This window comes from Gordionus sp. m RMFG-2023, chromosome 1, assembly GCF_954871325.1.
Source record: "Gordionus sp. m RMFG-2023 chromosome 1, tfGorSpeb1-WG-v2, whole genome shotgun sequence".
Taxonomy (NCBI): domain Eukaryota; kingdom Metazoa; phylum Nematomorpha; class Gordioida; order Chordodea; family Parachordodidae; genus Gordionus; species Gordionus sp. m RMFG-2023.
This window is the reverse complement of record NC_088775.1, coordinates 76,828,753-76,900,841: the sequence shown is the minus strand read 5'-3', so window position 1 is coordinate 76,900,841 and position 72,089 is coordinate 76,828,753. Positions and strand designations below refer to the sequence as shown.

Below are 72,089 nucleotides of genomic sequence, written 5' to 3'. Positions count from 1 at the left end.
CCTATAGTTTAAAGTTAGATCAATCGTTTTATTGTATGATAACTTCATATATAAAATAATATTCAAATTAACTAAAAATAATACGTGATATGTGATAAAAGCGTTTTCGCCCTCTGGTTGTGGATATAACAGAGCTACGCTAGGTTTTCCTCAAAAATCCATCAAACTGGATAGTTAATTAAGGGGAGAAAAAAATGAGGAGCCCTTCACACGTTTGTGGGCAAGCCGCACGTACTTGTACGCGCAACAGTCCGAGAACTGTTGCTTAAACGTCTATAGTAGGTTTTCCTCAAATCCATCAAAATGGATAGTTAATTAAGGGGAGAAAAAAAATGAGGAGCCCTTCACACGTTTGTGGGCAAGCCGCACGTACTTGTACGCGCAATAGTCCGAGAACTGTTGCTTAAACGTCTATAGGCTTATCAACAAAAAGAAATGGGCAAAACAAAAGCCTATACCCATGAACTGCCAAAATAATTTAATTACTTTAAGGGTGGGTGGTGGCTAATAAACCCCCTTCTGCTTTACATTTGTGAATTATAACAGAGCTATTGAGAATGTTAACCATGCAGTTTTGTCAGAAAAGGGAAGACCCCAACATCTTCCAGATCTAGAAAACCCCTAATACATGTTGTGCTTCGAAATCAATGACAAAGAAAATCCCCTACCTCCAAGGTAAAAAGGAGTAAAACAAGGCTAAACTCTTGCCACTCCTAAATAAATAAAGATCATAAAAATAAAAACAAGAAGAAACACTGGCAACGACCAATGTATTATATGTAGACTTCAATTTAGATGTAATGTTTTGAAAAAGTTAAAGACGTTAGATCTAGTTAACTAGCGATAATAAAAGAAAAAGTTTTTTTTTTTTTTTATTCCTTAAAAAATAATAATAATAATTAATTCTAATAATAATAATGAATGAATGCCTGTAATGTTTAAAATTCTCGTCTCTCTTTTCTTTCTATTTCTTATCTCATATATTGTCATATATGACAAAAATAAAGTTTCATAATCAATGAAATTTCTATGTAATATGTTAGACTAGTATCTTTCTAATACTTCATCTTTTCTTATTAATCTTTGTTTTTATTAAAAAAGCTATCTAACATTTGAGACATAATAAGCTAGTAAATATATATATTTTCCTGTAATATAAATTATAATTATAAGACAATTAATTTCTATCATTATTTTAAAAATTTTTATTTTTATTACTTGATAAAAATATCTTCCTACCAAGAGTTTATTATATATTTAAATATCAATTTTTTTTTCTTAGATGTCTTAATATTAATTATACATATTGTATGATATTTTTGTTTTCTAGGGATTAATCTATAGTTATTTTTTAAGAATATATATTTTTTAAGAAATTATTTTTTTTCGTAGATAGGATTTTTGAAAAATATGTAGATACGGAAAAATTATTATATAACAGATATAGAATAAATTATAAAGATATGATGTAAAAATTATTTTAAATAAAAGAAAAAATTGGAATATATATTGTGTTAATTTTTTTTGAAGACAAAATGCATGATTATAAAAACCCTATCAATGCACCGTATTTAATAATAGGTACGAAAAAATACCCGGGAAAACTTATAATAATAAAAAAATTATAAATATCTAAAATTTTATATAAAATTATGTAGAATGCTAACATCATTCATTTATGACATTTCGAATTAAATTGGATGCCTACTATACAGAGGTGTCGCTAGCCTTTATAATCTCAGGTGGCTCAACCCCATATTCTTATTTGCGGGCCTTCGGCCTTCTTTTACCCAGCGTTTATATTATTATATTATACTTTTAAAAATTTTCTAACTCTGATTAATTATTCTGAATTTCATTTTTTGTCATTTATATGCATACAAAATAAACTAGCATATATATAATAAAAACAATATAAGACATTTCTAAAAATATTATTTTTTAATACAAAATCTATTTTTACAGTATAAAATATTTTCGATTGCTGATATAAAAAAAATTACGTCTAAAGAATTACAAGTGATAAAAAGGGTTAATTAATTCATAAATATGCCACAATTGATAATGGTTTTTAAAAAATTATAAAGTTAGCAACTTACATTGACAAAAGGTCAAGAACAGGGTTGCCATGTCTCTCCCTATCAGCCGGAGACTCTCGCAGTTTTTTAGTTTACACGCAGACTTCTCTCTCCCGCAAAACTACCGCAATTGGAAATCTCCCGCAATTTATTTTAATAGTATTTTAACGTTTTAATATATAAATAATAATTTTGAGATACATTAATTGACTATTTTTATATTTTTAAAATATTAAATATTTATTCGAAAAACATTTCTAGTTTGTAAATTTCTTTCTATCCTGTTTTATTTTTATCCAATAATAAATCTTTCATTCATATAAATCAGTACAGGGGAGTATATCAACATCGATTGCAATACAAAATTATTCTCAAAAATAATAAATAATACAGATGCAACTACATTTGGGGAAATCGTATACATCTATCATGTAGTTCAACATTCACAGAGCTATATCATCACAATGTGGGTTGAATCTTTTTCTCATGATATTTAACGACTCCATAGTGGCAGAACAAAAATGAGCAAGGCTATCACAAGTGTTTTAGTATCTGAATCCTAGAGGTCAATTCTAGACGATTTGAAATTTGGGCATCTATATACAATTCTAACAGATGCATCTAATAAGGGAAATATTAAAACATTTCTCTCGATCCTTCCATATTTCAACAAGAATAAGAACATTTCAAAAAAATTGTTATTTTTTCCTCGGATAGTGAAAAATCCAACAATATAGCTAGCCACATAATGGTAAATATAGCTAATTCACGGTTATCAACGATTTACATGTCAGCTTTCTGCGCTGATAATACCTCTGTAAATTTTGTCAAAAACCAAAGTTAACGAATTGGGGCAGCACAATAATGAATTAATACCAATTGGCTGTATATGCCATATACTACAGCAAGAAGGCAATGAATGTACTATCTGTGGATGTCGAAATAATTGTGATGAAATGTTTTAACGAATTTAGTTCATCAACTAAAAGAGTTAATGAATTAAAAGAGTTGGTGAAGTGGTCTGACTTGGAATGGTGTGAGTGGTTATCATTAATACCGGCCTTCGATAGAATTTTAAAATTTTCAAACCCTTAAAAAAAATACTTTTTTAATAGAGATTTTAAAAGCTGTCCTAAATTTTTGAAAAATTATTTCGAGTATAAAATTGCAGAAGTATATTTGGGATTCGTTTCTCATGTAGGAAATCTACTTCATGCAGTTAATATTCAGTTGCAATCAGAATATTATTTATTAAAAAAGATTCACAAAATCATGCTACAGCTCTGTTCATCTCTACAGTTAAAAATTTATAATAAATTTTATGGCGCTATTGCTAAAAATATTATATTAAAATGTTCAAATAATACTCTAATTAATACATTTTAATATGAAGCAGATATTTTTATTACAATTTTAGAATATTTACAATCAAAATTTGATTATAATAACTCTATTTATAAATGTATAAATTTATGACTTTGGAACAGAAACCATCAATTGATGGTTTTTATAATTTAATAAATATATTAAAAATACCGAAAGACATTGATGTCTTGTTTGAGGAGATTTTAATTCTCTCTATTTTTATGATATCCCAAAATACTTAGTTACATGGTCTAAAAGCAAAAAAGAAATGGGCAGAATTTTTTCGTAATAACGAGAAATCCCTATCTTGGAAAATATATGCTAGTATGTCTTCTCCTTACCTCATTCTAATGCCTTATTCGAGCGGATTTTCAGCCTGATGAGGACTGCCTGGAAAAAGGAGAGTAATCGGATTGCCTTAACAACATTAGAGGCCGAGCTAATGGTTAAACAAATATATAATATGTCATACCAGGAATTTTATAAATATTTCTAAATCGACGGTAAACATTTAGTTCTATTAAAAATCTCAAATAAAATATAATTAAGTTATAGCAATGGCGCCATAAAATTTATTGTCAATTATTAACTGTATGTAAAGATGAACACATCTGCAGCATAATTTTGTGAATCTTTGTTAAGATTTTTCTGATTGCAACTACACATTAACAGCATGTAGTAGATTTCCTACATGGGAAATCATTCCTAAATATACATCTGCCATTCATTATTGAAAAAAATTTTCAAAATGTTAGGACAGCTTTTATAATCTTTATTTAAGAAATATTTTTTTAACTGTTTATAAAATTTAAAAATTCTACGATGGCGGGTATTAGGAACATATCGCAACCAACATTGTGCTGACTCAATTCTGTAAATACACTCTGTGTTTACCAAATTCACTGAGACATTATCAAATCAGAAAGCTGACTTGCAATTTATTGATTATCTTGAATCTGCTATATTTACCTTTATATGGTTAGCTATGTTTTTAATTTTTCACTATTTGAGGGGAAAAAATTTCCCTTATTAGATGCATCTGTTAGAATTGCATATGCATACCCACAGCGTCTACATGACAGGATCTTCACTGGATGCAAACCCCCTTCAAAAACCTTTGCCTACCCTTCCCTCCCCCCTAAAAAATTATTGCCGCCGCGGGGGTGTCTCTTTATCATTATTTTCACCTATTTATTTATTGATACTCTTTTCAAAGAATTTATAAAGGATAACTTAAATTAATCTAGCTTTACTACCAACTATCGATATTTTATGAATATAAATTTTATTTTATAGATAATAAATTCAATTAAAACCTCCATTATTTACAATGAATTTATTAATATGGCATTATGAGCTTGCTGAAATATCTAAACCTTTTAAATTACATTTAAAAGGATAGTTTATTTGGAAAACAATGTGTATGATTGTTTGCAATATATAGATTTGGTCGATGAATTGTATTATAATAATACTATAATAAAAGTATTAATTTTTACAGCAATAAATTTTGTCCTATTTCATCTCAAAATTTAATAGATAACCCCCCAAAAAATCCTACCCCCATTATAGCAGCTTACCCCATACCCCCTCAAAAAATAGGATGCAAACTGTTCCTACCCCTCCCGCTCATGTAGACGCTGTATACGGGATCGGTTCTAAATCGCTAAACGAAAAATCGCTAAAAAATGGGATGTTCCCAATTTTGTTACCAGTGAAAATCCCAAAGATGGCTACTAGTGTTTTATTTAAAAAATGAAGATTCAAACCGTAGCAGAAAACATAAATAATTTACTTAAGCTTAGGAATAGATATTAAAGTATGTATAATTTATAGATATGAAAATTTTATTTACATTTAAATTTTTTACTTGTAAACCAATTCAAAGTAAAACTTAATTGTAATTATATATTATTATATTTTAGATGTTTCACCTTTAAATATTTGAGATACATCTATTTAATTTATAGTTATTTAATATGATTTATAATTTTTAACTTGGATTTGAGAGGGTCAAGGATTCTCCATGAGATTAAGAAGATATTTGAGATACATCTATTTAATTTATAGTTAATTCATGATTTATAATTTTTAACTTGGATTTGAGAGGGTCAAGGATTCTCCATGAGATTGAGAAAATATTTGAGATACATCTATTTAATTTATAATTAATTAATATGATTTATAATTTTTAACTTGGATTTGAGAGGGTCAAGGATTCTCCATGAGATTGAGAAGATATTTGAGATACATCTATTTAATTTATAGTTAATTAAAATGATTTATAATTTTTAACTTGGATTTGAGAGGGTCAAGGATTCTCCATGAGATTGAGAAGATATTTGAGATACATCTATTTAATTTATATTTAATTAATATGATTTATAATTTTTAACTTGGATTTGAGAGGGTCAAGGATTCTCCATGAGATTGAGAAAATATTTGAGATACATCTATTTAATTTATAATTAATTAATATGATTTATAATTTTTAACTTGGATTTGAGAGGGTCAAGGATTCTCCATGAGATTGAGAAAATATTTGAGATACATCTATTTAATTTATAATTAATTAATATGATTTATAATTTTTAACTTGGATTTGAGAGGGTCAAGGATTCTCCATGAGATTGAGAAGATATTTGAGATACATCTATTTAATTTATAATTAATTAATATGATTTATAATTTTTAACTTGGATTTGAGAGGATCAAGGATTATCCATGAGATTGAGAAGATATTTGAGATACATCTATTTAATTAATTTACTTAAGCTTAGGAAATTAGATATTAAAGTATGTATAATTTATAGATATGAAAATTTTATTTACATTTAAATTTTTTTTTAGAAAACAATAAAAAATAAAGACTACATAGAATATTTGGGATATCAGTATTTACAGCACAAATCTGGTAAAAGTGTCATATATTACTATTGTCGCAAAAGATGTGGTGGGAGATCAAAACTCACCATTAATTGTGACTTTAGTATAACTAAATGTCATTTAGACACTTGTAAACCAATTCAAAGTAAAACTTAATTGTAATATATTATTATATTTTAGATGTTTCACCTTTATCATCAAACATTATCTTAGAACAACTGAGATCAAATTTTCAAGGTAAAAATATTTTATTACATAATTATAAAACAATAAACTCAAAATCATATAGATGTATCTCAAATATCTTCTCAATCTCATGGAGAATCCTTGACCCTCTCAAATTCAAGTTAAAAATTATAAATCATATTAATTAATTATAAATTAAATAGATGTATCTCAAATATTTTCTCAATCTCATGGAGAATCCTTGACCCTCTCAAATCCAAGTTAAAAATTATAAATCATATTAATTAACTATAAATTAAATAGATGTATCTCAAATATCTTCTCAATCTCATGGAGAATCCTTGACCCTCTCAAATCCAAGTTAAAAATTATAAATCATATTAATTAACTATAAATTAAATAGATGTATCTCAAATATCTTCTCAATCTCATGGAGAATCCTTGACCCTCTCAAATCCAAGTTAAAAATTATAAATCATATTAATTAATTATAAATTAAATAGATGTAACTCAAATATTTTCTCAATCTCATGGAGAATCCTTGACCCTCTCAAATCCAAGTTAAAAATTATAAATCATATTAATTAACTATAAATTAAATAGATGTATCTCAAATATCTTCTCAATCTCATGGAGAATCCTTGACCCTCTCAAATCCAAGTTAAAAATTATAAATCATATTAATTAATTATAAATTAAATAGATGTATCTCAAATATTTTCTCAATCTCATAGAGAATCCTTGACCCTCTCAAATCCAAGTTAAAAATTATAAATAATCTTAAATAAATATTATAATTTTAGTTACAACATATTATATAACCATTATCTAAACACAAATTTTAAAATAGGTTATACTCAAAGTCATTCAGCTTACACATCCCCTCTTTGCTCATATATCTCCCCATATATTCCTGATTTTCAAAGTAACATTTTTATAACAAATCAATTTAATCTATAAAATATAGATGCTCCCAACATATCAAATGATTTCTATACATCTCCTCTTAATTCAGAAATAGAAAGTAATAATTCTTAATGAAAATATATATATCACTATATATATAGGCAATTATTTTTTAGAAAATATGGATAATTATGGATTTGCAGAATCTCTAATAGATTTTAATGAAAATATACATATTTTTGGTAAATTTCTATATAAACATCTAAAAATTTTCTTATATTTTAGAGGAACCAACATTTATCGATAGCCAAAAGGGCAAATCATTGCTCTTTTTTCAAAATTTTCTTTACCGTTATAACGGTACATACAGGAATACAATTTACTACCGTTGTCTAAAAGCTGATTGTAAAGTGACGTGTAAATATATTCAGGGATACACAATATCCAAAATGCATGCATCAAAATCATGCTATACTTTTTCACAAATTAAAAACTTTGCAAACAGTAAAAGCAACGGTACAACAAAATCCTTTAGATACAAGGATGAATATCTATCTAAAGGCATTAAACCAACAATGCTCTGAAGATCCAGATATAATCAATTATCCAGGAGCCTTACCACCTTTTATTTCCGTTAAAAATACGATTAACCGTATTTTAAAACAAACCAGGCCAAATATTCCCATTAGCAATGACACAATTGTATTGACCACTGAATTGATAACAACATTCAGTGGTGTAATAAAAAATAATAATAACAAACTTATTGTATTTGGGTCTGTCATGTTAGTCAGTTTATCTTCCTATACAAAATTTATTTATATGGATGGGACTTTTTACACATGTCCACGTTTTTTTAGCCAATTATATACTATACATATCATGTATAATCAAACGATTATCCCTATCATATATGCACTTCTTCCAGATAAAAGGAAGGAGTCCTATATTGAACTATTTCAAATAATCGTGGAATATGGGACATTGAATGGTATCCAGTTTTCACCAGAAATGTCACAAACCGACTATGAAGCAGGAGCGATATCTGCTCTACAATTTGTATTTCCCAATATTTTAGTAAAGTGTAAAGTTTAAATTATATATAGTTGTATAATTTATTTTTAGGCTGCTTCTTCCACTTTACGCAGGCCATTTGGCGTAAAGTTCAGCATTTAGGTTTAGTCAAGCAGAATAAAGAAGAGACTGCTGTATACACTATTGTTCGAAGGATGAGTGTATTACCTTTATGCAAGAGAGAGGACATTCAAGTGGTCCGTGATTCTTGTGTAGATCTAGCAGCCAATGACCCGTTAATATTAAGTTTCTTAATATATATGGATACTACCTGGATAAATTCTGATGCAATCTTTCCTCATCAAATTTGGACCAGGTAATTATTTCATTTTTATTAATTCCTCACAATTTATATAAAAGTTTATAATATTTTTAACATTTAATACATTGTTTGGTGTTAGGTATAAGATTCAAGGTCCTCGCAGAAATAATCATCTTGAAGGATATCACCATTCCCTCAAGCGAATGGCAAAAAATGCTCATCCGGACATATATTCATTAATTCGCGTTTTAAAAGATAACCAACGCCTGACAGAACTTAAAGTTATACAAATCAATAACGGGGAAATAGTTACGGAGAAAAATAAAAAATATGTGATAATTAATAAAAAAATTGTAAACTTAACAGCATTATATGATATTACTTCTAATTTATATTTTTATTGATAAAGTGTCTGATTTAATAAAATCATATTAAATATATATTATTAAATTTAAAATAGTTGTAGATATATTGTTAATAAAAAATTTAATATAAAATTGAAAAAAAAAACCAATATACTTGGTGTTTGAAATGATACTTTATTTTTTTTTTGTTTACATGACAAGATTTTCACTGGATGTAGATATCTATCATAAATCTATATACAGCGTCTACATGAGCGGGAGGGGTAGGAACAGTTTGCATCCTATTTTTTGAGGGGGTAGGGGGTAGGCTGCTTTAATGGGGGTAGGATAAAATTTTTGGGGGGTTATCTATTAAATCTTGAGATGAAATAAGACAAAATTTATTGCTAAATTAATACTTTTATTATGGAATTATTATAATACAATTCATCGACCAAATCTATATATTGCAAAAATCATACACATTGTTTTCCAAATAAACTATCCTTTTAAATGTAATTTAAGGTCATAATGCCATAATAATTAATTCATTGTAAATAATGGGAGTTTTAATTGAATTTATTATCTAAAAAATAAATTCTTTATATTCACAAAATATCGATAGATGGTAGTAGAGATAGATTAATTTAAGTTATCCTTTATAAATTCTTTGAAAAGAGTATCAATAAATTAAATAGGTAAAAATAATAATAAAAAGAACGCATACTTAATAATATTATATATATATATATTAAAATTTATTATAATATCCCCCTTAAAATATATATTTGTTTTTAAGTATTGAATATAACTATTGATAAAATATTTTATTGCCATTTAAAAAATTTTTGTAAAACGCCTTGTTAATAATATAATTTGTAATTATATACTAAAATTTATTAAAATTTCTCCCTTAAGATATATATTTGTATTAAGTATTTTATCTATTGATGAAATTTTTTTATGCTTTTTAAAATTAAAAATATATAAAACGCATACTTAATAATATTATATATATATATATATTAAAATTTATTATAATATCCCCCTTAAAATATATATTTGTTTTTAAGTATTGAATATAACTATTGATAAAATCTTTTATTGCCATTTAAAATATTTTTGTAAATCGCCTTGTTAATAATATAATTTGTAATTATATACTAAATTTTATTATAATTTCTCCCTTAAGATATATATTTGTATTAAGTATTTTATCTATTGATGAAATTTTTTAATGCTTTTTAAAATAATTAAAAATTTATAAAACGCATACTTAATAATATTATATATATATATTAAAATTTATTATAATATCCCCCTTAAAATATATATTTGTTATTAAGTATTGAATATAACTATTGATAAAATCTTTTATTGCCATTTAAAAATTTTTTGTAAAACGCCTTGTTAATAATATAATTTGTAATTATATACTAAAATTTATTAAAATTTCTCCCTTAAGATATATATTTGTATTAAGTATTTTATCTATTGATGAAATTTTTTTATGCTTTTTTGAAAGAAAGTATTTTAAATTTACGAAACTATTTAAATTAATTCTTTTTTTAAATCAAATTTTATTATTATTTCTTTATATCTAAAAAAAGTTAATTTAAACATATTAAACAATCAACGTTAATATATTTTAAAAATAAACAATATTCAAATAAAACTAAAATTAACTATTCAAATTTAAATTTATTTAAATATATAATCAATCAACATTCCCCCTCTTCTACAAATAACGAAGCTTCTTCTCAGCAGTCATTGAGAGCTTGTTGTCCTAGAAGTTTTTTCCCGTTATGATTGTACTCGGTTTTATCTTGGTTAGCGCATAAGTCTCAAATGTTCTCGTAGGCTTGATTCTATCACGTAGGTTTGATAAAATCGTTTATTAGAGTTGCGTGAGTTTGTACGTTTTTTGTAGGCTTGAATCAATCGCGTAGGTTTGATAAAATCGTTGAACGTTATCGTTGGTTTGATATCCTTATCGTATGTTGTTCACATTTCTCAAAATTGTTATTATCATTAATCCAGTTGAATATTGGAATTTGGAATAAATCGGAATATATAATTTGGAATAGTTGATCAAATCAAATATATGAATAATATGCACGAATAAAATTTTGAATTTCGGAACAATTAAATATGTAATAAGGAATGATAATTTAAGGAATAAGGAATAAAATCCAAAATAAGGAATGATAAATGATTATTATATTATTTTTTAGGTGTTAAGTTAATCATAGCGTTTTACATTTTTTAGCGTTTCAATATTTAATTAGTAGCGTTTTAATATTTAATTTATTTTTATTTATTTTCAATCTCCGAGGTTAAAATATGCAAATATTTTGCACATTTCCCTCTCTTAAAAAAAATTTAAATTTCACACAATATTTTTTTAAAATAATGATATTAATTTTTACATTGTCTTCAAAAGCTTTATTTCAAAAACATTTTTATCATATTAAGTATTACTTATAAGGGTTATTTAAATCAATCCCTTTTAATTCATATGTTTTAATTACACTTTAATATATTTAAAATTAAAGTTTTATCTTCTTGTTTAGGATTTATAATGGTTTATATTTAATTATATCTAAGAATTCATTTTTAGGATTAGTTGTTAATTTACAACAATTGGTCATCATTCAAGAAATCAAAAAATAATATTTCACTAAGAATTTAAGTAAAAAATTTTTTAAAGGATTTTTGTGTGTTCAAATATATCCATTGTGATTTTACATTTTAGTGATTTTAAAAATTTATAGCATGCCTTTATCCTGGCATAAAATTTTAATTTTTAATAACTTTTCTTCTTACGTGGATTAGAATAATAAGTAATCATCATTGGTCTCACAAAATAGAATTCATAACCTATCGTTCAACTTCCATATCAGTTCTTCCTAGGTTGTCACATTAGGTTAGGTGCTGGTTATCATATTCCAGTCCAACATCCAGAGCCGGGACGAAGAAAGAAGCTTTTTGCATGAAAGAACGTGCTAACATCTCCATAGATTAGGCATTGGTCATATCAATAGATTAGGCAGTCACAATAAATAAGGTAGTCATAATAGATAGTCATCTCCATAGGTTACGCAGTCTCCATAGGTTAGATAGTCATCTCAGTAGATTAGGTAGTCACAATAGATAAGGTAGTCATAATAGGTAGTCATCTCCATAGGTTAAGCAGTCTCCATAGGTTAGATAGTCATCTCAGTAGATTAGGTAGTCACAATAGATAAGGTAGTCATCTCCATAGGTTAAGCAATCTCCATAGATTAGATAGTCATCACAATAGGTAGTCATATAAATAGAGTCATCTCAATGGATTAAGCAATCGTCACAATAGGTAGTCATATAAATAGAGTCATCTCAATGGATTAAGCAATCGTCACAATAGGTAGTCATATAAATAGAGTCATCTCAATGGATAAAGCAATCGTCACAATAGGTAGTCAAATCAATAAATAAGGTAGTCATCAATTTCAAATTTAATTTAATTTATACTTTTTTATTTTAATTTTAGGCAAATTTTCTATATTTTATTCTTTTTTTTTTTTTTCAAAAACGTAAGAGGGCGCCATAAAAGAAACAAGAAGTTAACAAGTTATATTTATTCTAAATAAAATTTTTTTACCTTTTATAATTTTGTAAATTTGGATAAAATTTTGACTATCGAAAAGAAAAGTCAAAAAAATTTTATATGTCCTTTTATCATCTCCAATATCGAACGACGAATTTGATAAGTAATTCCATTACCTTTTATTTTTACAAAAGAATTCAAGGTAAGGATATTTTAAACTTTTATTATTTTACTTTGTTTTATATTTTTTTTTTAAAAAAAAAAGAAAGAAAAACGAAAAAACGTACCACCGTAACCGGGGCACCATAAAAGAAAGTATTTAAAATTTACGAAACTATTTAAATTAATTCTTTTTTTAAATCAAATTTTATTATTATTTCTTTATATCTAAAAAAAGTTAATTTAAACATATTAAACAATCAACGTTAATATATTTTAAAAATAAACAATATTCAAATAAAACTAAAATTAACTATTCAAATTTAAATTTATTTAAATATATAATCAATCAACATTTTTAAAATTAAAAATATATAAAACGCATACTTAATAATATTATATATATATTAAAATTTATTATAATATCCCCCTTAAAATATAAATTAGTTTTTAAGTATTGAATATAACTATTGATAAAATCTTTTATTGCCATTTAAAATATTTTTGTAAAACGCCTTGTTAATAATATAATTTGTAATTATATACTAAAATTTATTAAAATTTCTCCCTTAAGATATATATTTGTATTAAGTATTTTATCTATTGATGAAATTTTTTTATGCTTTTTAAAATTAAAAATATATAAAACGCATACTTAATAATATTATATATATATATTAAAATTTATTATAATATCCCCCTTAAAATATATATTTGTTATTAAGTATTGAATATAACTATTGATAAAATCTTTTACTGCTATTTAAAATATTTTTGTAAAACGCCTTGTTAATAATATAATTTGTAATTATATACTAAAATTTATTATAATTTCTCCCTTAAGATATATATTTGTATTAAGTATTTAACTATTGATAAAATTTTTTAATGCTATTTAAAACAATTATTAAATTTGTAAAACACATGTTTAATAATATTATTATGAATTATATATATTAAAATATATTATATTCTCACCCTTAGATTTATATTTGTATTAAGTATTTTATATAACTATTTGCTGTCTTTAATTTTTATTTTTTTAGTGGTATTTTAATTTTTAGCGATTATTACTTTAGCGATTTAGAACGGGAACCCTGTATACCCATCTTTCAAATCGTCAAGAATACCCCCTGGATTTAGATCCTAAAACATTGATAATATCCTTGCTCATTTTTGTTCTACAAGTATAGTTTTCATTTATAATAGTTGTTAAATTTTATGGGAAAAAGATTCTACCAACATTGTGATGATAAGTATCTCTGTGAAGGTTGTACTACCAGATACAGTGTTGTGATGATTTAATGAAACATATTGATGATTAAATTAAAACCCATCCATATAAAATTATAATCTTTGCAAAAATAATCAGAATATCACAAAGCATTATTGAAATTTCTAATATTTATTCCTTTTGTTATTTTAATTATTTTTGCAAAGATTATAATTTTATATGGATGGGTTTTAATTTAATCGTCATTATGTTTCATTAAATCATCACAACACTGTAAGTGATTACAATTGCCGCAACTATAGTTGCATCTGTATTATTTCTTATTTTTGGAGTACCTTATTATGTATTTAAACGTGATAAGTGATAATTAATCCCCTATTCCTATAATGTTATACACACACACGGTAGATTTCCAATTGCGGTTGTTTTGCGGGACATTCGCAAATAATATATTTTTAATTGTAAAATAAAAATCGTTTTTTTTATAAAATTTTATCTAGTTACATTCTTTTTAAAAAAAGATCGTTGGTTTTTTTATAAATTAATATATTTTAATAAATCAAGATGTTATTTTATTTTGAAAAATATTTACCGATTTTGTATTTATATAAATAAATTATAAAAAATAATAGGCGGATAGGCCCGCAAAAAATTTTTTTTTAGCAATTTTTCTATTTCTGCCACAATTTTCATATTTCTCCCGCATAATACCAAATTTTTCCCGCAATTTGAAATTTTGACCTGGCAACCCTGGTCAAGAAACTAATATAACACTCTGTTAGCATTTTTAGACAATGTTTTATAGAATGAACTAATAAGGAATAATTTATAGGCCTAATCAAATCAACACTTGGAGAAGAGAATATAAACGACCAATCCAAATCATAAAACTATATGGTGGTTAGAGCTTCCACTTAAATGACATGATGGGAGCTAGATAAGTAATTGAGAAAAAAATTGTGAGATATTAAATTTCTAAAAGATTACCTTCCATTTATAATGATATATAAACAATTACACATTTATTGCTTATAAAATATGCAATTATATGCTCTCAGCAGCTGTAATAATAATCTTAAATTACATAGCCACACAAATAATAGATGCTGGTTATTTTGCAGTCATAGCCATGACACTCACTACAATAACTTATATCAGAATTTTATGCTAGATAAATTGATAAAACAAAACACTAAAAATCTTTAAAAGAAATTATGCAAATGTTTTGAAACCTTAAGTTATTTACAAGGCAGAATTGCCATATAAGAAATTAAACATTTTGTAACTATAAAATAAGAACCAGAGTGATATGATAAAAGAAACTAATTAAGATTTTGTATATTATTGTCGCACCACCTCTAGTTGGTATATTATATCTTAAAATAGTAGTAGTTTGTAATAATATCAAAAATATACTAGTATTAAAAATTTAACACAAAACTGTTTTTCAAATAAGAAAAAAATGCTTTCCTACATACACGTAAAAAGAGAAGTAATGTTATCTAATTGGATACATTCATTTTGTGATAAATAATAAGTTAAATTTAAAAAAATATTTCTAAATAAATAGATGGCGTTAAATATTTAAAAGCATTTTATTACTTATATTTATAATCAAAAGCATTTATTAGTAAAATTTATTAAAATATTAACTGTAATATATTATATAACCGTCAAATACGTCTGTAAAAGTGGTATTTAACTTAACCTAATATTTTATAACCAATTATATCTAATAGAGGATTATAAACTATATGTTTAGTAACTTTTTATAAATAAATCTCTTATACTTATTAGGATTTGGACCTTGAAAATAATTTTAAGAAGAGGCATGGTAATTAAATTTAAATATCAATAATATAGTTGATTAGTGATTTTGAACTCGGCTAATTACAATATTAAATTTGTTAATTTTTAATATTTATTTAATTAGGGTTATATAATAATTTTAATAATAAAAGATAAAAGTCAATAAAGCTTCAACTGCTAATACTAAATTAACATTTAGTGAGTGATATGAATATACTATTTTTAACACAGAATTTGATTGCAAACTGACATAATGAAAATATAATTTATAAGTATTAATCTAATCTAATAATTAAAATAGTATTCATTTAAGAATAATTTAGGTAGACTTATTAATTTTAAAATTATAAAATTAAATCTATATATTAATCAATAGAATTATAAAAGAAATCATTCTGCGAGCAATCAAAAAGATTTATTTTTAATACAAGGGGATATTAAGGAGCCATTAAAAAAAATATTTTTTGCTCAGAAGGGGCTCGAGCCCCTGCTCCCCCAATAGCATCGCCACTGCTACTATATATTAAACGATATATCAGATGTTGAAAATCGGCATTTTCATATATGACTTAAATAAATTATTTTAAAATTCACTCCTAAGTCCATTAATAAAATAAATAAGACGATATGCTGGATTCTTTGATAGTCAATGTGAAATATAGTATTATTAGCAGGGGCGTCGCTAGCCTTTACAATCTCAGTGGGCTCAACTAAAAAAATTATATGCGGGCTTCGCTTCCCATACCCTAATTTGCAGGCCTTCGGCCGGGTATATATTATACTTTGTTAAAATTTGCTAACTCTAAACAATTATTCTGAATTTCATATTTTGTCATTTATTATATTTTGCATACAAAATAAACATATAAATAAATAAAACAATACAAAACATATCTAAAAATGAAATTTTTTAATTCAAAATCTATTTATTACAGTATAAAATATTTTTGATGGTTGATATAAAAAAATTTGGGTCTAAAGAATTACAAGTGATAAAAAAGGTTAATTAATTCGTACATATGCCTCATTTGATAATGGTTTTAAAATTAATATAACTTTCTCTTATCATCTTAGCCACTATTTTATAGAATGGACTAATAAAATAAAATTTATAGGCCTTACCAAATTAACAATTCTTGAAGAGAATATAAACGAACAATCCAAATCACAAAACTATATGGTAGTTAGAGCTTCCTCTTATAAGACATGATGGAAGCTAGATAAGTAATCGAGAAAATTATTGTGAGATATTAAATTTCCAAAAGATTATCTTCCATTTTTAATATATAAACGAAAAACGACTACACAGTTGACTATTATTGCATATCTAAAATATACAATCAGATACTTCAGAGCTGTAGTAATAATCTTTTACATAGCCACATAAATAATAGATTACAGTCATAGCCATGACACTCACGATGGTAACCTATATCAGAATTTATTATGTTAGAATTGATGAAAGAAAAATTAAAAATCTTTAGAAGAAATTATGCAAATATATTGAAGCCTTGAGTTATTTACACGGCAAGGATGACATATTAGAAATGAAACATTTTGTAACTATAAAATAAGAACCAGAGTGATATCATGAAAGCAATTAAAATTTTATATATTATTGTCGCACCATCTCTAGTTGGTATATTATATCTTAAAATAATAGTAGTTTGTAATAATATCTAAAATATATTCGTATTAAAAATTTAACTCAAAACTATTTTTCAAAGAAAAAAATAGTTTTCCTAAAACACGTAAATAAAAGAGAAGAAAAGATATCTAATTTATTACATCCATTGTGGGATGAATAATAAGATGTTTAATTATTTTAAATAATGGCGTTAAATAGTTTACTGCAAATTGTTACTTATATTTATTATCAAAAGCATTGATTACTAAAATTTAAAATATATAAACTGTAATATAATATATAACTATCAAATAAGTCTGCAAAAGTGGCATTTTACCTTTATAAATAGTTATATATAATAGAGGATTATAAACTATATGTCTACTTACTTTTTATAGATAACTCTCTTATACTTATTTGGATTTGCATTAGAAATTTAAAAATCAATAATATAGTTGATTAGCGATTTTAAACACGGCTAAATACAATTAAATTTGTTAATTTTCAATTGATAACTAATTATATTAATTTCCCCCTAGCGACGCCACTGATTATTTAAAAGCTTACAATTTGTAAAGCGCATTCAAAGAGATAGAGAAACTAACTTAGAAATTTTAATTCACTAAAAGCGTTAGACTTAACTGTAATTTTAAAGAAAATTACAAAGAAATGTAAATAATCAATGGACTAAGCAGAGTTTTAATGGCGGAATATTCAGAATGCAAACTTAAACCTATACCTACCACCTTACATTTTATATTACGCGTTTTTAATTAGGCACTCACTTCATATACAAAATTATCAATAATTAAATATCAACTATAAAGAAAGTAAATGTAAAGAGTTATTATTTAGAAACATGAATAATTAAAAAAAACCTTTTTACAATGTACAATACATTAATTGACACGATGGCTTGCTAATAAAATGTCTAATCTTTTAAAATTACACGTGAAAATATGGCAGAAAATTATCCATAAATAAGTTTTATTTAAAAAATAATGACTTTGATTGTATACAATAGATAAATTTGGTCATTGTTTAGCAATATATAATAAAAATATTAGATTATAACGGCAGTATATTTTGCCTTATTTCATTTACAAATTTAATAGAAACCCCCGCTCCCCCAATAAATTAAACCTATGTCCTTAATTGCGGACCCCCTACCATCCTTCAAAAATTTTAGAAGCAAACTGTTCCTACCCATCCCGCGCATGTAGACGGCCCACACTGTCTGACCTACTTCAAACTTTCTATCATTTTTTGCTTAACCACCACTCCTTCCCTCTCATTTTCTGGTCTCAACGCATATAACCTATTTCAAGTTCTTCAACCCAAAAACATTTCTGAAGGAGACAGCTGCGCTCTTTTCCGCCTATTATAGTAAGCCATCGACACCGATATCTCCCTCCTCCATATTTTGCCTTCCGCAACCAATTCTTTACCACTATCACCATCCACTCAGCCTGCCCATTTGAGCCCGGGTAATAAGATGGAGCCAGCACATGTGATCTCAACAATCATTATTATTGAATTTATTCACGTTATATAAATATTATTCCTAAAATCGTATTATTAGAACCTTGCGACCTTATGTTTATTTTGTTAATTTCTACAATTTCCTTTTCAAGAAAGACGGCCTGATCGCTAAACGCATGGTATCAACAATATCTTCAGTATACTTTGGCCGAAGGTCTTTATCCAACTCAAGAAGCCCTACTCCTAAGATAAAAATATATTCTTTAAAGTTTATCAACAGGCGATTTAAGATTACATAGTAATCAAATACTTTTAAATTTTATCTAAAAATCCATAATAGTTTCTTCGCCTCTTTTTAAGGTATAAAAATTATTTCGATGTAGGAAGATATATTCTAAAATATTTTGGCTAAATTATCAAGTAAAGTTATATAATTAATGCTCTCTAAATTAATTGGACAATGGAAATTTTTTATTTTTATTAAGTTATCCGTACCTATGATGTATGCTAGTAACAAATCTTTTTCTATGATCGACAGTATTTTTTACTTTAAATATAAGTTCATTATCTACACAGTCCTGAATATTTACTTACTTTGAAGAATTCTGGAATAATTGACAAGATGTTGATGCATCTTCACCTTTATTTAGAACTATGTTTGTGTCTTCGTTGGCCATAGAATAATATTCTTCGTCTCTTTAACTTTATAATTTAATAGGTCTCTTTAAACAGTCGTCGTCACCAAAGATCAAATAGATAATATAACTTTCTCAATAAGGTTTATACATTGATCGAAAGTACATTTACGATAATCAATCACCATAAATTCTATTATAAACAAAATTCAATTTATTTAAAGTTAATAAATTACATCCTCTAATTATCTATGTGAAACTCTTGTCAACAAAGGGGATTTTAAGAGAGCTCAGATTCCGTATACAAAAACCCATAATTTTATAAGTTTTTCAAAATTTGGAAAGTAAGAGAGAGAGATATCATTACAATAAACATAAGATCTTTAACTCAACCATTATTCCAATTGTTCTCAATGGAGGTAATATCTGGGAAATAATCAAGATAGAAGGAAAAAATATGCACACGTTCATTAAAAAATGTATAGGAACAATAAATGGCATCTTTACCCAAATATTATTTCAAACAAAAATCTTTGGAAGACAAAAAACACTCAAATACATGTAATATTAGAAAAACATCGTATGTTCTTTGTCCACATTTTAAGCAATTACAATAATAACCTGGTTATTGACAGAGTTGTTAGCTACTTTTAAAAGTAGCGTGCTATTAGCTATTATTTTTTAAAGTAAAAGCTACTTTTTGTTTTATTTTTTTCTTATAATGTAATTGTTTAATAAATAATATATAAAAATCAACTTTTATAAATAACAAAATAGGGTTAGTTTTGATTATAAAAAAATTTATGTAATAAAAATAAATATTTTGGTAATTTATTGCATTTTAATAATAAAATCATTTCAATATTATCATTCCCAAGTCTAGAGCGACGATCAGAAAGTATAAGTTTTGCCTTACTAAATTATCTCCTAACACTAGCACTTAAGGGCAAGGGAGTATTTAATCTTATATACATATTTTTAATATAAGATAGATTATCAAAAATACCCATTTGAGTATTTTTAGAAAAAAAAGGCGTTGAGTGGATTTTCTAATACTATCTTTTATTACAAAAAATTATTAGCGGAAGTCTTCGTGGTTGTAACTGGGCCATCTTTGTTTGGGATGAGATTATTCAACTTTATCATGTATCACGTTGATATTTATCATCATAGGAATTGATATTAGCTTTTGTATTAATAATTAATTTAGTTTGGATTGAATTAGTCTTTTTGGACGTAGAGTCGCCTATACCAAAATTATTTAGATGTTTTTCCATTTCCATGAAACATTTGGCATGAACTTCTTATATAAAATAAATACTATTAGAATGTAAAAATGACAATTTGCTTTTAGGTGTTCCTTGTGGTTATATCTACTGGATTAATTTGCGGAAATATTTTTTTTACCTTTTAAACAAATAAATTTGAAGTCAATTTTTCGAATCTAGGTAATAGGAAATGTGTATTATAGCTATTAAGAACATTATCTTCCATTTCATTAATATTATTGTCTGTATCACTTTCAACGATTTGGTTATCCATAGGCGATGACATTTTAAATTATTAACACATGATTTAGACTTATTATAATACAAATTGAAAATATTTATCAATTCAAAATTAAATAATAAAAATTGTGCTACATAGCAACTTTCAAAAAAAGGAGCTCGCTAAAAAATTAAATAATTACAAAAAATAGCGCGCTATTACCAAAAAAGATAGCGCTCTAAGTAGCACGCTATTACCAAAAAAGATAGCGCTCTAAGTAGCACGCTATTTTAACAATCTGGTTATAGATGCCATTAGCCGCTTATATTCTATTAATGGTTGGTACCGTAAATATAAATTCTATGGTTCCTTAAGCTTTGAAAGACAGACCTTAATTTGAATATGAAACAGTTCCTAAAATTAATAAAGGGTGTATAAAAAACTTCTCAAAATCAAATCAAACTACCTAAACTAATTGTTAAATCTCAAATTCTTTCATGATATAGATTTTTTATAATTTTATTACATTTACTCTGACTTTTGTTTCATTTGCGTTTGCTCTTATTTAACGTTTCTAAGCCAAATCCTATACCAGACCTTATATTATTCAATTCGATTAATTCATGCTACTAAGATAAAATATAAATTTATTTATTTAGAATTTCCAAACAGCAGTATCTACTTATTTAACATATACATCAATATCTGTATGAATCTTATCTTCAAGATCTATGATGATAGACATTAGAAAAACCTAGAAAGATTATATTTTATTTTTAATACAATAAATAAAACTTGTAAGGTTTGTTGATAAATATATGAGAAAAATATAATAGATTTTTTTTTCAAAAAAAACTATTTATTTTTATTTAATAAATGTTTATTTTATTTATAAACTTTAAAATAAATATTTAGAAGGATCAAATATTAAACATAACACATCATTTTCTAGATTTAAAATAGTATATAATTATTATTTCTGACATGTATATTAAATTTTTTTTTAATAAATTTTGATTGATGTTAGCCTGATATGAATTCAAGTTAAATCATGGCTCAAATTTATAAAAGTTAAATAAAAACAAATATTCAACATAAAATCAATAAATTTCACTTTATAAAAAATAAATATTTAATAAAACAAATATTATTAAATATATTAAAAAGTTAATATCAATATAGTAAAAATTTAATGTTTTTTAATTAAAATAAATTAGCAATTATGAAAGTGAACATATTGATACTTTTGCTGCAGTATTATTAATTAGTTTTGGATTTCCACCAGAAATAAGTGTTTCTATTTCATTAATTATCTAATTCAAAATAATTTAAAAATAAAGTTAAGTTTGGTAAATACATCTTCATGATTAGGAAATCCTCCTGTCATAAATTTTGAAAATATTAATTTTCCATTAATTTTAACTTCAAAAGATCCTAAAATTTAGAAATAATTCAAGGCATATGGGGAGATGATTAAACCTGGCATTCCTTCTTTACCTATTACTATTAAATCAGGAAAGTGTTCATTAATATATTTTTTTAATTCTTCAAATTGTAATGTATATCCACATCTTGAACTTTGTTTATATAATGATTTATTTATGAAAAATGAGAATATTAAACCAAAATTCTATTTCTATTTGAGATACAAGCATTTATCTTATCTTATCTTGCACGTTGGTCACAGACCTGCCCAAAATGAGCGAACGTGAATTATATGTGAAGGCCTATCCTTCATATAATTAAGCCGATTTTTTCTCAGGATACCGACAAACCTATTACCCAAAAAAAAATTTATGAGTGCCTAAACCCTCTACCAATAGAGTAGCATATTTAAAATTAGCAGGAAATAGAAATATAAATAAGTTATAATGAGAAGTAGAATAAAAATAGAAAGTCATTTTAAAAGAAAATCTTCCAAATACAATGGTCTAAAAATATTAATTTAAGTTAAGTATTTCTAAGGGGCATTAAGCATTTAGTTTCAAAGCATATATTAGAAACAGCTGATTAAATTAACGAAATTTTGGTTCTGGTAATCTAACCCAACAGAAGACGGTTAATGATGCTTACTACCTTAAGGTACTACCTATCAAATTTGAATTTTGTTCATTTTTCATTTGGATAGGCACTACTAAATATATTTATAATTTATATTTGAAAAATCGTGATTTTTGGAAAGCCTCTATGGCCTAGTAGGCAAGAGCTTGGCTTACTTATCCCATGCTCACAGGTTCTAGTCCCTGGAATAATCATGTTTTTTTCTTATTCTAACTTGGTGGTTCCATCCTTGGGGGGATGATATATAGAAGGCCGGACTCGACCACGTGATTCCGTATTAATATATTAAATAATAAGGGTCTTATTACATTTTAAAATTTTGGTCGGTATTTAGCAAATTAGGTTGGTATTTAGAATATTTCCATACATTCACTTGGTAGTAAGCATCATTAACCACAGAAGACAATATTAGAAAGACATGACATTTTATATCAAAGATAGATAGTTCATGCTTATAAAAATATTGATATCTAACAAATAAGAAATTTTATTTTTTTAAACAAATAAATTAAATTATTATTTAAAAAAAAATTATAAGTGTTTTTTTAGGAACGTTAACATGATTAAAGCATTTGATGATCACTAACGCTTAAATTGTGCTTCTCATTTTTTATACAGTATGCAGCGTCTACATGACAGGATTTTCACTGGATGCAAACCCCCTTCAAAAACCTTTGCCTACCCCCCCCCCCCCCCCCACCTAAATAATTCACGCCAGCTTCGGCGGCGGTGTCTCTTTATTATTATTTTCACCTTTATAATTATATTAACACTCTCTTCAGAGATAAGGATAACTTAAATTAATTTATTTCTACTACCAACTATCGATATTTTGTGAATATAAATAAATTTTTTTAGATAATAATTTCAATTAAAACCTCCATTATTTACAATGAATTAATTATTATGGCATTATGAGCTTGCTGATATATCTAAACCTTTTAAATTAAAAATGATAGCAGAAAGTTTTATTTAAAAAACAATGTGTATAATTGTTTGCAATATATAGATTTGGTCGATAATTGTATTATAATATTTCTATAATAAAAGTATTAATTTTTACAGCAATAAATTTTGTCCTATTTCATCTCAAAATTTAAAAGATAACCCCCCAAAAAAATTATCCTGCCCCCATTAAAGCAGCCTACCCCCTCAAAAAAAATAGGATGCAAACTGTTCCTACCCTTCCCGCTCATGTAGACGCTGACAGTATGGAATATCTTCGATAATAAAAATATCCAAGGGGGAGGGGAAATCCCCCCCCCCTTTCAGAAATTTATCACCTTTTGTGAATATCCCTTTAAGCTAATAAATATTCTTCTAAGTCCTCTCCCCACTCCCTGTCCTCCAAAAATGTATGCATATATCTTAAACAATAATTTGAAAGAAAGAATGTAAAAGTCAATATTTTTTTAAACTAAAACTATTCATCATAATTTATACTTTTTTTAGAAAAAAGCATTTATATATATAAAAAAGTGAAACCAAAAATATTTTTTAAGAAAGGAAATATAAGCCAAAAATAAATCTTAAGACAAAAGTAAAATGTATTATAATTACTAATAATAAATCCATATCTAAATAATATAATATATCAAATATAATTTTTTTATAAAGTGAGTAACTTTAATTTATTTATCTTAATAAAAGTAAAATAATTATAAAACTATTGATAAAATTTAATTATAAATTAAATAAAAAAAATTTTGGCACAATAAAAAAATTGGAATATTATAAGTCGTAGATTTAGAGTATATCTAATTCCTTTAAAAATTTGATTAAAACTTTTGTGAAGTCAATTATCGCATGAGGATGAAAATTTTTTACCAATAGTGAATTGTATATTTTACAGAAGACTATAAAATATTGATAAAGACATCAGAAAATATCTTTTGAAGAATGTAAATGAAAAAAATACTTATATATTTCAGTAACGTCAATATCTAATAAAAAAAGGTATATTAATTTTATTTCATAGTATTACATTAATTAATAACACATATATTATGTAGAAAAATAAATGATTAACGCAGCATATTTATTAAATGAATTGAGTATTGTTATAAGTTATATTTTAAGCGCGAACGAAATAATGTTTCAACAGAATGGAATGTCCCAGTTTTGATAGCCTGCCGCAAGTAATCGAAAAAATCCATTAAGGTGTCTAGATTATGTCTATATAATTTTTATTTAACGTTCAAAATAATTATCTTAAATACATTTGATTAAGTTTATTATCTTATATAATAATTAAAATCTAAGATCTAAAATTTTGGAGAAATTAAAAAACGTGAATGGTATTTTTTGATCCTGAAAAAATATCCGTAGAACCCACTTCCAAACTTGGCAAACGAAAACGTCTTGAGGCAACTAATGGAGGTTGAAGGGGGAAAAATTGGTTGAGAAACGACCTCCAGAGAATAAGGAGATTTAGTTGGAATTCTGATGAAACAAGCGATAGAAAAATTTTATGAAGAATATGAGGGAAATAATGATAAAGAGGTATCTAAAGCAAAACAAAATGCTAAGGGAATGATGTTGTGAATATACTAGAACTGGCGTGAATTTGCAAATGGTCTGTAGAACTAGGAAGGAAAAAAACTAGGATAACAAAACAAATGATTAAAGATATACAAAATGTAGTTCATATTAAATGCTTGAAAAATGCTAAAGGAAATGTCATGATTGATGGTAAAAAAATAAGGTCATTGGAAGAATCGCTAAATGAATAATAACGATGTTAGCTGAGTGATAAGGTTGGAGGGGAGAAAATAAGCGAGGAATGCGCAAAGATGGAAACCAGGGTTTCGAATCGAACCGCCAAACCGGAATGAACCGTTAAAATTTTCTGAACCGCAACCGTTATAAAGAAAAAATAAAAAGAGCGAACCGAACTATTATAAATGTTTTAAACGGTTTAAAACGGTTTTTAAAAATAATTAATTTCAAATTATTAATCTAATTTTGAATAACTAATTTTCCTTAGGGGCAATTTTTAAATTCGTGATTTCTTTTCAAATAAAATTTTTTTTATATTATCTACATATCAATCAATACCAAGTTTATTGTTTTTACTTTAAATATTCAATTTGATAGAGATTAGGCAAATTACCAGCTATTTAGATAAGATATAATCTTAAAATCACACAAAACTATTATTGGCTAAATTAACAAGTTATTAGTTATTTTAGCTTAGGAAAAATCATATAATTCTACCATTAATAACTAACATCTAATAAAAATCAGTACTGACTACTTTTAATAAAATACTGTTTTATAATAATTTCTTATTATTTAATATATTCAAAAAAATTTATCTTAGTTTATATAGAATATGACAGAATGGGTAATTTAAGTTTAACTATATTTATATTTAATTTAACATCAAAATGTAAAACTTGCTATTATTTTTAACTCAATGTAAGTCTATTTAATTTAAAACAGATAATAAATATAAAAATGAAGTAATGTAATGTTAGTTAACTTATTTAAACTGAAGATTTATAGTAAGATATTATTTAAAAAACAGATTTAGAAGAATATTCATTAACAATGCCATTCTTTAATCATATTTTCTATTTTGCATATATGAATAATGCTAACTAACACATTATTTTAATGATAAATAATTTATAATGACTTAAATGAGTATTAGAATTCTGAATTTAAAAAAAAACTATATGATTATTAAATAAAAAATTATACTGATCACTAAAATATTGCTGACCATTTTATTTATTGTGATTAAAATTCTATGATCCAAGTTTTTTTTAAAAGATAAAAAAGAAGTGAGTAACATATTATAATATAAAAATAAATGTAAAATTGTTTCTATTAAACTTTTATATATTCTATTTATATAATAAAAGATTCTGATCGTATCTATTAAATGGTTCGGGAAAAGTCAAATCCTGTGCGATCCTTTTTTAAATTAGATACTATAAAAAATCAATCTATTTGTAAACTATAAGATTGTGGAAACGTTATAATTGAGGACTAAGCTGAAAATCTCGAGCGATATATAGAAAGATTCCACGATAAGAAATTCATATTATTTAAAAAAAAAGAAAATCTGACTATTAAAAAACTCAAATAACGAAAAATGCAAATGAGTATAAATCAATCCAAAATACTTTTACCAGAACTACTACAATACAAATTAATATCAATAAAGAAACTATAATCCGCTCCTGCACCAAGTTAACAGTTCACGGAAGACCAATAAATCAATCGATGACAACGTATTTCGAAATATTATAGACCCAATAATTATAGGATTGGGTGAAATTTAACTATCAATTCAGAAAATATACGTAATAAATATAAAAAAACAATTATACCAAAAAATTATTTCCTATTAGATATAGCAATTTAATATGATAGGTCTATATTGGGGATCAACATTCAATTTATAAATAAAAGAGTAATAAAATTAAGGACTCTATACATGAAAGAGATAAAAGAACGACACACTAGAAATTCTTAAAAATGATATGAGTATAATTACACGATAACCACCGATAATGCATAAATATGATTTAATTAATTAAGCTATTAATACATCACGATGAAGGAGATGATAGCCTTAACGATTATTTAAATGATGATGATATAGATGATAATGATAACAATTAATGATTTCATTAAAAATTCAAATGAAATTGTCATTAAAAATAAAGCAAGAAACATGTGCAAAAAAATAAGAAACCAGACCATGGCTATTCTGTCCAAATTAAATTTGAAAAAACCACTAATAGATTGTTGCAGAAGATGGAACTCAATCTATTTAATGTTGAAGAGATTACTAGAGTTAAAAAAACTTTTACCAAGAAATATCGCTCCAAAGCAATGATCGCGAAATATGATTATCAGAGAATAAATAGAAAATAATTAGATATATATTAAAAGCTTTATATCCAGCGTATATTTTGACAAAATATATACAAAGTGAACAATTGACAATAGGCAATTTTTATGCCGCGTATCATGCAAACGAGCAAAGTATACACTCCATTTGCTATACTTTTAGTTTCTACGATAAAACCACGAGAAATAAATTTGAATACTGGCGTTTTTTTGCTCAGCTCTATATCTCGACCCAAGATATGTATTTCTAACATTTGAAGAAAAAGTTATCGTCAAAAAACATCTTTCTACTTGGAACTTAATACAAAATATAAATAAACAGAATATTGAAATTCTAGATACTATACATACGTGTTTACATTCGAAAGATAATTTAGATGATGATTTTGAAGATTTATTAAAGTCGCATAAAAGCTTTAATAAGAATAATTCTCAGGGTATAGAAAAGTATATTAAATGTATAGAAATAGAATATATAATTCGGTCATTTGATAATATAGTGAGATTAGAAAAAGACACTAATCTTTTGAATTATTGAGAAAATGTAAAGAGTAGTAAGCCAGAACTGCTATTACTCTGCTAGCTGTTCCAGCTACGCAGGTATCCATAGAAAGAGCATTTTTTAGCCTTAAGTTTTTACTCTCTGCCCAGAGAACTAAATTAAATCCTGAAATATTAGAAATTATTTTAGTTATTCGTTCATATTCTCTTTTTAAACAGAAATAGTATAAATTTTATTATATTCAAGTGTTATTTTATTCCTCATTGTATTTGTGCATGTTTATTTTTATCTTATTTATTTATGAAATAAAAAAAATTAATTTGTCTTAAATTTTGTATTAAGTTCCAAGTTTTAGGTTTTAGAAAGATGTTTTATGTCGATCTCTTTTTCTTCAAATGTTAAAAATACATTATATCTTGGCCGAGATATATAGCAGAGCGAAAAATGTCATTCAAATTTATTTCTCGTGATTTTATCGTAGAAACTAAAAGTCTGGCAAATGGAGTGTCTACTTTGCTCGTTTAAGATACGGGGGCATAGAGATCGCCCATTGTAAATTGTTCACTTTGTATATATTTTATCAAAGTATAAGCTGGATATAAAGCTTTTAATATATCGCTAATTATTTTCCATTCATTCTCTGATAAACATATTCTGCGATCATTGCTTTGGAGCGATATTTATTGGTAATTTTTTTTAACTCTAGTAATCTCTTCAACATTAAAAAGATTGAGTTCCATCTTGTGCAACAATCCATTAGTGGTTTATTCAAATTTAATTTGGACAGAATAGCCATTGTCTGGTTTCTTATTTTTTTGCATATGTTTCTTGCTTTATTTTTAATGACAATTTCATTTGAATTTTTAATGCAATCATTAATTGTTATAATATAAATAACCATTATCATCTATATCATCATTATTTAAATAATCGTTAAGGCTATCATCTCCTTCATCTATTAATAGCTTAATTAATTTAATCATATTTATGCATTATCGGTGGTTATCGTGTAATTATGCTCACTTTTTATATCATATACTTTTAGAACATCTAGAATATTTTTTTAAAGATATTCTGTTGTGTCGTTCTTTTATCTCTTTCATGCATAGAGTTCTTAATTTTATTTTTCCGTTATTATAAATTGAATGTTGATCCCCAATATGGACCTATCATTTCTAGTTGCTATATTTAATTTTAACGAAATAAGTGTTTGATATATTTCCTTTTTTATATTTTGCGAAAAATCAAACGCCTTTTTTTAAATATTATTGCGTATATTTTCCGAATTAATAGTTAAATTTTCACCCAATCCTATAGTTATTGGGTCTATAATATTTCGAAATGCTTTGTCATCAATTGATTTTATTGGTCTTCGATGAACTATTATTAACTCGGTGCAGGAGCAGATTAAAGTTTCTTTATTCATATTAATTTGTATTGTAGTAGCTCTGGGCTTAAAAGTATTTTGGATTATATTATATTGATTTGCATTTTTCGTTATTTGAGTTTTCAATAGTCAAATTTTCTTTTTTTAAAAATAATAAGAATTTCCTATCGTGTAATCTTTCTATATGTCGTTGGAGATTTGCAGCATGGCCCCCAATTAAAACGTTACCACAATCTTCTAGTTTACAAATAGATTGATTTTTTATAATATCTAATTTAAAATAAGATCGCGCAGGATTTGACTTTTCCCGAACCATTTAATAGATACGATCAGAATCTTTTATTATATAAAAAGAATATATAAAAGTTTAATAGAAACAATTTTACATTCATTTTTATTTTTATATTATAATATGTTACTCACTTCTTTTTTATCTTTTTTAAAAAAACTTGGATCATAGAATTTAAATCACGATAAATAAAATGGTCAGCAATATTTTAATGATCAGTATAATTTTTTATTTAATAATCATATAGTTTTTTTAAATTCAGAATTCTAATACTCATTTAAGTCATTATAAATTATTTATCATTAAAATAATATATTAGTTAGCATTTAACATTATTCATATATGCAAAATATAAAATATGATTAAAGAATGGCATTTGTATTAAATATTTTTCTAAATCTATTTTTTTAAATAATAAAAATTTTTACTATAAATTTTCAATTTAAAACATTGTATTAAATTATTTCTATACTTTTATTTATGTGTTTTATATTAAATAAACTTATATTGAGTTAAAAATAATAGCAAGTTTTACATTTTGATGTTAAAATAAATATAAATACTATAGTTTACCTTTAATTACCCATTATGTCATATTCTGTATAAACTAAGATAAATTTTTTTTAAATACATTAATTAATAAGAAATTATTATAAAACAGTATTTTATTAAAAGTGGTCAGTACTTGATTTTTAATAGATGTTAGATATTAATGGTAGAATTATATGATTTTTTTCTAAATTATTAGCAAGTATTATTATAGGCTAATTAATAACTAATATATATAAGAATAAACTTGTTAATTTAGCCAAGAATAGTTTTGTGTGATTTTAAGTATCTTATCTAAATAGGTGGTAATTTGCCTAATCTCTATCAAATTGAGTATTAAGGTAAAAACAATAAACTTGGTATTGATTGATATGTAGATAATATAAAAAGATTTTAATTTGAAAAGAAATCACGAATTTAAAAATTGCCCCTAAGGAAAATGAAAATTTCAAATTTAGGAGAATAATTTAAAATTAATTATTTTTTAAAACTGTTTTGAACCGGATTAAAATATTTATAACAGTTCGGTTCGATCTTTTTATATTTTCTTTATAATGGTTAAGGTTTAGAAAATTTTAAGGGTTCATTCCGGTTTGGCTGATCGGTTCGAAACCCTGGTTTTTGTTAATTAGGGTTATAAAATAATTAATATTTTGCTCAATATGATTTTTTTCTTTTAAATTGAAAATCTGCATTGAGAAAAAATATTATACAAAAATTTAAGTTTTTTTTGACAAAATGCAAATAAATTCGGTTAAAGTAAATAAAGTAAACACAAACCAATAACCTATAATAATCTGGGAGCTTTCTCCTAGTTTGGGAAAAAAAATAAATAGAAATGGCATACTAAAGGACGATATAAATAACTCTAATAAATTTACATCATGAGTAAGATGGAAGCCAGCATCTCGGAACAGTTTAGCAAATGATTGAGGTAGGCTCTGGTGTAATTTCTGCACGTGTAACATTCGCAGCCATTCACTATAGGTGAAAAATCAGCTTTGTAACTAAATAAAAAAAATTTTTAAAGTCATATCTAAGATATATAAGAGACATTTATAATAAAAACAAATGTTTCCGATATCATTATAAGTGAGCTAAATGTAAAATCTCATTTTTAAAAAATGAGCTGAGAACCATTGCTTCTCCTTAGCGATATACCACTTAGATGATTTAACTATTAGAAATGGAAAGAAAAGATAATACCGCATTATCGATATTATTTAGGGCTTATTGAATTATAAAAGTATTAATTTTATTAATGTTTTATAAAGAAAAAGTAGATAAGGCTTACATATTGTCTTTCAAATCCGTCGTTATTTGAACGTTATCGGAATTTTCTTCCAAATTTGATTTTATATAAACGATCTCATGAAGGTCCGTCGACTTCGAAAAACTAAAATTTAAGGCTTCCCCATTCTCGGTCAAAACATAAGCCAACATGTAATATCATATTTTTTTTAAATTAGCAAATTTCGCAATCATTTGAGTCAGGAGTTAAGGAGTATACTTAGAAAAATATTTAACTTATAGAGTTGTAAAATTAGGCGGGTCAAGTCGAACTTACCGACTCATTTAGAGGATTTTATCGTAAAAAATAATTTTTATTCTGAGTTTCGCTCGACTCAGCAAATTAAGAACATAAAAAGTTTTTCTTAAACAAGCATTTACTTCCCCCCCCCCCTATTCTCCATCTTCTAACATTCTTTACTAATTTATTTCTTCCTTTTCCCTTTCTCAATATCTTTTTAAATTTAAAAAAATATAAAGGATGCGAATTATCGAACATATCAACACCGCACTTGATAGCTTCAATTACCATTAGCGGATCAAACGGGCCTTGTATAATCTTTACCTTGTTTTCAGGTAAGCCTTCCTGGTAACAAAATAATATATTTATAAATGTTGATTGATTGATTTTTTTATTTAACTTAAATTGTTATAATAGCCTTAAAATATATATTTCGTTTAAATTGTTTTTTTTATAATACATATATATATATACCTTATTTTATATTTATTTTTGGTATCATTTTTTAGTTTTAGAATAAAATAATTATAACTTAAAACCGTTTTTCTTACCGTCGTTATTGTTATATAACATGGTGCCCCGGAATGATAACTCACAATGATATATAAAAAAATCTCATATATATTGTGCATATGCCGATAAATGACACACATACAAAATTATGACATGGATGATTCAATTGGAAAGGAGAATTACTAAATTTATTATCAAACTAGAAGAATCTATCATGGATATGAGTTGTTATAAATGGAAATGATTACTAAAATTGGGTATATGAACTTACAAGAACCAAAATGTTAGTTAGACAATAGGTTATGAATTCTATAGAGTAAAACCAATGACGATTTATAAAATATTCTAAATCCAAGTAAAAAAAAAAAGGAAAGTTATTATAAAATTTCAATATAACTTAATAAAATAATTTAAAAAATTTAAATATAAATCAGTCATAATGGACATATATGAATACTTAGATAAGCTTAGAAAATATTTACTTAATAATGAATTAACAGTTAAATTTCTTGATGACCTACCCATTGATATTTTTCGTATTTTTGATTTCTGGGATAATGACCAAAAGTGGGAATTAACTAAATTGCCTAAAGATAAATTCTTAGCTACAATTAAAAAATATTACGAAAATAAGCCGTATTTAATTAAATTCCCAGATCTTTATAGATTTCATATTGACAAAATTCAGTCTAAAAAAATTTATAATACTAGTGACATAGGTTATTATAATAATAATAGAAATATTAATTATAACAAAATTATAATGATTATAAATCTAATGAGCATTTTAAAAACAGCTTTGGACGAAACTTTGTTAAAAGATATGATATTAATTATAATAAAAATTGCAACAATAATAATTTTAGATATTATGATAATTGTAATGGTAGAGACTACAGAAATTTTAACTTTAGATGTCATAACTGTTAATCCCATGATAAGAAAAATAAATTAGACAATAAATATGATAAAGAAACACATTATAATAAAAGAAATTATCATTGTAATGGTAAATCTCTTAGTAACAAAAAATGGAAAAATATTGAATTAGAACCAAATATTCAAAATGAAAGAGATTCTTATAAACTAATAGAGATAAATTATATAATAAAATTTGAAATATTCGTGATTATAGAAAAAAAGGAAATAAACATTAAAGAAAACAATGAAACAAAGATTAAAGAAAATAATAAAAATAAAAACTCTTACTAAATGCGATAAAAAAAATTGAGACTTATAAATTTGAAGACAATTAAAAGTATCACTAAGAGAAGTCATATAAAAACTAAGTCTTAATCCTAGAATAATACTCAAGGATGTGATGAAGAGATCTTTTTCTAAAAATTTGAGGCTCAAAAAATTATTTTTTACTAAAAACTATCTTATGAATAATTATTATTTCAAAATACTTTTTAAATTAAAAAATAAGGGCATAAAGTTTAAATTTCTGAAGAAAGAGATGGATGTACAGACGTACATATCATCTTTTATAAAAAAAAATACATAATAAAAGATAATTTAGTATATTAAAACATGTAAAAATAAATTAAATACTAAAACATGTAAAAATAAATTAAAGACTAAAACGCAAAAAAAAATGCTTAACAATCTTGTTGATTTATCATCTTTTTATTATTCTAACATCCAAATTTGATCGATTCTCTAATTATTCATATATTCCGAAATCCTATTTAATAATGATAATTTTACAACTGGTGATAATAACAATTTTGTAAAATTGACAATGATAACGACGGAGCTTGACGACGAGCCAGCGTACTCAAAACGATATTAACAAACCAACGTGATAGAATCAAGCCAAAGACTACAATGACTTATGAACGACTTGAACACTCAAAATGAACAACCATTTGAACGACATATTTTCTATGATACAGATGGATTATGGGAAGACTTTTCAGAAGAAGGGGAATGTTGATTGATTGATTTTTTTATTTAACTTAAATTGTTAATATAGCCTTAAAATATATTTCGTTTAAATTGTATTTTATAATACATATATATATATATATCTTATTTTATATTTATTTTTGGTATCATTTTTTAGTTTTAGAATAAAATAATTATAACTTAAAACCGTTTTTCTTACCATCGTTATTATTATATAACAATAAAAAATGTTTTTTCTTATCAAGCTATATATTTTTCTAAAACTTAAACGGTATGTCATGTGTGTATATAATGATATGTCGATCAGACCTGAAGGTTCTACACGGGTTAGTCCGTATTTTTTAAAAATATACTCGGGCCGAGTTGTATACTTTAAAACCAAATATTTCAAATAAAACCCGGAACGGGCCGAAGAAATTTTTAAAAAAAAATTCAGGCCGGGCCGTGCAAATAGTAACTCTGCAGGTCTTTGATATCGATCATAGATATGTATAAATAAATCTTATCAAACAATAGAAGCTCTCAAAAAAGAGGCGAATCTATCCGTCCTATCGTCATTTGAACCATTCAATAAAGCTTGACCTCCATGACTGTGGTTAGTATCTTGAGAAATATAGCCCGTTCCATTTTCTTCTTGTTGTTTGGAGAACTTCAGGTTTTCAGTATTAGAAATATCAGTGAATTCTTCTGCCAAGCAAAACAAGTCCCCTCTACCATCTCGTTTTTGTATTTTTTTAAAGAGTTTCTGGTCGGAAGTAAAATAATCGCCATTTTCGGAATTAACACTTTTGATAGTTTGACTCACTCGTTTTGTATCTACATCCCTTCCTTTATATATAATATAATACCTTTCAAATATATTATAGCTATTTCGAATGACGTAATGATTCTTATGCTTTTAAAAAAGGGTAATGATCGTTAGGTGTAGCTATATCTTATTTTTTTGAATACAGGACTTAATTAACCCTTCGATACTTGGGTGGAATCTTGGAGACTCCAAGGTATGTTATTTGCATAAAAATGGTGAATTATAATGATTTGAAATCTTTAGAACCTCAAATTTAATTTTAGAATAGAGAATATTATCCAATCTATTCATAAAAATTTTTTTTTCTTAATCAAAGATTCTCAAAATAAATCTTGGAAATTTGTAAAATTCGCCATAATATAAAAGTTTGATATCTTCTATATTATGTTTAAATCAAATGGCATCCCCTTTGTCATGAATAATTTTACGAATTATGGTTGGTAGAGATTAAAAGATCTTTGGTTTTTCTTTGGGGAGATTTAAACATGGTTCTTTTATTTTATTTATCATAATTTCTTTACTTTGTAGGACGTTTTCTTCCAATTATTTTTCGAAATCCCCTTAATAATTACGATTGGATTTAATTCAGGAGTACACGCAGGTCATTTGATATTATTATCCAATAGGATAATTTATTAGTTAATTTTAAAGAAAGGCATAGAGCGTTGTCTTGCTGAAAAGTAAGTTTCCAATGCGTTAACCACACTTCGGATAATTCAAAAATAAAATTTGCTGATATTATAATGAATTAGTCATAAATATTATTTGAGAGATTTTTATAAGATTATATATAAGAAATCTCCTTTACTTTGGAGTAAAAAAGACTAATAAATGTTGCAAGCTATATCTTCGTTCAGTGGCTCTTTTTCAAATTCCTAGACTAGTTTCCCTTCGAATCCTCTTTCTCCACTTTCCCAAACCCTTGGAATCACCACTGGTCAAATCTAGTGTTGCCATGTCAATATCTACTACTTCGATGTCTCCCTTTCACGTATTGTAGGTTGAATAGGGATCCCCATCTTTTCTTTTGTCGGAGGCAGATGAGGGTGTGATATATAGTTGAATGTGCATAGAAAGCAATGGATCAAGTTTTTACGATTGGATGCTCTTCCTTTCATCAACCTCTAACATTGACTTTTACAACAAAGTCAAAAAATCCTACACAATTAAATCTCCTAAAGGTAAAACGCTAATATGAAGAAAAGAACTTGGATGTATTACAGTGATCCAACATCATTTTCGACAATGAATAAAAATTTATTTTGTAATATTCAATCGTAAAATTTTGATTATTTGAAAGAACGGATGCCTTTAATTTGAATTGTTTTGAAAGGCCAACCCCTTATAGGCATTAGAGTGTAAGCATGTGACAGGAAAACTTAGGAAATATGTTCGAGCAATAAAGTGGTGATAAGGACATAAAAATAAATACTAGGTTTGATTAATGGCGATTCCCAAGACTCAGAAAATGGAAAAAGGGATTAGATTGGAAGCTAGCCTACCCGTGACCTTGGAAAAGGGTCACTATCTAAACGAAGAAGATATGCTAATATCATCTTCAATATAAAAGCGTTTTGGGGTCCCGTTTTAATTATATAATATAAGCCTTTTGGACTCTAAGCCAAAAAAAATAGTAAAAAATAGGGGAAATTTCTTAGAATATATCTAAAATAATATTGACAGATGGTACGGAAGATAATAATTATATTTTTAAACTCAAAATGAGGAGATCTTAAATATTCCGTCAATTGTATTACAGAGGGACTTTCATTTTCCCGATTTAAAATGATCACCGGGCTTTATGAGTGTGTATGTTAGGACCCACATAGATAAATTTTAAACTACATTCTTGCTCTATAAATTTCCATTTAAATTTTTTTTGTATTCAACTATTCTCATGTTTATTTTGAAGAATAAAGATAAATTATATGATGTAATTATTATTTTAAAAAAAGGTCTGGCATAAATTATAAAAATTCCCAACATTTGTCAAAGGAAATTTTAAGGGTGTGGGGGTTGGGCAGTGTTGCTAAGCGGCTCGAATCGAGCTGTTTTAAAAATAGCTAACATCGGAAAAATGTAAAAACCTCGAGATTTCATTAATATATATCCAAACATTAGTGACATCTATGAGCAAATTCTTAAAGCTTACGTAATAATTTTTCTAGATAAAAATATTGAGTCAGCCATTTAACAACATTTTTTTAATTTTCTTCCCCATTTGTTTTAATTCCTTAACGATTTTTTAAATTTAAATATTCATCAAAAAAAAATAAATAAGGTAGAAAAATTTAAAAACTTCTAATATTACTTATATTATTTTCTTCTTCTTTATCCTTGATTCGCGATTGAATTTTAAAGTTTCGACTATCCAATTTAACCGTACTCTGGTAAGCAAAAGGGGTCATATTTTCTATTATGAATCCATCTAGATGTGAAAACTTTAGGGATATTTCGCGGGCTGCTATTTTTCTGGATTCTATGTCTAGGTCACCTAAGAGGGAACCATACAAAGGAAGGGTCTTATTTAAAGTAAGGAATAAGAATAAATATTTTTTTTTAAAATAAACATTTAAATCTTTCAATAAAGATAAAGTATACAACTGTAAATAAATAAATTTTAAAACTCCAGATTCGCGTTCCTTTATTTGTATGCACTCATCCAAAAAAGCTATAGTATTTTTCAAAGCCTTTTTATTCCTGTTGAGGGACAATGGCACGTTATCATTGAACGCTAGGTCGGACATCACATGGCAAGCGGAGGGTCTAATAAGGTGCTGAAGTTCCATGAAGGCCTCTGGATTAAACTTTATATTTAAAAATAATTATTTATTGATCATTTTACTTTTATTTCTCTCATATAGTTGTTAGATATTAAATAGGTTTCTCGAAGAATACTAAATATTTGATGCGACCTGTAGTATTAATATTTTTAATTGTTACAGTGACTTTCTGTCTAAAATTAGTTAAAATAGTGGTAAGATTATAAGATAGAAAAGAACACTTTATGGAAACATGGCATTTTGATTGTATCTTATCCTACGTACGAGTATGAAATGAATAAAATATATGAAAAATTTATATTGTAAAATAATATTCGAATAATACAAGTATTCAATTCGTACAAAAACGAATATTAAATTATTGATTCGAAATTTAAGAATTATATAATTATTATCTCATTATTTTATTTTGATTATCTGGAGGCCTAATATTAAATTTTGAAAAATGCGAGTATATTTTTTATAATATTTATTATTGATAGTCTAATTATAATTATTTCAAATGTAATAGATTTTTTGACCTATAAATGCAAGAGCATTGGCGTAAATAGGTTGAATAAGCTGAACCCCCCTCCCACTTCTTTTAAAATTTGGAAAGTTCAGTGAATATTATTATTAGGATAAAAAATGATAACCCTATACCTCCCATCCTGCAGTGCCGCCTCTGAAATATACGTGCCCCTACCCCCTTAGACAAGAACTAAATTTGTGAAAAACACAATAAAGGAGGTACTTTTAGACTTAAAACATTATTCAGGTCCATTTCACATATTGAGTTGATTAATCTTTTTTAAATTATAGATTTTCCGCAAATTTATTTATCCACCTTTTTGTGGCACCCTTAGGCAATACATTAAGGTATAGAGACAGCTTACCACCCCCCCCCCCCCCACTTCTCCCAAAAAATAAATAAAATATTATAAATTTTTTTTAAAAATAATACGATGTAAGTTGCTAACTTAATATTAAAATAATATAATATTTAGTTAATAACTTATAATAAAATAATTAGTATAGTTAAATTTTTGTGAAAACCCAATGCTTTGTAATTAAGATAAGTGAAACAGGGACAAAGTTCTGTAAATCAAAAAATTCTTACGAAAATTCTAAAACGTGGATGAGATGTGTTAGAATAAATCATTTGAATTGCCAATGTAATTATAAAGTAATCAAAATAGAAAATTCCAATTTTGGGTCATACATTTTATATATTAAGGTTAAAAAAAGTATAATATATAGAATTTAATATTTCCTTTAAAACACATAATAATTAGACGTTTGCAATTCATATTTTATTGGTAAATTAAATAGAGAATCACAACAAGAATTCGGTAAAATATAATATCAGGCGTTCCTTTTCTTCAAAAAAGGTAACCCCGTTAGTAACGATTTTATTTTAAAATACTAATATGAATTAAAATGGGCCCGCGTTTGGGTCCAGAAAAAATACAAAGGTTCAGGGTTCACATTCCTAATATAATTCAATAAAAAAAATTACAAGCACATAATTTATTATCATTTATATTGAAAAATTGTCTTAGTTAGCTTCAACGCGCAACTTTTTTTTGTCAAATAGTTTTAGCGGCGCGCTCTATTTTTAAAAGTAGCGTTTAACAACACTGCCCTTTCTGAGAATCAATGCCTTATGGAAGAGTTATATGTAGTGCGTCTACAAAAAATTATACGGAATATCCACCAACAAATTTAATCACTAGATTATATTATTATAATTTGTTTGGATATTTTAACATTAAATTATTAGTTATTTTTCATGATTGATATTACTAATATTATTTATTTATGTCTTAAAATAATCCACTAGAATTGATTTATACCATTATAAATATTTAAAAAAGTTATCTAAATAATAGGGCTGTGCCTATCCTCATTTTTCACCGATCCGATATTGGTTCAAGCCCAATTCGATACCAATCCAATATTTATATTGATTTTTCACCACTTCCCTTCAGGGCCGTAGCCAGGAATTTTCACTTAGGGGGACCAAGTGCTTACTTGGGGGGGGGCACTATTTTTTTTAAAATCAAACAAATAATTACGCATTCATAGAAATTTTTTTCTATTTTTATTAAAAATTTAATAACAAAATAATACTATAATATGAATATACAAAACAAAATAATACTATAATCTAAAAGATAAATTCTGCGTTATTCTTTTTTCATACGCCATTAATACTAAATTTTGTTTACGTTTATCCTTCATAGACTCTCTACTGCTCGATAAAACTCTCTTTAATGTAGAGAACGAGGCCTCACAAGAAGCCGTTGATATCCCAATGATTATCGCTGCTAAGTAGCATTTATATAATTCTTTAAATGCATGATTATATTTTTTTTATACATAATATGTAAGATATTTTCAAAATTATGATTTTCTTTAGCTTCCGAAGCTAGCAATCCTTTTGCTATCTTCATTTCATGATGCAGTGTTTCCATATTTAAGTTTAACAGGGATTTGAATGGGGCCATTTTATCTGATAAAAAATAATCAGGGTCAAGGGGGGGGGGGACAATGTATTAAAAGATTAAAATCATCTTCTGTAAATCGGTCTAAAAAACGATCCACAAATTTATCTATAATTTCATAATATATCCTTAAAGAACTCCAATTGGAGTCTTTTTCACAATCGAATTCTAGTTTGCTATCAACTAAAAAATCTTGGAAATTTTTAGGCGTTTTACGTACCCGTGATGATTTTTGGGGAGTAAGATTAAATTTTGATAAAAGTTTTTTAGCCTTAATCATAATCAAAGCAAAAGAATTATCACATCTTTTATTTTTTAATATATTGATAGTAGAATCAATACAATTTTTAGCATCCACTAGATTAGTACCTTACAATTTTTAGCATCCACTAGATTAGTACCTACTGATTGTAGATACTTATTTAGTGGATCTATTGTAATTAATATCTCATAAATTATGATGGCTAATATAATGAAATTTATATTAATACATTGAGATAAAAGACCAGAGGCTTCGACTGAATCATGAATTGAAACCTCTGAATTCAGAGTTCTATTAGAAAAGTAAAATAATACTTCACCAATAGCCTTAAAATTCTCATAAATAATGAGATGTTTCCAAATGACCAGTCCACATCTGGTCTAAAAGTCTCTTAAGGGTGTGGCCTGTATATTTACAGGATACGTTAAAACGCCTGAAAAAATTATACAATGCATTTGATTAATTAAAAAAATTAGAAATAATAACAATATTATTATACCAATTTTGAACCACAAGATGCAACTTGTGGTTGTAGCATATTAATTTTTTTTTTGAAGAAGTGTTTGCACTCCTCCATTTCGGCCAGACATAACGTTTGCACCATCATATGCCTGGCTTATTATATTAGCTGAATTAATATTTAGATCATTAAGTTGCTTTAAAATGCAATCTGTAATGCTTTCAGCAGAAAGACACTCTAAATTAATGATTCCTATTAAATTTTCTTGGATTTCTCCAGAAAAAATATAGCGAATTATTATGCTCAGGTTTTCACAACCTGAAGCATCTTTTGTCTCATCAGCCTTAAGACAAAAAAAAGGCACCTCGCTTTTATTATATTTGTCTGAAATATGTTCAAGCACCATATCTGCCATATTGGATATTACTTCGTTTTGAATCTGTGGTGATGTATACTGGGCATTTTGGGGTATTCATAATTTTATTTAATTCAGGGTCTTTTTGGATGGTGTAGGAAAACATTGCTATAAATAGCCCAGAAGAATAAATTATGTTTTCATCTTTTGCAGCATCCGTAATATTTGTTGAACCAGTCCCATGGAAAGGTAGTTCTTGTATGCTAAGAAATAGCATCAAATCAAATATTGATTTAATATAATATTGATTACGATTAATTTGATCACCTCCCAACATTTTAGTTATTTCTGTACCTTTGTTTATATTTTGATTTTTATCATGCCATATTGTAATTGAATTTAAATGAGCTTTTGAGCTCTCGTGTTTTAGCAGTCCCTTCTTGGCAGCTAACGCATTTTTCCAAATTCTGAATCCCGTTTGTCCAAATTCATCACTTGGATTACACAAGTATTTCCTACATGGAAAACAAAAGGCAGCGTCAGCTTCTACACTCTCCAACCAATCTCGGCCTCTATACCATGATTTTTAAAATGATCTTTGCCTTCCATGGATATCTTTTTTCGCGTAATTGTTTAATTTGATTTGATTTGGTTTATTCTGGCCAAGGTCACCTGGGATTTGAATTGAACCATTAGAGGACTTTTTTGACACTAAAAATATTATAATTAAAAAATTGTAATGAAGGAAAGGGTCATAAATAATAATGGTCATCAGGATGGGCGAAGGAAGGGCATGCTGAAAAGGAACAAACACAAAATTTATATTGTATTTAAGCAAGTATTTGCTATACTGTAGTGCCCAACCCTGATGAAGATTATCAGTAAAGTTGATCAGTAAAATTATAGATATTCAGTATTATAAACTAGAAAAAGGTCATAAACATTATATCTTTAAAGATTAACAAAAAAATATAATATTTTTATATTTATAAATCAATTACTAGTTGCCTCTTGACAATGAGAGACCGAGCTGCTAGATGAAGATGATTGAGTCTCTTCTTCGTCTTTATTTGTATTAAAATCAAAATGTAATAATGAAACACCATAATCTCCTACTCCTATTGACAGCGTCTACATGACAGTATATTCACTGGATGCAAACCCCCTTCAAAAATATATATCTACCCCCCTAAAAATACCAAAATGTTATCCATAGATAATTTAAAAATGTAATGGAAAATTTTCTAGATTATTATAGCCTACCCCCTACCCCTTTATAGATATTAGGATGCAAACTGTTCCTACCCCCCCCCCCCCCGCTTATGTAGACACTGCCTATTGATATTGTCAAAAATATATAAATAGAAAAATTTGGGTTAAATTTTAAACTATTTACCATCTTCCTCCTCCTGAGTGTAGTGAGGAACATTTTCTAGATTATTAGCTTCATTCATATCTTGAAATATGAGTGAATATATATATTTTAATAATTAAAATTATTATACAAAAATGATAATATTAATAATAAATGTCTGTCTCTTATCTTATATAAAATAAATATATATGAAATAATAATATATAGGTATTGATTGCCCTATATCAATATCATATAAGTCATGAAACAATAATATAAATTTATACTAACTATGAGAAGAATCAGTTTCTGAAATTTCTGATGTAGTATTACTAGTAGTTTGTAGAGGTGATGTTGCTTGACATTTGTTTAACTTTAACTTAAACTAAGAGTTAATAACTGATTGTTTCTTCATAATTTTAAAATAAACGCTGTAAAATAAAATAACTGGTTATATATTATAATATAAATGTGATACCTATAGAGAATGTTATACACAACAAAAACAAATGAAAAAAAATGAATGAATGATAATTTAATATTGGGTAAAAATAAAACACGATAGAAAAAAATTTGCAAACTAGACATGTTTGTAGAATAAATATTCAAAATTTATTTTAAAAATATAAAAATAATCAATTCTAAAAAAATTTTCAAATTGGGGGGGGGGGGGCAGAAAAATTTATGGGGGCCAAAGATTTTTCTGGGGGACAGGTTTGGGGCCAAAAAATTTTTTGGAGGGCCGGGCCTCCCGCTCCCCCCCCCCCCCGTGGCTACGGCCCTGCTTCCCTTTGAATAATGTGGTTTAGAAATTGTTGCGTTATTCCTTTATCTTATTTTTTGTTTTGTGCATTTGAACTTTTATTATTTTTGTTATAATCTAATTTTATTTTATAAACGGCGTAACCTTACTTTTTTATATATTATTTTACTTTTTTATATTTCGTTTTATATTCTAATTTATATATTAGAAAATGTATAAATACCTTAACAAAAGAAAAAGAAGTTAGTTAATAAAATATATTTTTACTGACTCGAACCTCGCACCATATCGTCACCATCCTTATTCTTTGCAGAAATCAATATTTTTTATGCAAAAAATCGAATTATGCATTTAATTTAATTCTTCATTATTTCTCCCCGTGAAATTAGAATTCTGCAGAAACGCATTTTGCAAAATTATCTTTGTCTTTTATAAAATATTTCCATAATTCAGATACCACATTTTAAAAATTTTTTATTATTTAAAGTATAAATAATAAAATTGGCGTTATTATTTAAAAAGATTTAAAATAAATAAAACTTAATGTTCCTTTCTATATTAAAAGAATAAATAAATTTTAAGGGGTGTTGTGCATTTGCATTGTTTAAAAAAAATATTATTTAGAAAATATTATTAATGTAATACAAACATACATAAAATAAAAAACAAAAGAAAAAGATGGGATTGGATCAGGTTTTTAATGGTATCGGCCCGATCCGATATTTTTAGAAAACGCTAAACATCAGTGCTGAGCCGATCTGATATTATATCGGCAAGCTCTACTAAATATATTTTATACCTAGGAGATTTGTATTTTATTTAAATGTATGTATTTTGGATATCATAGGGAATTCTTATTCTGATTTCGAATAAATAATGCGTAAATTATATGTTAAACAATCTTTCTTCATTACATTTTTTTCCTAACAATACGTAGTTATTTTCTATGAATACTTTTTATTGGACTCCCAATTATTATTTTAAACTTTTTAAATACTTGGTTGATTGTCAGTTCCTGGTTACTTTGCTGCAATGTAAGCAGTGGCTGACTTACCACAGGTAGCTGCAGAGTTGGGCAGGTCCTCCGGAAAAAGAATCTAGATACAGATACTTTAAAAAAATGAATCTTAGATACAGATACTAGTATCTTTTTCAAAATATCAAAAAGATACAAGATAAAAGATACTTGTATCTTTTGCTAAATTAGAGTATCTTAAATACAAGATACTTTTAAATTTTCATTACCAATTAAATTAGAATAGTTTATAAATAGAGTTTTTATTATTTATTTGTGAAAAACATAACATACGCATATAAGAATGAATATTTACAATAATTAATAAAATATTTATTAATGAGTTAATTATTATAATATAATAATAGGCGTTTTAATATTAGTTTTTGCCCATTAATAACATAAACACGGAAGGGAGAGTAGTATATTTAATGGGAGTTGAAAATTTGCAAATAAATAAAAAAATTAAATCAAATTATTTTTTAAAATAATCAATTTTTCAAATAATTTATCATTAAGTCTTTGTCGTTTTGGCATATTTAACATTTTGCCAAAACTAAATAACCTCTCAACAGGAGCTGAGTATTATATTTTAAAAAAATTTCCTTAATTAAAGGATAAAATTTAAGCATTTCGAGTGTTTTTTGCCGGTCTTTAATATAATTTAAAACCTCAAGCTCAACGTTGTTTGTATTATTGAATTCAACAACGTTTGTATCACTAAAAGAAAAATAATCATCATTTTCTTTATTAGATATTATATCTATTGGTGATACATCCTGAGCTTGATGGTATACTATTTGTGCTAGCTCTAATGCTTCGTTTAGTAATATCTTTTGAAAATATTTTTTTTATCATCAGATTCAATCCATAGATTCTTAAAATATGGATGTGATAATGATGCCAATTTTCCAAATCTTTTCTCCATAACATTTTGAACAGCTTTTAATAAAGGGAGACAATATTGTAAACTTGAATGTTCAAGTTTACCCAAGTCCCTTTTAATTACAAATAATATGGGCACTAATTCCCCATAAAATGTACTACTCTGCCCTTGTAGTTTGTCTAATGCAATTGCTACTGGGCCTAAAACTTTACAATATTCTTCCATATATACAATATCTATTTCTTTTAAAATAGGACAATCAATTGATTCAAATAATAATTTTAAATTTGATCTATAATACTATCATTCAAACTGTTCCACCTCGTTACGCATGGAACCTTTAGCTGATAACCACCTGTTATCTCCCTTATCTTTTCAGAAGATTTAGGCCTTCCACATGCATTCCATAATTTTGTACATTTCCCCATTACTCAATTATAAATCCTTCAAAGATTCTTTGAGCTCGATATTGATGAAATAATATCTTTAGTTGCTATTAAGGACAAAGTGTGGCAGGCACACCTGATGTGCCTGGGTAATATTATTTTGTTTATATCATCTAAAGATAAAGATTTTTAAAATATTTTAAAAAATTTGTACTAATCATCATTGATTTCATTAAACTTTAATAGATCATCCTCAAAATCATTGTCAAGAACATTTAATTTCACACCATATTCATTAAATGACTTGACAAAATTGGATGCATTATCTGTGACGGTAGCAATTAGTTTATCAGAAATTCCATACTCTCTATAGACTTCTTCCAATAACTCAGCAATTTTATCAAATGAATGGGTGCCGGGCATTCTTCTACATGCCAAGGCTCTTGATTGCCTTTCAAGGGGTCCTCGTGTTATCTTTAAAAATAATTTATTAAAAAAAATTAAATAAGATATTAATATTACCCAGTGAGCTGTTATTCCTATAAAACTACGGGTTTTTATAGACCACAAATCTGCCGTGGTGCATATATATGATTGAGCTTTTAAAGTACTTTTTACAGTATGTATATCATTTTTAAAAATTTCCTCTATTCTTCTCTGCAAAGACCTCCTCGTAAAAATTTTAAATGATCCAATGTTACTAAGAATATCTAGAGTATCATATCAATATATAAATTATCTAACCTTCCACCATTGTAACAAATTCAGGCTGTTCAACTAGGCTCAAAGGGTGTAAACCCTTGACAATAAATGCACATATCAATTTATCAATTTTATTTTGGGTAATTGTCGGTTTTATTTTATTAATTGCATTAAAGGATTCTGATATACTAGGTTGAATCATTTTTTTTATGATATTAGAATTTGCTGGTTTTTTTCTGTGCTGTTTTAAATATAGCTTGTATTCATTATATATGCCTAAATGGCATCTCTAATAAAAAAAATATATATACTAGTTTAGTTTTATTTTATTCATTATCTTTAATAAGTATTTATCATTACTCGTTTGTGAATTATGATATTTATGTATTTTTTAAATTAGTTTTATTTTCTAATATATTATTCTGTGTTTGTAATATCATATTTAGTTAATTTATCATTTTATAAATATCATTTGAATCTCTTTCAGATTTTTTTAAAATATATCTTGCAAAATCAGTACTACTTTATTATAATTATTTTATTAAGAGCCATTTAAAATTATCTAATGTTATATATCAATTGTTTCTTAAATATTTCCTATAATAAGAGAACTTTATGGTAGAATTTAACTTTATTAGTTACTTTTATTTATTTATAATATAAGTACAATTATATTACAGTATTTATTTACAAAATTTAATCAATTTAAAATGTATAAAAGAGAAATTGTTATGAGTAATATAAATGTACACCATTTTACATATTTTATATATATAAGTAATGATTTTGCAAGAAAATTATCTCATCTTATATATCAATTGTTGCTTATATATTTCCTATAATAAGAGAACTTGCTAAAATAATTATATAAAACAAATATATATCCAAAATTATTTTAATTTGATAATCAACATCTTCAATAAAAATCCTTTAAATAACAATTATCTAAGAGGGACTTAAGGAGGTATTATTATGTCAATAATTATATATAATAAAAAATATACCTACCTTAATGTGCTTAACAAAATTTGTTGAGGAATTATTAAGCTTTTTAAAATTTTTTAACATGGGCAAATTTGGCATTCAGCTTGAACCTTGTCCTTTTCCACTAGAATAACTTTAAAAAATTTTCCATCTAGAATTTTAAGATTCGGATTTGATTCAGGAGAACCTATTTCCTTTATTTCATCTTCACTAACTTCCTCATGATTGTTATTGTTAATCATTCTACAAATTAAAAAATATTACATCTAAAATATATATTCTTTACTTATCTAGTTTTGGTGTTGTTATTTTTAATCAATCTATCTTTGTGAACTGTAAAATTTCCAGCTAATTTTGGTTATCGATATATTTAAAATAAGCGGGAAAAAAATAAGGAAAATAATACATGATTCCACGAAGAAAATAAAGTTATATTCTGTGATATGTAAATGTTTTAAACATGAATATTAAAAAGAATCTGTATCTGTATCTTTTATCAAGAAAATGAAAAAGATACAAGATCCTTTTCAAAATAAAGGATCTTAGATACAGATACTAGTATCTTATTAAAAATGTCAAAAAGATACTGAGTAAAAGATACAAAAGGATCTTGTATCTTAGATACAAGTATTCGCGGTACTGCACAACTCTGCCTTTGACCTATGTAAAGATTATCTGGCAAACATTCAAAAGGATTTAAAATGTTTAGGATTCTTATTTTAATAAAAAAAACTTATAACCTAAGAGCTTTATCTGCATTAACTGTAATCAAGCAGAGATTGGAAAGACGTACAGAGCTATAATATTTTGACACTATGAACAGAGCTGGGAAATGATGCAGTCAAAAATAAGGATAAGCTACAAGATGAGAGAAAACTTTAAGGGATATTTTGGTTAATTTATGTGTGCAACTTTTGACAGGACTTATATTAAGTTATGGTATCAGCTACCCAGAGTTGGGCACTACCACGAATACTTGTATCTAAGATATAAGATCCTTTTGTATCTTGTACTCAGTATCTTTTTGACATTTTTAATAAGATATTAGTATCTGTATCTAAGATCCTTTATTTTGAAAAGAATCTTGTATCTTTTTCATTTTCTTGATAAAAGATACAGATACAGATTCTTTTTAATATTCATATTTAAAACATTTACATATCACAGAATATAACTTTATTTTCTTCGTGGAATCATGTATTATTTTCCTTATTTTTTTCCCGCTTATTTTAAATATATGATAACCAAAATTAGCTGGAAATTTTACAGTTCACAAAGATAGAAAGATTAAAAATAACAACACCAAAACTAGATAAGTAAAGAATATATATTTTATATGTAATATTTTTTAATTCGTAGAATGATTAACAATAACAATCATGAAGAAGTTAGTGAAGAAGATGAAATTATGGAAATAGGTTCTCCTGAATCAAATCCGAATCTTAAAATTCTAGATGGAAAATTTTTTAAAGTTATTCTAGTGGAAAAGTACAAGGTTCAAGCTGAATGCCAAATTTGCCCAAGTAAAAAAATTTTAAAAGGCTCAACAAATTCCTCAACAAATTTTGTTAAGCACATAAAGGTAGGTATATTTTTTTTATTACATATAATTATTGACATAATAATACCTCCTTAAGTCCCTCTTAGATAATTGTTATTTAAAGGATTTTGATTATCAAATTAAAATAATTTTGGATATATATTTGTTTTATATAATTATTTTAGCAAGTTCTCTTATTATAGGAAATATATAAGCAACAATTGATATATAAGATGAGATAATTTTCTTGCAAAATCATTACTTATATATACAAAATATGTAAAATGGTGTACATTTATATTACTCATAACAATTTTTCTTTTATACATTTTAAATTGATTAAATTTTGTAAATAAATACTGTATTATATAATTATTTTAGCAAGTTCTCTTATTATAGGAAATATATAAGCAACAATTGATATATACGATGAGATAAATTTCTTGCAAAATCATTACTTATATATATAAAATATGTAAAATGGTGTACATTTATATTACTCATAACAATTTTTCTTTTATACATTTTAAATTGATTAAATTTTGTAAATAAATACTGTAATATAATTGTACTTATATTATAAATAAATAAAAGTAACAAATAAAGTTAAATTCTACCATTAAGTTCTCTTATTATAGGAAATATTTAAACAATAATTGATATATAACAGATAATTTTAAATGGCTCTTAATAAAATAATTATAATAAAGTAGTAATGATTTTGCAAGATATATTTTAAAAAAATCTGAAAGAGATTCAAATGATATTTATAAAATGATAAATTAATAAATATGATATTACAAACACAGAATAAAATATTAGAAAATAAAACTAATTTAAAAAATACATAAATATCATAATTCACAAACAAGTAATGATAAATACTTATTAAAGATAATGAATAAAATAAAACTAAACTAGTATATATATTTTTTTTATTAGAGATGCCATTTAGGCATATATGCTGAATACAAGCTATATTTAAAACAGCACAGAAAAAAACCAGCAAATTCTAATATCATAAAAAAAATGATTCAACCTAGTATATCAGAATCCTTTAATACAATTAATAAAATAAAACCGACAATTACCCAAAATAAAATTGATATGTGCATTTATTGTCAAGGGTTTACACCCTTTGAGCCTAGTTGAACAGCCTGAATTTGTTACAATGATGGAAGGTTAGATAATTTATATATAGATAAATATTGATATGATACTCTAGATATTCTTAGTAACATTGGATCATTTAAAATTTTTTCGAGGAGGTCTTTGCAGAGAAGAATAGAGGAAATTTTTGTACATACTTTAAAAAGTACTTTAAAAGCTCAATCATATATATACACCACGGCAGATTTGTGGTCTACAAAAACCCGTAGTTTTATGGGAATAACAGCTCACTGGGTAATATTAATATCTTATTTAATTTTTTTAAATAAATTATTTCTAAAGATAACACGAGAAACCCTTGAAAGGCAATCAAGAGCCTTGGCATGTAGAAGAATGCCCGGCACCCATTCGTTTGATAAAATTGCTGAGTTATTGGAAGAAGTCTATAGAGAGTATGGAATTTCTGATAAACTAATTGCTACCGTCACAGATAATGCATCCAATTTTGTCAAGTCATTTAATGAATATGGTGTGAAATTAAATGTTCTTGACAATGATTTTGAGGATGATTGCCCATATTATTTGTAATTAAAAGGGACTTGGGTAAACTTGAACATTCAAGTTTACAATATTGTCTCCCTTTATTAATAGCTGTTCAAAATGCTATGGAGAAAAGATTTGGAAAATTTTTTTCTTATGATAATAAATATAATGAGGCCTTTTTGGCATCATTATCACATCCATATTTTAAGAATCTATGGATTGAATCTGATGATAAAAAAAAATATTTTCAAAAGATATTACTAAACGAAGCATTAGAGCTAGCACAAATAGTATACCATCAAGCTCAGGATGTATCACCAATAGATATAATATCTAATAAAGAAAATGATGATTACTTTTCTTTTAGTGATACAAACGTTGTTGAATTCAATAATTAGACCTGTGCGCCGCCGGCTCACGCCGGAACAGCCGCCGATTGAGATCAGCGGCGTGAGCCGGCTAGCCGCCGATTGAGATCAGCGGCGTGAGCCGGCTAGCCGCCGATTGAGATCAGCGGCGTGAGCCGGCTAGCCGCCGATTTTTCTTATGGCATCGGCGCGGCGTGTATAATATTTAGAATGTTGTTTAATTATATTTATATATTAAATTATTATTATTTAAATTTGAATATTAACATTAATATAATAAAACATGAATTGTATTCTATTGCTTTATATAGTGTTGTTAAAACGCCGCGAGTCGCGACCCCGACCCAAAGCTCGGGTCGTTTTATTCGACTCCGACTCAATGTTTGGGTCGTTTTTTTCGACTTCGACCCGAGTTCAAGCCGAAAAAAACGACTTCGACCCAAAATATGGGTCGTTTTTTCGACTCCGACCCAAGTCCAAGCCGAAAAAAACGACCTCGACCCAAAATATGGGTCGTTTTTTACGACTCCGACTCAAAATTTGGGTCGTATTTTTCGACTCAAACTTGAAGTTTGGGTCATATTTTTCGACTTAAACTTGAAGTTTGGGTCATATTTTTCGACTCAAACTTGAAGTTTGGGTCGTATTTTTCGACTCAAACTTGAAGTTTGGGTCGTATTTTTCGACTCCAACTCAAAGCTTGGGTCGTTTTTCTGACTCAGACTCAAACATCGGGTCGTTTTATTCAATCCGATCCAAAATATGGATCTTTCTTTTTAAAGACGACTTAAAGTTAGGGTTGCTTTTTTTCACCCCTAACCCAATATCTAGATCATTTTTTTCGACCAAAAGTTAAATAACATTTAGTATATATTAATATTATAGGCGGGAAAGTTACTTAAAGCTTCTTTAAATTATAATGCTCTGATTAACTATTCATCATAGTTATATTTTAAAATTTTTAAGTGATGTACCATAGAAAAGTGCCATTTGTCATGATAATTATTTTTGAACTTTTTTAAATGAAATAGATAAAAATATATATTGTAGACATGTTAAATCAAAATTTCAGTGATGATGTACCATAGATAAGTGGTAATTGTCATAATCGCTATTTTTGAACTTTTTTGAGTATTTTTAAAGCAAATTGCTAAAAATATATATTCTAAACATGTTAAATTAAAAATTCAGTGAGGATGTATCATAGATAGGTGACAATTGTCATAATCGCTATTTTTGAACTTTTAATTTTTTTAAAGGAAATAGCAAAAAATATATATTCTAACCATGTTAAATTAAAAATTCAGTGAGGATGTATCATAGATATGTGACAATTGTCATAATCGCTATTTTTGAACTTTTTCAAATTTTTTTAAAGGAAACATCTTAAAATATATATTCTAAACATGTTAAATTAAAAATTCAGTGAGGATGTATCATATATAGGTGACAATTGTCATAATCGCTATTTTTGAACTTTTTCAAATTTTTTTAAAGGAAATATCTAAAAATATATATTCTATACATGTTAAATTAAAAATTCAGTGAGGATGTATCATAGATAGGTAACAATTGTCATAATCGCTATTTTTGAACTTTTTCAAATTTTTTAAAGGAAATAGCTAAAAATATATATTCTAAACATGTTAAATTAAAATTTCAGTGAGGATGTATCATAGATAGGTGACAATTGTCATAATCGCTATTTTTAAACTTTTTCAAATTTTTTTAAAGGAAATATCTAAAAATATATATTCTAAACATGTTAAATTTAAAATTCAGTGAGGATGTATCATATATAGGTGACAATTGTCATAATCGCTATTTTTGAAATTTTTTTAAAGGAAATAGCTAAAAATATATATTCTAAACATGTTAAATTTAAAATTCAGTGAGGATGTATCATATATAGATGACAATTGTCATAATCGCTATTTTTGAACTTTTTAAAATTTTTTTAAAGGAAATATCTAAAAATATATATTCTAAACATGTTAAATTAAAAATTCAGTGAGGATGTATCATAGATAGGTGACTTTAACATGTTTAGAATATATATTTTTAGCTATCTCCTTTAAAAAAATTTGAAAAAGTTCAAAAATAGCGATTATGACAATTGTCACCTATCTATGATACATCCTCACTGAATTTTAAATTTAACATGTTTAGAATATATATTTTTAGATATTTCCTTTAAAAAAATTTGAAAAAGTTTAAAAATAGCGATTATGACAATTGTCACCTATCTATGATACATCCTCACTGAATTTTTAATTTAACATGTTTAGAATATATATTTTTAGATATTTCCTTTAAAAAAATTTCAAAAATAGCGATTATGACAATTGTCACCTATATATGATACATCCTCACTGAATTTTAAATTTAACATGTTTAGAATATATATTTTTAGATATTTCCTTTAAAAAAATTTGAAAAAGTTCAAAAATAGCGATTATAACAATTGTCACCTATATATGATACATCCTCACTGAATTTTTAATTTAACATGTTTAGAATATATATTTTTAGCTATTTGCTTTAAAAAAATTGAAAAAAGTTCAAAAATATTGATTATGACAATTGTCACCTATCTATGATACATCCTCACTGAATTTTTAATTTAACATGTTTAGAATATATATTTTTAGATATTTCCTTTAAAAAAATTTAAAAAAGTTCAAAAATAGCGATTATGACAATTGTCACCTATCTATGATACATCCTCACTGAATTTTTAATTTAACATGTTTAGAATATATATTTTTAGATATTTCCTTTAAAAAAATTTCAAAAATAGCGATTATGACAATTGTCACCTATATATGATACATCCTCACTGAATTTTAAATTTAACATGTTTAGAATATATATTTTTAGATATTTCCTTTAAAAAAATTTGAAAAAGTTCAAAATAGCGATTATGACAATTGTCACCTATATATGATACATCCTCACTGAATTTTTAATTTAACATGTTTAGAATATATATTTTTAGCTATTTGCTTTAAAAAAATTGAAAAAAGTTCAAAAATATTGATTATGACAATTGTCACCTATCTATGATACATCCTCACTGAATTTTTAATTTAACATGTTTAGAATATATATTTTTAGATATTTCCTTTAAAAAAATTTAAAAAAGTTCAAAAATAGCGATTATGACAATTGTCACCTATCTATGATACATCCTCACTGAATTTTTAATTTAACATGTTTAGAATATATATTTTTAGATATTTCCTTTAAAAAAATTTGAAAAAGTTAAAAAATAGCGATTATGACCATTGTCACCTATATATGATACATCCTCACTGAATTTTTAATTTAACATGTTTAGAATATATATTTTTAGCTATTTCCTTTAAAAAAATTTCAAAAATAGCGATTATGACAATTGTCACCTATATATGATACATCCTCACTGAATTTTAAATTTAACATGTTTAGAATATATATTTTTAGATATTTCCTTTAAAAAAATTTGAAAAAGTTCAAAAATAGCGATTATGACAATTGTCACCTATATATGATACATCCTCACTGAATTTTTAATTTAACATGTTTAGAATATATATTTTTAGCTATTTCCTTTAAAAAAATTTGAAAAAGTTCAAAAATAGCGTATATGACAATTGTCACCTATCTATGATACATCCTCACTGAATTTTTAATTTAACATGTTTAGAATATATATTTTTAGATATTTCCTTTAAAAAAATTTGAAAAAGTTAAAAAATAGCAATTATGACAATTGTCACCTATCTATGATAAATCCTCACTGAATTTTTAATTTAACATGTTTAGAATATATATTTTTAGCAATTTGCTTTAAAAAAACTCAAAAAAGTTCAAAAATAGCGATTATGACAATTACCACTTATCTATGGTACATCATCACTGAAATTTTGATTTAACATGTCTACAATATATATTTTTATCTATTTCAATTTAAAAAAGTTCAAAAATAATTATCATGACAAATGGCACTTTTCTATGGTACATCACTTAAAAATTTTAAAATATAACTATGATGAATAGTTAATCAGAGCATTATAATTTAAAGAAGCTTTAAGTAACCTTCCCGCCTATAATATTAATATATACTAAATGTTATTTGACTTTTGGTCGAAAAAAATGATCTAGATAATTGGGTTAGGGGTGAAAAAAAGCAACCCTAACTTTAAGTCGTCTTTAAAAAAAAGATCCATATTTTGGGTCGGATTGAATAAAACGACCCGATGTTTGAGTCTGAGTCAGAAAAACGACCCAAACTTTGAGTTGGAGTCGAAAAATACGACCCAAACTTCAAGTTTGAGTCAAAAAATACGACCCAAACTTGAAGTTTTAGTCGAAAAATACGACCCAAACTTCAAGTTTGAGTCGAAAAATATGACCCAAACTTCAAGTTTAAGTCGAAAAATACGACCCAAATTTCAAGTTTGAGTCGAAAAATACGACCCAAATTTTGAGTCGGAGTCGTAAAAAACGACCCATATTTTGGGTCGAGGTCGTTTTTTTCGGCTTGGACTTGGGTCGGAGTCGAAAAAAACGACCCATATTTTGGGTCGAAGTCGTTTTTTTCGGCTTGAACTCTGGTCGAAGTCGTAAAAAACGACCAAAACTTTGAGTTGGAGTCGAAAAAACGACCCAAAATTTGGGTGAGCTCTGTTCGAGCCGACTCGGCTAAGCCGATTAACAACACTAGCTTTATATAATAAAATAGTGTATATTATTTACATTCATTCATACACCATATTCATTTCGGCTATATTAATTATTATTATGGATTTGCGTGTTTTAAACCACCCTATATACAATTATGAAATAACAACTCTCTCTACTAATCAAAAATCAAGATGTGTGGAAGTACTTTGGAAATCTTATTTTGAAGAATGAGAATAAGGAAAGCACGATAGCCTGATTATATTTATTGTGAACCTTGTTTAAAATTGGGGAAAAAAGATGAGGAAGATTCGGATAAAAATAATCCATTTTCACAGTAATTTATTTTAATTTTAGACTTATATTTATATATAATTTATATTTTAGTTATGATATCAAATGTTATAGCAAAAATATAAGTACGAGTAACCTTTCTCGTCACTTAATTAATGTGCATAAAATATCAGAAAAAACTAATAATAATAAATCCATTCAAATTCTAAAAATGTTTCTAAAGCCAACGCCAACATGTAGCAAAAATATAAAAGATAAAAAATGGCACTGTTAGTATTAATGTTTATTAATATTCGTTTTAGATTTTTAACTGGTTTGTTAAATTAATTTTATTAAGCTCTATTTGTTCAAAACAACTAAATTTTTTAGTTTGTTTTGTCAGCTCTTATTTTGAGAACTTTTTAATGTACAAACTTAATAAATAATTTATTAAAATAATTATGTAAAACTTTAAAACAACTAAATTTTTAGTTTGTTTATTGTCAGCTCTATTTTGAGATCTTTTTAATGTATAAACTTAATATATAATTATGTAAAACTTTAAAACAACTAAATTTTTAGTTTGTTTATTGTCAGCTCTATTTTGAGATCCTTTTAATGCATAATTTAAATTTATTAAAATAATTATGTAAAACTTTAAAACAACTAAATTTTTAGTTTGTTTATTGTCAGCTCTACTTTGAGATCCTTTTAATGTATAAACTAATATATAATTTAAATTTATTAAAATAATTATGTATAACTTTAAAACAACTAAATTTTTAGTTTGTTTATTGTCAGCTCTATTTAGAGAACTTTTTAATGTACTTAATATATAATTTATTAAAATAATTATGTAAAACTTTAAAACAACTAATTTTTTAATTTGTTAATTGTCAGCTCTATTTGAGATCCTTTTAATGCATAAACTTAATGTATAATTTAAATTTATTAAAATAATTATGTAAAACTTTAAAACAACTAAATTTTTAGTTTGTTTATTGTCAGCTCTATTTTGAGATCTTTTTAATGAATAAACTAAAAATATATTTTATTAAATTATGTAAGACTTTATTTATTTTTTTTTTTTTTTAAGATTGGTCTAAACAGAAACACTTTATTATTTATTAAATTCGTGATGTATAAAACATGATGAAATAAAATAAAAATATTATATAAAAACCGTGGTGGGACTACAAGTTCCCAAAAAACAAAGATAATTATATTTTAAAATTATGATTTGTAGGTTTTGTTTTAAGAAATAAAATTCTTTAGTTTCTGATGTAAGGGCTCTTATCTTATCCCCTATATTTTTTAAAAACTTTAAAGTTCCACTTGGCATATGTCCAAGGGAAGAGATAACAATCGGTGTAAAAATATAATTTGTGAATTTGGAATATTTCATTGTTTTTTTTTCTCGGCTATATCAACCGGATTAGAATTTAAATTTTTTGGGAAAGAAGATACGCATGTGAAGTCCCAAATTAAGGATTTCCCTAAAGACCAAGGCACGGAAGTTAAGCCATCAGGTCTTAGGCCATCATCTAACGATAAATTTGTAGGCTCCAGGATGTTTGGTATTCGGGCCCTGGTAAGAGAACGGCTAATAGCTAATTAATTGCTGCATGCCTTGCATGCCTGCCTTGACTATATATACAATTTAGACCATGTCTCCCTTTGGAGTCAACTAATGTTTTACATTTGATGCATGTATGTGGTTGAACAATGTTACATCCAAGTCGATGGCCTATGGCAACTCTTAATTGTTCATCTGATAAGAGGTTACCTAGGTTACGACTTGGTAATGCTTCCAACCATTCATAACCACTAGTACAGTCAGCATTCTGTAATAGTTGAATATACTCCAAAGGGGGGTTTGATGAGATTATTTTAAAAAAATTTTTAATTAAAGGTTCGAAAATAAATTGGTGTGTTAAGATCGTGGGTAAGACAGCTTCAGGTGGAGCTAAAGATACCCAGGTTGTCAAGGCTGAGTTTAAAAGGTTATCTTTAGGAGAGATAAAAGAAGATATCATGGCGTTATTCATCAAACGCGATGCCAAAAATGAGGAAAGAGATAGAAGGTTTAAAGGATATAAATCTAAACCACCCATTTTCGAGGGTAATTGTGAGAAACCCCAATTAAAATCTTCCAATTTAATATTTAAAATATTTTCTAATAAGCTTCTAAAAAATTCATGAACACGATTAATAATTTCATTATTTAAAAAAAAGGAAGAAGATCTAAAAATATGTACAATCTTTGGTAAAAATAAATATTTTTTTAAAAGAAAAAAGCTCTGGTGTGAAGGAATTTCGTTTAAAATAGTTTCAAGACCTGATAAGCCTTCGAAAAATTTTTCCACGAACACCTCACAGTTGGAAAAACTGCTTAAAGGTGAACCTAGAAGATTAATTTCACTTTTTTTGATGATTTTAAACCCTTGGACTTTGAGAGTATTTGAATTTAAAAAGCATATTTCCGATTTAGCTTTATTTAAAGTAAGGCCTATGTTTAGAGAATTCTTCTCTATATAATCTATCGCTGCAAGAATATTTTTAGAAGGTCCGCAAATGGTACCATCATCTAGATACCATATGTTTAAATCTAAATTAAAAGAGGATTTTAGACAATGAACTAGGTTATGTATACCTAAACTAAAGATCAGAGGGCCCAAAGGGTCTCCTTGTTGAATACCTTCGTCAGAAGGAATTGTATATTCCCCGAATTTGAGAGGGGTTCTACAGCCATAAGACTGTTCAATAAATCTTGCATAAACTGGGAATTTTTCATAAAAAATGTTCAAAAATGTTTTTCTGGATAAAGAATTAAAAGCATTTTTAAAATCAAGCTTACAGACTACGGCGTCTGGAGGAGGATCTTCGATATATATGCGAAGAGAGTGAGCGGCTATTTCGCATCCCCCTTTGGTACCAAAGCCTAGTTGATATGTTTGGAACATTTTTGAAGCATCAGGTTTGATGCGCTCAACAATTATCTTAGCTAAAAGTCTCCTAAAAAAAGACCCTATCGCAATTGGCCGAACTCCACCATCAGGCTTAGAAAAAGCAATTAATCTTGCGCCAAAAATAATTTGGTGAATTTGACTAGGTAAATCATTGTTCAATATATTTTCACTAAGTATTATCATTGAATTTACAAATGAATCTTGATAAGGATTTTTAGGGTTAATTAAAAATTGGAAATAAGAGGGGCGAAAACCGTCAATTCCCCCTGCAGAGTTTTTATTAAAAGATAAAACTGTTTTAATTAATTCTTCCTTACCTATTTCGATTAAATTAGATTTTATAGGGATGGGAAGATCTTCAGGAAAAGCCTGAGGGTGCAATTCTTTTAATAAAGTAAAAGTATGTTCATCAAATGGAGCCAATTTATCATTAGATGAAGCTAATTTAAGAGCTCCACATACGTCCCCTTGGTCTATTTTTTTTGATATAATTTTACATTTATGGGGAAAATCAGGTGTAGCCCTTACATCAGGAACGTAATTTTCCATTTCTAAATCATAAAAATGGTCTATTTTATATTTTATACTCTCATGCAAAATAGTTTTTTTATTTTTATCTGTAGGTTTAATTAAGACTTTAAAAGGAAAGGTTAAAAGATTCTCCCAAGCTTTAAGGGAATTTAAATTTGAATTAACTTCCATAATAAGTGTTGTTAAAAAATTAGAAATTAAAGACCTTGATTTAAGGGGTAGGTGGATTAAGGTTGGTGGTTTTTCCCACTTTAAAAAATTATCATAAAAATCAGGATAAAAATTTTGAATTACAATGGGGGTTGATTCAATTTTGTTGTACAAAATTTCATTTGAAGGGGGTTTACCAGAGTTTATACATGGTTTTGACCTGGGCCCATGTTTATAAAAACAAATAGCTTGGGTCAAGGTTATATTTCTATGGCAGGCATTACAAATGCTTGACATACCCATTTTAGAAGAATAAAAATAAAAAAAAGGAGAAGAGGGTAGGGGGTATGTATGAATGAATAACTTTTCTAAAATATTATTTAAAAAAAAAATAATTAAAAAAAAAAATAAATAAATAAAAGTTATAAAATTAAATTGAAAATTTAAATTTTGTTGTATTAAGAATAATTGAGTAATGTTTAAATAAAAATTTATATTTTAAAAAATAAAATACAAACTAACTTAAAATCTATATTTTTGAAAAATATATATTAAAATTTGAGGTTTAGATGATTGTGGAATTTTGGAATGTTTAAAAATATTTTTAAAAACAAGTAGATAAATTAACTTAAAACTATATATGATTGAGATAAGTATTTTCATCATTGATTGAATCAAAGACATCTTGGTGGTATGTTAGTGTTGAGCAAGCCACAATGTTCTTGTATTAATGATTGTTGTGCAGGAATATCATTGATTGAATCAAAGAAATCTTGGTGGTAAGTTGAAGCCACAATAAAGTTCTTGTATTATGATTGTTGTGCAGCAATATCTATTTAAAACTATATTTGATTGAGATAAGTAATTTCATCGTTGATTGAATCAAAGAAATCTTGGTGGTAAGTTACTGTTGAGCAAGTCACTATAATGTTATAATATTAATGATTGTTGTGCAGCGATATATAAAATGGCGTGTAAGGGTTAGGTTAATATGTTTAAAGTCAAAGGGATTGCCAGATATTGGGAAGGATTAAAATACTAAAATACCAATGTCATTTAACAAGGTAGGAAGGAATTTTGGTTGAGATATGTTATTGTTGCATATATTCAAGAGAAAAATCGCTTTTTTTATTGATATTCGAATGCGTACTACTTTTTATTTAAATAATATAATATATCTTGTTTCTACGCTATTTCGTATTTATTACTTTATCATGTTTTAAAAGAGTGCTAATTTTTGAAAAATAGTATGCTAATCCATTTTGAAAAATTTGAACTTCTTTTACAAAAAAGGGTGCAGCAGCACGTAAATATAACAAATTGAAAGTTCAAAACAAAATCAAATTATTTATTTGTTTCTCTTTTTTAAATATCTTTTTTCTAATAGGGCGAAATTATGTTTTGATGTGCTACTTAGATTTATTGCCATTTGATTCTATAAGCAATAATGGGATGACAGATTTTCTAAAGGTTTAAAATTTTAATAAAATGATTATTAAAAAATAAATTGCCTAAAAAAATAGAAATATAAAATAATTGATTCCTCAACAGAATTGCCTAATAGGACAACTATTAGTCGGGAAGCACTTGATGATGTTTATTGTTCTATAAAGGGACATGTTTTAAACCTGATTGATGCTGGTCCAAAATTCTGTTCCATTACTTTCGATTTATGGACCGATCATTTCAAGCGGCGAAATTATATTACATTTAGTCTTCATTTAGATGAAAATTTTGATTTAAAATATTTTACCCTGGCAACCCGAAATGTGACTCAAAAGCATACTGGGGAAACCATATTATCGGAGATTGATGGTATCGAAGAGGAGTTTCATTTAAAAGCTAAAATAATACAAATGGTAACTGATGCAGGGGCAAATGTCAAAAGAAGCGTCAGATTGGGGGATTATGAGCATCATTTATGCTTAGGCCATGGACTACATAATTTGGTTACAGTTGATGGCATAAAAAAAGTTGCCAGAATTGATAATCTCCTTAAAAAAAATAGAGAAATTATTTCAGCCCTCAGATATCGAGTAGCTGATTTGGAATGTGAAATTAAAGATGAGCATCGTAAATGTATCCAGTCAATTTATGAGACTTGGATATTGATGATTCTGATCCATACATTGATGACCATTTTGATAACGAAGCGGATAATAGAAATGTCATTACACCAACCAATCTATATAATACAAAAACGTTAAAATTAAATTGCCCTACCCGCTGGCACAGCATATTAATTATGCTAGAAAGTGTTCGTAGCGTGAACAAAAATCCTATTAATAATGTTTTGAATAAAATAGGAAACATGTTTAAAACTTTTTAATAATGAATAGGATATGATTGACGAGCTTAATGCCGTATTAATTCCATTCCGAGAGTCGGTGGAATTTCTTTCCTCCCAAAAGGGATCGACTATAAATCTAGGGTTATTATTTCGCAGTGAAATAGAAACCCACATACAGATCAATATATCTAATTCCTCAGATATTATTTGTTTAAAAGAAAATATGCAAAAAAAGCTTGACCATAGGTTTCCCATTACTGAACTTCAAGTTATTTTATATTTTTATTAATAAAATTATATTTTGAACATTAGATATTAACGACTCTCCTTGATCCCAGATTTCAAAATCTGAAAATTGTGTCAGAATATTTACAAATTCTACTACATCATTGCAATTTTTAACAAGACATTTAAAACTTTTAGAAAATGATAAAAATGCACAAAGTGAAATCCAAGTTGAAGATAATGGGGAGACTTCCAGTTCTTATATCGCCAAAATAGCTCGTAAACATTCCATTCCAGGCAGTGATTATAACAATATAAGTAATTTAGAACAAGAATGCCATATTTTGCTAAGCCAAAATAATATCCCAGAAAAGGATGCATTAACCTTTTGGAAGAAAAAGCAACTGGAACTTCCTAGGCTTGCTAATTTAGCTAGGAAGGTTCTTTGTACACCTGCAACCAGTACACCCAGCGAAATAATTTTTTCCATTGCTGGATTAATACTCAATGCAAAAAGGACTTCTTTATGTCCCACCAATCTTGATAAAATTCTATTTATTCAAGATAATTATAATTTAGCTAAATCTGAATTCTGATTTATTATATTTCTTACTTAATATTTTGTTTGCATTCCAAATATATATTTGTTATAATAAAAATCAATAGAATATTACTAATATGTGTTGTTTATGTGACTCTGATCTGAGTGAAAATGCAATTCCTTAGTCTATTTCTGAGAATGAGAAAATACATGAATTTAAATTGAAGTGAGACAGGAAATAATTTAAGAAATAAACTATGTTAACAATGTGTTAGAAAAGAGCGCCAAATTATAAAAAAATGTAATACATTGATTTATAAATTAAATTTATTAAAAAAATTTTTTTAAATAAATATCGCGCCGCCGCCGACAAGCGCGCCGCCGAACGCTGATAAAAATTTTTAAAAAAACCGCCGCCGTCAATTGAGACATCGGCGCACAGGTCTATCAATAATACAAACAACGTTGAGCTTGAGTTTTAAATTATATTAAAAACCGTCGAAAAACACTCGAAATGCTTAAATTTTATCCTTTAATTAAGGAAATTTTTTAAAAATATAATACTGCCATACCCTCATCAGCTCCTGTTGAGAGATGTTAAATACGCCAAAACGATAAAGACTTAATGATAAATTATTTGAAAAATTGATTATTTTAAAAAATAATTTGATTTAATTTTTTTATTTATTTGCAAATTTTCAACTCCCATTAAATATACTACTCTCCCTTCCATGTTTATTATTAATGGGCTAAAACTAATATTAAAATGCCTATTATTATATTATAATAATTAACACATTAATAAATATTTTATTAATTATTGTAAATATTTATTCTTATATGCGTATGTTATGTTTTTCACAAATAAATAATAAAAACTATTTATAAACTATTCTAATTTAATTGGTAATGAAAATTTAAAAGTATATTGTATTTAAGATACTCTAGTTTTGCAAAAGATACAAGTATCTTTTATCTTTTTGATATTTTGAAAAAGATACTAGTATCTGTATCTAAGATTCATTTTTTTATAAAGAATCTGTATCTAGATTCTTTTTCCGGAGGACCTGCCCAACTCTGGTCAATGGTTATAATGTTTTTAGAAGATATAAGGTAGAAATATTTGATAAATAAAATTGATACAAAGGAAAGAACACTTATAAAAATGCAATTCATTGCTTTTTAAAATATATTACATAATATCAAATGAAGATATATTATATTTCTATTAATTGACAATTTTATGATATGTTAATAAATATATCATGATTTCGTTTATCCTTAATATTCAAATATTATTGTAATAATTTATTTCAGAATTTTTTAAAGAAATACAAGCTGGTGGGTCAAGTTTATATTAATAGAAACCTGGAAGGTTTTAATGTAGTATATAAATATTTTTACCAACAAGTTTTTATTTTTATTTTAACCTTTATGCCTCCTGAGGGTGTTGTAACAGAAAACTTTGTAGACTTTTTACTTTGACATGTTGGAGTGTAGAAGGTTAAAAATAGTGGCGATTTCTAATTAAAAGTAGAATTTTGCATAAATTATGACTTAAAATTTTATATATGTTAAAGATTAATTTAACAGCTCTAACAAAAAATCTTAAAAAACAATTTTATTAAACTTACATTTGGTAATATTTTATTAAAATCAAAGTATTTGGTTTTATCCTTGGGTAATAAATCTAGACTTTAAAATTTTTTTTATTATAAATAAAGACTGAATTTTACATTGTTGGTAAGGATATTTGTTGAATATGGCTAGATATATTAAAATTTAAAAATCTATCATCACATATATGTGGAGTTCGCCCATATATACAAAAATTCATAACAATTGGAATATCTAGGATAATTTCTTTGGCATGACCATTCATTTCAATCGGTAAATTTTTTAAACTAAACATTTTGAAAAATAATTTCATGTTTTTATGCTATAACCTCACATGGAAAGGTTATAATATAAATAAAATATTTGTATTCATTCAATGTCACGCCCAAAATTGAAACACAAAAATATAGCAATAAAAGCGGAAAACTCAACCCTCCGATACCCATATATAAATTTTATAAAAAATATTTATAAATTTATTTGAATATGGATGTATGTTAATTAAATTATATATAGTGTTTGCTAAAATATACGATTGATACTAGATACCTTTCAAAGTGCGAAATCTGTATTGATAAAGCACATCATAAGTAGGAGATTAATTTTGACAGAATTTCATTTAATATATTTTCTATTAGTATATTAATTTTTTAAAAGTTGAAGACAATTATTTAGAATTTTATATTAAATCCTTATTAATTGTCCCTTAAATTGTCTACCTTTTCAACGTTACTTTATAACAAAACAAAGAATTGTATAATATTTTCTATACTTTTTTCAAAGCCCTATAAATGATTATTTTACTCACAAAAAATTAATTATAAATTTGGAATATGAATTATTTAGATTTAAACAAGAATTCCTATAAAATTATCAAATTGATGGAAACACACAGAGGGCAGGGATTGTAATAAATATAAGAGTTTTTAGAATAACAAATTTATTTTATTTTTTAATTCTATAGAATGTAAATATATATCACAATTGAATATATATATTCCGATAACAGCATCATAATATTTAATGTATAAAATTCTTAACACCAGCCATCATTCTAGAACTTTACTCCATTTTCGAAATCCTTATGACATGGATAATTCTTGGATATTCCTTACCATGTTCGATAGCTAATCACTACAATTACAATGAGTAATTTATCAATATAAAATAGAAGTATGTAGCTTAAAAATATAAATTAGAATGATCAAGTAAAAAATAGCGAGGTCATTTGATTTAAATGTACCCTTTAAGTTAAATAAATGAATATATGAAATGCTTACCTACAAATGGCATAAAATTATTCCTGATATTGCAACATGAATTAACCTAACTAGTATACGTATTGAACCGGTCTATTTATGTTTTTGGTATTTTAAAAATATTGTTTTCGCTAAATTTATTTCGTGTTTAATGGAACTATAAGTAAGGTGCCTCTTTGAAAAACTTATGGTTATAATAAAAACCAACTATATATCTACAAAAACTTAAATAAATATAAAATAAAATATAAAAAATATCAGGTTAAAAAAAATATTTAAGCAAACATTAATATTAAGAAAAAACCGGTCAAGACTGTGGCTAAAAAAAATTGATCCGTCTATTCGTCCAGTCCGATCCCAATCTAAGACTGATAGGACCAGGCCATTCACTTTAACTATTTTTAATCGTTGATCAGTCTATATTAATATAGTTAAATGAAATCTATAATAATTATATATATGGATTTAAAAAGTCGGATATGAGGGCGGTCAAAATCAGGATTGATATCATACTAATATTGTTGTGAGTACATGAATAATATGATTAATGTGAATATTATGGAAATTATATCAAATTTGATTATGTAAGCGTTTTATATATTTTTTTTATTATGCAAATAATATGATATGGATAATATTATATGTTAAAAGTTCTGATTAAATATATTAGAGGCGATATAAATTTTAATTTTTATAGAAAATTATTATTTTTTTGAGTTTAAGATTATTAATTTTTTTCGTGTACGTTTATCACAATTTTTTTAAATACTTTTATTTCATTTATCTCTAAATGGGCAGGTCTAGATCTTAGGGGTAAAAATAATTTTAACATTTGGTTATATATTAATTCAGTATACATATCATATTATAATATTTTGATTGCAATGCAACTTTACTTATTAAAGTATCCTAAAACAGATAAAAAAAAAAGATAGAAAGAATGAAAACAGTTCTTAGCATTCTCAGCTTCTTCTAAAATAATTTTCAAATTTCGCTTTTACAAATATATTTAATATTTATAATCTATTTTTTTTTAATTTATGCGATCATATCATAGTAAGGGGTCTCATTATTATGTTAAAAAATTGTACCGCCCCTTTAACCCATGACCTAGACTCGTATCGATAATAAAACCCAACAAGAGCATCGAATAATTAAACTCGACAATTCATTTAAATAACTTTAACTTGAAAAATAGAATAATTAATTGCGAAAATTTCTGAGCGATTTATTTTCTTCTGATAAATTCAATTAAAAATTTTCTCAGAAAATAAAAATTTTTACTTTTCAAAACCATCTTTGATTTTGAAAAAATTATCTAAAAATCTTTAACTTTTAAATATTATTTATTATGGGCAATTAAAGAAAAAAAACTTACAAACGTTTCAGTTTCTCTGCGAAAAAATAAGTCATTTCTAATTATTGTATAATAATTTTTTTAAGAAAACATTTATCTTACTCGACATAATGCATGTCAGTGAATAATTACCCTATAAATGTTTTCTCCATTTTATTCAAAAGATATTTTTGTTGTATATTTTAGTTATTTCCTTTATAATTATAGAGCTTTATTTTCCTTATTATTGATCGCTTTTTTACCGCTTTTTCTTTTCTGTCAGGTTAATTGTTGGCAGTTTTTCTGTAGAGTTATTTTTTTCAATAGGCTTATTTTTCAGGATTCACTTTTTCATTCAGGACCCAGAACAAATATGAAAATGAGCGGAAGAGCTTTAGTAATTGATAGCGATTAAAATAAGTTTGTATACATAAGTGGTGATGTGCGCTGATAAACGTCATATTTTTAATTTTTTAAAATAAATATCGGTTTGGGTCTATTAAACAAGATTAAAAAGGCAAAATAGCTATAATAGCTGCCAAGATGGTCATTAGGGTTGTTAAACGACCCTATTTGGGTCGATTTTAAAAAACAACAACTAAAATAATACTATGTAATCCTGGAAATTTTGCTAACAGATGGTAGAAAGGTTTGGACCTCTATTTGCCAAATCTCGAGACTTACATAATATTATTTAGGCCAAAATCTTGATTGGAACGTTTTTAAAAATCTACACAAATTGGGCTGTTTAACAACACTACTTACAAATTTTAAGCGAGAGAATTTATAATGAAATTAAAACTGATCAAAATATTGCAATTTAACCATTCCCGATTTACATAAGTTTCATAAATAGCTGCTTTCTTATTAGTTGTTTTAGCCTCCATTAATTTAATTGATTATAAAAAATCTTATATCAGTAAGATGGGCAAAAAAGATTTGACTAGCATTTTATTTTGTGAAGAATGTGTGAAGAGAATAACGATTATGGTGAGAGTAAGTAAAAAAATATTTTATTATTATTTTATCTCTTTTCAATCTACTATTTATATATTTTTTACAAACTAAAATTAGAATATAATATTAAAAAGGTTAACATGTAAAATAAAATTGTAACTAAAATAAAAATATAAGTTGAATAAATATAAGTTGAATTGTCCAAATTTGAATTCATAACATTCTCCTTCTTCTAAAAAGCCTTCACATAAGTTTAATTATGTTATCATAGTTAGTTTGTTTATCAAGTTGTTTCACAAGTCATTGTAATTGTTGGCTTGTCCCAATCGTTGGTTTGTTTAAATCGATTTTGCACGTTGGTTTGTTTAAATCGCAAGCTTGATATCCTTATCGTAAGTTGTCCTTATAAATCATGATTTTGTCATATAGCTTGCTTGTCATACTCAGTTGTTATTATTATCATTTTTCAAAATTGTTATTATCATCAGTAAGTTACGAATAATGATAAATAATAATTCATCAAATTGGATATAAGAATAAACGAAGAATGATAAATCAATAAGATTGTTATATAATATTTTCAGCGTTTTAATTTTTTGCGTTTTAGTGTAAGCGTTTTAATATTTAATTTACTTTACGCATTTTAATATTGATTTTATATTTTAAGTTATGTAATCTTTTAGATAAACAGGTTTTTGTTTAATTCGCACAGGTCTAGAAATAGGTGTTATATCGTTATTATCAGTAATTTTTTATATTTTTGTCCACACTTCCCTCCTTAAAAGAATCCTTAGTGTCACAATTAATAAGTGTGTTAAAACAGTTTCTAATTCTTATTTGATCTAAATGTCTCCTCAAAATACCTTTCTCTGTCTTAATTTGGAACATGATGTCACTTTCTTTATGTGTGATCATACCTTTGCACCATATATCATCACCTTGTACATTGTACCAAACAAAATCTCCAATATTAAAGGTTCTATTTCGTGGTAAAGTAACGTTTATTTTATTCTCCTTCTCCTCCAACGGTTTTAATAAGTCCCATTTAATTCTAATATCTCGATCAAACATCCTCTGAGATTGTGTAACTCCTGTAGTATCATTACGCGTATTTCTGTAATTAAATAAAAATTTGCCAAGTGCGATATCTAGGTAAATTTTAATATTCCTTTTCATATGTGTTTTAAACGTTCTCACCATGCGTTCTACCTGGACATTGGATTGCTGGTGATAAGCAGATGTGAACACATGTTTGATACCAAAATTGTTGCAAAATTTTTCAAAATCGTTACTCGTAAAGTTAGTACCGTTATCAGTAACTATAGTTTCAGGTATTCCATATAGCGAAATAGTTTTAAAAATTTCTTTTAAAGTAACTTCAGTCGTAATATTTTTAACAGGAATAATAATTGGAAATTTGTTGTAGGCATCGACTATTATCAACCAATTTTTTGTGGAAAACGGACCCGCATAATCTATGTGTATCCTTTCAAACGGTTTAGTTGCCGAAACCCATGGTTTTTGTTTCTTTATAGGATTATCATGATATATGTTACAATCGTCACAACTTTTCACTATGTCATTGTTTATACCAGGTCACCACATGTAATCTTTGGCTAAGGATTTGATTTTTCCTGCTCTCAAGTGACCTTCATATAATGACTAGTATATTTTTTCTCATAGTAGACGGAATTATGATTCTGTTGCTTTTGTAAAGACAATCCTTAATTATACTTAATTCCAAATCAATGTTTTTATAAACATTATTCATTATAGGCCTGTTGTTTTTAATATCATTCATGACTTGTTTTAATTCAATATCTTTCATAGTTTCATCACGAATTTGATTAAAATTAATAGGTAAATCTCCATATTCATTTATTATAGTGATTTTTCAACAGATTCATCATGACATTCTTGTGGTAATCTCGAGAGACAATCAGGAAACAACATTATATTTACCGGCTTTATACTTTATATTAAAATCATATCCTCCTAATATAATATTCCACTTCTGGAGTCTTAAGGACATGGTGCTATTATCCTTAAGACCCTTGGTAAAGAGGTGAACTAGAGGTTTATGGTCAGTAATAATTGTAAATTTCGTGCCTAAATACTCCTGGAACCTCTTTATAGCAAACATAATAGCGAGAGCCTCACGCTCAATATTGGTATGGTTCATTTCGGATTTTAATAAAGTTCTTGACGCTAAAGCTATAGGTTTTTCTTTACCATCTTTTTCAGTATGAAATAATACAGCTCCTAAACCACATTTCTATGAGCCAGTGGCTATCCCTATAGGTAATTCAGGGTTAAAACATGTCAAAGCATGTAGTAGAAGACTAATCAACTTCTTAAGATCATTAAAACTTTTAGAGTGTTCTTTGTTGACAATCTTATACAGAGGATCGGCTATTTCTGCAAAATTGTTCAAAAATTTTCTATAGTAGCCAGCCATTCCCAGAAATGTTGATAATTCAGCAGCTGATTTTGGTTCTGGCATATTAATTATTGCTTCAATTTTGTCGTGATTAGCATGAATCCCCTTGGCGTCAATATCATGACCCAGGAACCTCATTTTGTTTTTAAAGAACACACTTTTATTGAAGTTAGGTATTAGCCCAAACGATGATATTCTATCAAACACTTTTTTTATGTTGTTAAGGTGGGCTTCATCGTTTTTTCCAGTTATAAGTAAATCATCAATATAAAATATGACGTCATCCATGTCACCGAAGATTTGATCCATGATCTGTTGAAAAATTGCAGATGAGGTCTTAAGCCCAAAAGGAAGCCTAGTAAATTGGTAATATCCCTTGTGCGTAGATATGGTTAAAATATTTCTGCAACTTTTATCAATTGGGATCTGTAAGAAAGCATTTTTAAAGTCAATCTTCGTAAATTTCTTTCCTTCTGAAAGTTTAGCTATTAGATCATTGATTCGTGGTAGAGGGTATCTGAAATCTTCTAGAGCTGGGTTTGCTCCCATCATCTTTGTAGACAGCGGTAGCAGGACTTGCCCATCGGACATCATTCACTGGCTCAATAATTTTATCATGTATCCATTTTTTAAGTTCATTGCTAACAAGATCAATTTTTGAATAAGGAATACGTCTAGGCGGTATAATTTTAGGTTGGGCATCTCTTCTCACATGTAACTTGACACTTGCTTTGTTGATTGGCCCATTAGTCAATTTGGATTCACACGCTTATTTTTTTATTTCATCTTCGTAATTAGTGTCAAAATTTGCTATAATTTTATTTAAAATATTTTTGAAAGCGTTGATCCATGTACGTCTCAACAAGGCATTTTTACTTGATTCGACGATTACCGCTTGTAAATATTTTGAGATACTTTCATAAGTCACTTTAACTTGAGTGATGCCGATGATTTTGATTAAATTTCCGTCATAAGCGGTAAGTTGTAACTCGGATTTTTTAACATCTCTAATACTAAGTTTTTTAGCCAGACCATGAGGTATAATCATATGTTTTGAGCCTGTGTCGACTTGCATACATGTAACAATATCGTTCACTTTTAAAGTAGTCATAAATGCATTATCTTTGTCATTGAGCATGTCACCAGATAAGTTGTTAACATTGAAATCGTTATCATCTTTGTTCTTTGTAGAGTCAACTTTCTCTTCAATAATTTCTTCAATATTCATATTGTAATCATTGTTGTTGCATTGTATTTGCTTTCTATTATTGTTGTCGCTACCTCTATAATTATTTGAG

General features: G+C 26.3%; 1 protein-coding gene and 2 long non-coding RNA genes across 3 annotated transcripts; 1 reads left to right on the top strand and 2 right to left on the bottom strand.

The window, feature by feature from the left end:
* The first annotated feature begins 8,441 nt into the window (after positions 1-8,441).
* Positions 8,442-9,115, top strand: LOC135922450 (uncharacterized). Its single transcript, XR_010570909.1, has 3 exons — positions 8,442-8,505; positions 8,547-8,811; positions 8,897-9,115. It is a non-coding gene; the product is annotated as an uncharacterized LOC135922450 (long non-coding RNA).
* A 12,935-nt stretch (positions 9,116-22,050) lies between these two features.
* On the bottom strand, positions 22,051-22,813 carry LOC135931835 (uncharacterized). Its single transcript, XR_010573180.1, has 4 exons — positions 22,748-22,813; positions 22,604-22,701; positions 22,482-22,558; positions 22,051-22,437 (listed from the first exon to the last, which is right to left on the bottom strand). It is a non-coding gene; the product is annotated as an uncharacterized LOC135931835 (long non-coding RNA).
* A 2,450-nt stretch (positions 22,814-25,263) lies between these two features.
* LOC135931901 (uncharacterized) lies at positions 25,264-64,995 on the bottom strand. The gene is made up of 11 exons (XM_065469215.1): positions 64,919-64,995; positions 64,817-64,877; positions 64,613-64,705; positions 38,169-38,348; positions 37,853-38,063; positions 35,245-35,561; positions 32,554-32,654; positions 32,073-32,219; positions 31,660-31,785; positions 25,476-25,627; positions 25,264-25,360 (listed from the first exon to the last, which is right to left on the bottom strand). The coding sequence occupies exons 4-11, from the start codon at positions 38,328-38,330 to the stop codon at positions 25,350-25,352; spliced, it is 1,227 nt and encodes a 408-aa protein (XP_065325287.1). The 5' UTR covers positions 38,331-38,348; positions 64,613-64,705; positions 64,817-64,877; positions 64,919-64,995; the 3' UTR covers positions 25,264-25,349.
* Between the last annotated feature and the right edge of the window lie 7,094 nt (positions 64,996-72,089).

Excerpts from the sequence above, each read along its gene's own strand:
- LOC135931901 (XM_065469215.1), bottom strand. The coding sequence starts at position 38,330 with ATGGAACTTCAGCACCTTATTAGACCCTCCGCTTGCCATGTGATGTCC. Across the intron at positions 31,786-32,072 it reads ACGGATTTGAAAGACAATAT|TTACAAAGCTGATTTTTCAC; the intron begins GTAAGCCTTATC and ends TTTTTTATTTAG. Across the intron at positions 25,628-31,659 it reads GCTTCCATCTTACTCATGAT|AATTCCAACTAAATCTCCTT; the intron begins GTAAATTTATTA and ends TTGTTTCATCAG.